This window comes from Orycteropus afer, unplaced genomic scaffold, assembly GCF_000298275.1.
Source record: "Orycteropus afer afer isolate SDZICR_OR568_19922 unplaced genomic scaffold, OryAfe1.0 scaffold00053, whole genome shotgun sequence".
NCBI lineage: Eukaryota > Metazoa > Chordata > Mammalia > Tubulidentata > Orycteropodidae > Orycteropus > Orycteropus afer.
Window position 1 is genome coordinate 8,530,482 of NW_006921640.1, and position 66,066 is coordinate 8,596,547.

The window sequence follows — 66,066 nt, forward strand, 5'->3', positions numbered from 1 at the left end:
TACCCTTTATGTTACTGACTGGCAGGTCTTTTTAAAGAGCAATATTGTCTATCACTTATTCTTTCTCCATGGTTTGAGCTTTAAAATTCATTTGTCAGGCATCCCCCAAGTCCCTATTACTTCTTCATATATCTGATCACAGCTTCCTATCTTATTCTCTCACCAGACATTCTTCCTCTTTCCTTTCCTTGTAGTCATCCCTAACTCCAGAGTATCATCCACCAGCTCACACACATTTTCTTGAGAAAGAAAAAAAGAGGGAGGGGTAGTCTCTGTGGAAGCTGATGGTGAATTCCTAGTGATTGTGGTCTTTGAGATGGACCATTACCGTCTCACCACAGAAAGGGAGAAGAAAAGGCTTCTGAGGCCAGGTCTCTGAGGCACCAGGAACCCTGAAGTCCTTATACTTTTGGGAAGGGTGGTATGGTTTGGAAGCCTAAACAGCGCAGAACCTGAGAAAATCCTCTTGTACCTTATCATCTCTCTAATGATCCTGCTCCAGCAACTTATAACGAAACCAAATTTTGCATCATGTTACTTCATCTCCAAGTTTTCCAACCATCTCCAGGAAACTGGGAAGTCACAGGTTCATCCATTGTAAAGGAAGATAAAGATTTTTCAGATAATAGAACATGAAATGTCTATTTTATATATGAGTTTCCAACTTATAGCTACTTTTAAAATAAATTTATGTATGGGTCTGTAATATAAACCTACTTTTAAAATAATTTTATATGTGGTTCTATTTAATGTAAATTAAAGACCAGTTCTAGTTTTCTGGGTGATAATCAGAAAATGTTGAATAAAGAACAGCAGATTGGTATGGTCGCTTGGTTGACTAGCTCACCAGATTGCATTCCTTCTTTTGTTCATTTATTTGTTCCTACAGTTATTAGTCCATATGTCCATCCATCCAGCCCTCTGTTTTTCCATTAACTAATGAATAGATAAGCAAAATGTTGTATATCTATATAATATTCAGTAATAAAAATAATTAAGTGCTAATATATGCTATGACACAGATGATTTTTGAAAATATGTGGAGTGAAAGAAGCCAGACACAAAAGGCTACAAATTATATGATTACATTTATATCAAAGACCCAAAATTGGCAAATCCAAAGAAGCAGAAAGTAGATCAATGGTTGCTTAGGGCTGGGGTGGTGATGGAGAGCTGAGAGGGTGATAGCTAAAGCATACAGGGTTTCTTTTGGAGATGATGAAAATGTTATGCAATTAGGCAGTGGTGATGATTGCATGCTTCTTTGAATATACTAAACATTTCCCAACTGTACATTTCAAAAGAGTGAGTTTATGGTATATGAAATATATGTCAATAAAGCTGTTACTTTAAAAATGCCTTCTGGACAAATAAAAGTATCTAATTGTTCTTAAACTGTAAGGGATAATAACACATGCCAGAAAACTATCAGCTATCACTTATTCTAGTGATGACAAGGACATTGATGGAAAAGATGTAAATAAAGTGAGTATTTCATAAAGAGGGAGAGTTGGGGAAAAGCAATAATCTTTAGTTAAAGCACTATTTTATATAGTATGTGATTTGAAATGTGTGTCACTAAAATAATATACTAAATATTACCCTAAAAGTTTACATATTCAAATTAACATTTTTAAAAAAAACAGTCCTCCTTATTAGGAGAAATGGGGTGTAGCTTATATCCAGGCACACAATGTATCTGTTGAATGCTGACTGTGTTAGAAATCAGGTAATATTTTGGGGACATGACACTGACTCTTGGTATAGATACGGTTCTGCCCTTAACAGGATTTGCAGTCTAGTTAGTATGATTAAAGAGGAGCTAAAGTCTGAGGTTGTTTAGGTGGAACATTTGTATAACTGATTATAAAATCGTATAAGAATTGTTCTTGGTATTTTAGAGTCATAGGTTCCTTGGAGAGTCTGATGAAGCCTATAGACTTTGTTCCTATAAACATGTGCATTTTCTCAGAGTTGAAAATTATGCATCCTCTTTCAGGGAGTTAATACATACAACTCCCCATACCACCATCACCAACACATAAATGTCTCATACACCCCAGGTTAGACTCTCTGCTTGGAGTTATTTCTTTACCAAATTCATTTAAACCCATTCTCCAATCCCCATCACACACAAACAATGAACACTTTAAGAACTGGAGACTTGAAAACAATTCAAGATGATCTGAGCTCCAGGTGGTCCATGGAGAGCCAAGGGCCACTGTGGAAGGGAGTGCAGGGCCCATCAGGCAGCTGCTCTTTTCATCTTAACCTTGGTAGTAGTTCTACCTTTCCCTGCTTTACATATTGGGCTTTGGCCTAAGATCCATTTTGAAGAAAAGTTTCCAATTGCTAAAAAAAAAAAAAAAAATTCTGAAAACTCCCTTATTGTATAAATGAATAAGCTTACCCAGGTGTTTCAACCAAGATGGCATGGTGGAAAAGTGACAGAGTAGGGACCAGAACCCAGGGCTCCCCATTCCTAGGGCAGGGCTCTTCCCCTCCTTCACTTCTCTCCCATGGAGAGAACAGAGGTTGGAGGCTAAGCCTTTAGCAAATGGTTACAGGAAAAGTTGTTTTTTTTTTTTTTTTTTACATAGAGTGTCAGGTAAAGAAAGAAAGGTCTCAGAAGGTACACTGGAGACAACTGAGGCCCACCTTCTGGAGGTAAAGGGTCTAACGTGGATCACATGTTTTCAAATCTTGAGACATTCAAGAGCCAGGAAGCTCAGAGCCCAGGTACCATGGCAAGTGCTTTGGTGTGCACATTGTTAGGTCAAAGCTTTGGTAACTAAAACTCTCAATCTCTGCCTTATACATCTCTCGCCCATATCTCCAAAGGGATTTTACCTTCTACCAAGCCTCCCTAGATCATTGCTGACACAGGCTGTTTTTCTCCTGTCCTTCAGCCTGGCCTTCATGGGCTCAATAGCAAGAGGATGAAGTAAAAGGGAAAGGAAAGACTCAGATGGATATTGAGCTTCTCCTTTAAATTACTGACTCCTCTCTATGCTATATAAAATCTTGGCATTCTGAACTCTGGAATGAGAATTCAAGAAGCTCAGGATATTTTCCCTGCTCTGTTGCAACTGACTGTAGTGATACAAGGTGCATGGAATGAGGAAGACGGGTCTAGCTCTGGTGAGCCAAGCATGAGTGTGTAGAGAAGGAAGGACTCTTACTTCCGCTGCCCAGGGAAATGGAATCTCTTCTTGGAACCAGAGGAAGGGCTTTAGAAAGAACAAAATGAACAGCACCTCCTTGCCCTAGAGGAATTTAGCATCAGGTAGAGCTGATAAATTCTCAGAGAGATCAGAAGAAGCAAGAAGCTCAGTGGCTGGAATGGGAAGAAAAGGTGTCAGAATGGGTGGGATAAGAACTGAGTTCTGGGGGAGGTAGAAGGAGCAAGGTCTCCAGGGAAGACATGGGACCTCAGTGAAGGTCTGACGAGGACCAGTGAGCAGACCAGGCTAGCTAGGGTGAAAAGTTTGGTTTGGAGGGTATGGAGAAATTAGATTAGAAGGATAGATAAATGTCAGTTTATAAAGGGCACCGAACAGGAAACTAAGAGATTAGGATTTGCCCAAGGCACTCAATGGAGCCCTGGTGGTGCAGTGGTTAAGGGCTCAGCTGCTAACAGAAAGGTCAGCAGTTCAAAACCACCAATTGCTCCAAGGAAGAAAGAAGAAAATCTGTTTCCGTAAAGATTATAACCTTGGAAACCCTATGAGGCAGTTTTACTCTGTCCTATAGTGTCACTATGAGTTGGAATCGCCTTGATGGCAACAGGTTTAGAGGCACTGAAGGAGCTATGGTGGCACAATTGTTAAGTGCTCGACTGTTAACAGAAAGGTTGGCTGTTTGAACCCACACAGCAAGTCCATGGAAGAAAAAACCCGGCAATCTGCTCTTGTAAAGATTACAGCCTAAAAACTCTATGGGGCAGTTCTACTCTGTCACATGGGCTTGCCCTGCTATGAGCTGAAATCTATTTGACTTGATGGCACCAAGGAACAATGACAGAAGTGCTGAAGTTTCTGAGGGAACTAGAGATAGGAAGAGGAGAGGCTCTCCTGACAGACTGTATATTAGGTAATAAGGTTTGGATTAGAGTAGGGGCGCTGGACAAGGAAAGGAAGGAATGAGAGGCCTGGAGAAAGAATCTGTACAATTAATGATGGGCAAGATAAGAAAGGAGAAAAGCAGAGGAGAGTAGAAAGGTGTTGAAGATAACACTAAGATGTTTGACATGAGTATCTAGAAGGATGACAACTGCAAGAAGGAAATGTAAAAATACGACGAGTTCAGTTTCAGTTTTGTAGTATTTAACTTGATAAGCAATTCAAGTGGAGCTGTCCGACCGAATTTTCGCAGTGAAGGGCTGAAGCAAGGGAAGGAGGTCAGTCTATGGGGCGGAGCACCATCTTCATGAGGGAGATCTTGAATTGCTGGGGGTGGATAAGAACTGAGTGTAGGGGCACGCAGAGGTCTAAGTGCATATCCTGGTGTCACTCTGTTGTTGCTATTAGCTGCCATCAGGTCACCTCAACTCATGGCGACCCCCATATACAATGGACTGTTGTGATCCACGGCTGATTTTCAGAAGTAGATAGCCAGGTCTTTCTTCCTAGATCATCTTAGTCTGAAGCTTCACTGAAACCTCTTTAGCATCATAGCAACATGCAAGCCTCCACTGACAGACATGACAGTTGTCTCTATAGAAGGCGATTCTACCACTGAGCCACCACTGCTTGGGCTTGACTCCAGGAGATTGCCTTAGACAGGCCTAGATAGGTTGACATTTAGTACATATCTAGAAAGGAGAGGCCCATTACAAAGAGTTTATCCATGAATCAAGGACACGGAAAAAGGAGAGGCTTAAGGGTAACAGCAAATTACTTATATAACCTAAACAATTAGATGCTTCCATAATTCTTGTATCTTTTACATCCATCTAAGGACCAAGATAAGGAGCTCTGGTAGCATATACCTAAGGCACTTGACTGCTAACCAGAAGGCTGGTGGTTCAAACCCACCAGCCACTCCTCGGAAGGAAGGTTGGGCATTCCTACTTCCGTAGTGATAGTGCCTTGGAAACCCAAGGAGGGGTCGTTATGAGTCGGGGCCGACTCGATGGCAAAATAACAACAAAATAACAAAAGGACCAATTTCAATTCAGAGAAAGTAAAAGCCTTCAATGACCTGCAGACACTACCCAAGACCCCAAACCATCCTGAATTGTACAAATCATTCCAAGACTCTTAAGGGCTGAATTATTATAATTGCCCCTTACTTGTCTTCCCAATTTCAAGCTTTCTCCTCTCTGATCCACTTTACACACTGCTGTGTGAATCTGTTTATACCATCTTCACTCAAGTCAACATCTCAGATAGCTCCCTACCATTTTCAGAATAAAGTCCAACAGCTCCCTGAAGCCTCCATGTTCAAATCTTATCTTTCATTCCTTATCTTCCATTATCCTTCACCATCCTTTGCTCCACCTAAATTGAGTCATTCAAACAGTGCTATGTGTTTTTATTTACACTCTTCTCACCATTCTTGACTCATGGTCACCCATGTGTGTCAAAGTAGAACTGTGCTCTTTAAGGTTTTCAATGGTTTTTCTAATTTTTCAGTAGTAGATCAAGCTTATGGGTAGACTTGAAGCTCCAACCTTCCAGTTAGCTGTCCGGTGCATTAACTTTTTGCAACACCCAGAGACTCCCCTCACCACAACCACTGCCATATGCTACTCATCCTTTCAGAACTTGAAATGTCAACTCCTTCAGGAAGCTTTCCTACATTCCCCAGCCACAAGTTAGCACTTTATCTGTGCTTCCCTTATGACACTGATAAGTCTTCATCTTGTCTTACAGTTATTTATCTGCATGTGTTACCTCCCCAACCAGAGTGTCTACTTGTAGGCAAACAGACTATATCTTAGAATTAAAGAGGGTGAACAATGGTAGGCACATTAAACAAATGTCCAGAATGCATTCCAAATGGGAGATCTGAGGCTCAGAGGGGTTAAATAACCTAGCATTGCAATATCTCATACCTATATCTTTCTGACCCCAAATTCTTCATCTTTACTAGGTCAATGCCCAGTGGTGGTTTAAATAGCTTAGAAACACTTTCAGATAAGTCAATTCTTTCTCTCAACAACTCTATCAGAGAGGCAGTATTAGTCCCTCATTTTCAAATGAGAAAAGAGTGGCTTAGAAGAGTTGAGAGACCTACCCAAAGTCATACAGCTATTAGTGGAAGAGTATAAACCAGACTCAGGGCTCCAGACTATGGAAACAATTACCCAGGCTGAAAACTGCCTTGAGCTAGAGGCAGCTGCTTGCATTGAGCTGGAGTCTTTGGAGTTTAAACTTGTGGTGAGCCACTTACAACTGCCTAAATTGACACTACTGTATTTCAGTGCCCAAGGTCTATGTAAATAACTGAGGAAATGTAACCGGATGCTGGTAAGAGCATCTGTGAAGGTGCCTATAGCATCAGACCTCTTGAAGCACACCTTGAGAAGGCTCTGGGTGTGGGAAAATTGCTAAACCTGAGCTGAAGTGTGAGGAGTTGGGCTCTCTCTGGGCCTGGAGGAAAAGCAGAGACTTCCATAAAACACAAAGAAGTGCTTGAGGTTAGGGAGAATAGTTCAGTTTGGAAACCAGAGAAAGATCTAATGGTCCAAGTGGCCAGAACCAGAGCAGAGCTATCCCCTCACAGACAGAAAGAATCCCCAGGAAGAGCAAAGCCCAAACCCAGAACAGAAGTCTGGGCCCCAGTGACAGTCCCTGAGCCCCCGGGGGGCATTAACAGGACTGCAACAGCTGCAGGAATCTTACAAAATCAGGAAGACCTTCAGAAAAAGAAAGAGAACAAAACTGGGGACTGCTGTTCTTGCGACCTCAAAATGGTTAGGCAAATTGGTCCAATTTAAAGGAAGATTAGTGTTGGAGACAAGAATTAAACCCAGTAAAAAGTTCTAAACACTGAGGAAGGTCTCAATTCCTTTGAGCATCCCTCGCTTTAGTGAGTGATGCTGCCAGATTCTGTGTGGGTGGATTTCAGAACATAAAAAAACAAGAAAGGGAACTGGAGAGGAGGCAAATGTTAGTAAAGTGCAGCCAAGATATGAAAGGGGAAGGTTCACCCTTTCGTGGTCTTGGCAGTTGTTGATGCTAATACTGATCACACTGACTGGCTGTCTTCTAAAGCCAGCAATCACCTTAGTGTTGGGAAAGGCAAGAGCTAGGGGCGGCCCAGAAAACCAGAACAATGTTCAACTCTGCAGCCTACCCAAAGCCTACCTGGAGGGTCTCTGGAAAACAGAAATCTACACTCCTATCAATCTGCCCAAAGTGCACCCAGAATACGCAGTCTTTAGTTGGCTCTCTTAATCAAACTGTCATTATAAGTAATAATTATACCTTGGGAAAAAGCAGAGTGACTCAAAATGCTGCCCCCTCCCTCACCCCACCTCCTCACAAGGCTCAGAGCTTTGCATATAGTATAAAGAGCCCCAGGAAGGTGAAGCCACCATTTCCTCCTACCTTCAAGCTCTCTAGGAGCTCTGGTGGTGCAGTGGTTAAAGCATGCAGCTGCTAACCAAAAGGTCAGTGATTCAAAACCACCAGATGCTCCAGGAGAGAGAGATGAGGTAGGCTGTAAAACTCATACAGTTTTACAGCCTTGGAAACCTACGGGGCAATTCTACTCTGTTCAACAGGGTCGCTATGAGTCAGAATCCACTTGATGGCAGTGTTTTGTGTTTTTGGTTTTTTTTTGGGGGGGGGGCAGGGGTTAGCTCTCTGAACACTTTAAATGACCATTGCTATTCCAGTGTCTCATGCATCTTGGTAGAAAGTCTCCTTGCTGGCTAAAGACCTCATTAGGGTGGGCTGTTCATAAAATTCAAGTGGATTTGAGGTGTAGGTACCCTCGTAATACAAGTAGATGAGAGAAAGCACACAGGTGAGGCCATTTCTGCCCCTCAGAAGATGACTTTTTGCTTCAAGAAAAATAAAATGGTTCTTCCCCATTAGCTCAGATTAGCCATCAGTGTAAAAATATAAAATGAGAGCTAACTACTCTGTGCCTGTATAAGGAGCTCTGGTGGCACAGTGCCTAAGGCATTTGACTGCTAACCAGAAGGTTGGCTGTTCAAACCCACCAGCTGCTCCGTGGAAATAAGACGGGGCAATCTACTTGCATAAAGAATTACTGCCTTGGAAACCCAATGGTGGTTACTATGAGTTGGAATCAAATGGATGGCAGTCAGTTTGGTTTTTGGTTTGGTGTGCCAGTATCAGATTGAATGTTTTATGTACAGTTGAGGCTAATATTAAGTTAATGCATGAGGCCATCTGGGATGTAAAAACTGTGACATAATCTATACCAGTTGGTAAATGTTCATTACCCAGCCCCCTGAGGGCTGATCTTTTCCACACCCTCAGATCCCCATGATCTGAAAATGAAGGTGACCCCTGGCATAGCAAGGGGCCTTGCCAGTCCTACTCAGGGCAATGGCTGGACTTGTGCCTCCCTCCTGTGGATATTGGCAGCTGAGTGCCTTAACCATTTGCACCACCCAGGGACTGCAAACCCAGTGATACACACATCTTTACTGCAGTACATACTATAACTTTGACTATGCAAATACACATTACAAATTTCCAAGTGTGGGCTCATTTAAAAGTTTTGTCAGTGGAACACCTATTAGTATCTCACAGCATAGAGTTCCTCTGAAGGCAATTTGGGAAATGCTGCTGTAAAGGGCTGGGGACAAAATGCTTACCAGTGGGCAAAGAGTTGGAGAAATTTAGCTACTGGAAAGAGGGGCCATTTTAAAACCCAGCAGTTCTCGCAGCAAGAGAAACACACTTTCTATTTCCTCTTTTAATAAACTCTTAACCTCCTCCAGGTTCCCTTTTATAAGGGTCTTACAAATATTCCCATTAAAGTAAAAATATGGTCCACAAGACATTCTTATTTCATATACCTCTATTTTTCTAGTAATTACAAAACTAGAAACAATGGAACCCAAATTTTATGATGCATTTATATGTCAGGAACTGTGCTAGGAGTTCTATTAATTCATTCATATTTACCTTCAGTTAATTCTACTTTAAAGGAGCCCTGATGATGCAGAGGTCAAGTGCTCAGCTGCTAACTAAAAGGTTCCAGTTCTAGCTCACCAGCTACTCCACAGGAGAAAGGTGAGGCAGTCTGCTTCTGTAAAGATTTACAGCCTAGGAAACCCTGTGGGGCAGTTCTACTCTGTCTTATAGGGTCAGTATGAGTCAGGGAGCTCTGGTAGCATAGTGGCTAAGGCACTTGACTGCTCACCAGAAGGCTGGCGGTTCAAACCCACCAGCCATTCCTCGGAAGGAAGATGGGGCAATCTACTTCTATGACTACTTCTATGACTATGAGTCAGGTCTGACTTGATGGCACATAACAACAACAACAACATGAGTCGGACTCAAAGGTAACAAGGCAAAGGGTTTTAATCAGGGCTTCAAACCTTGTTCATTCTGGTTTGACCTCCCACTAAGAATTTCTATTTCTGTGGTAGAAACCCTAGTTTTCATTTTCTTTTGAGCTACTCCCTCCCCACCATCCTCCAAGAAGGGATTGAAATATTTCCTCAAGTTGACCCAGGTCATATGGGAAGGGAATGGCAAAGCTAAAAAAAAAATAATTCAGCCTTTCCTTTCCCAGTCAGAGTCTAACCCACTTTTTTACTAGCACCAGGAACCCTGCTACATATTCCCTCCAGGACCTCCTCAAAAACCAAACCAAACTCACTGCCTTCCAGTCGATTCCACCTCATAGTGACCCCTACTGGGTTTCCAAGGAGATAAATCTTTACAGAAGTAGATTGCTCCATCTTCCTTCCATGGAGCAGCTGATGGGTGTGAACTGCCAGGCTTCTGGTTAGCAGTCAAATGCCTTAGGCACTATACCACCAGAGCTCCTTCCTTGGACCTCCTAGTGCTCAATAAATATAACGTGACTGCTAACCAGAAGCCTGGTGGTTTAAACCCAACAGTCACTCCTTAGAAGGAAGGCTGGGTAATCTACTTCCGTAGTGATACTGCCTCAGAAACCCAAGGACGGGTCACTATGAGTCAGATCCGACTCGATGGCGTTGAGTTTGGTTTGGTTTTTGGTATATCTATAGGTATAGATATACAGATATATAAAAACTGAAATAAATGAGCACTTTATAGATGCTGTTTTGGTCACTGCCTGTGAAAGTGTTATGAAAATTAGTATCTATCACTTTTTTTTTAAGCACTTACTAGGTAATTTACATGTATTACTACTAATCCTCCCAACAACTTGGGAAAAGTTATTCATGTCCACATATCAAAATGAGGCTCAGAGAAGCTAAGTGATTTCTATGATACCTCACAATTTGCAAGCAGCCAAGCTGGGGTTTCAATTTAGGTCTATTGGGATCCAAAGTTCAATTTTCTGCTATGCCAATTTTTTTGTTTTTCATCTATGTAGATGAATAAACTGGCCAAGGAATTGAGTTTTCTTTTTTCAAATAACATGGGTAATCAGTGAATCAGTGACAGTTGCCTCCAAATGAACTCCAACAACTCGTGGCAACCCCATGTGTATCAGAGTAGAACTGTGCTCCAATTTCAATGGCTGGTTTTTTGGAAGCAGATTGCCAGGCCTTTCTTCCAAGGCACCCTTGGGTGAGTTCAAGCTGCCAACTTTTTGGTGAGCAGCCCAGCACATTAACCACTTGCATTACCCAGGGATTCTCATAAATCAGTGAAGGAATCACAAAATGGAATCCAGGAGAATTGGTTACAAGGTAAATATGTTCTACAATTGTCCTCCTGGCACCCAGGCACTTCGCACTTCCCATCATTCACTTTCCAGCCAACAGCACCCTCTGCTTTTTCCTAGTGTAGGAGCTCTGGTAGCATAGTGCCTAAGGCACTTGACTGCTAACCAGAAGGCTGGCGGTTCAAACCCACCAGCCACTCCTCGGAAGGAAGGTTGGGCATTCCTACTTCTGTAGTGATACTGCCTCAGAAACCCAAGGAGGGGTCGCTATGAGTCGGGGCTGACTTGATGGCAAATAACAACAACAACAACAACAGGGTTGCCAGATAAAGTATACCTAGTTAAATTTGAATTTCAGATAAATAACTAATAATTTCTTAGTATAAGTATGTCCCAAATATTGCACAGAACATAACTATACTAAAAAAAAATTATTCATTGCTTATCTGAAATTCAGATTTAACTTAGTGTCCTGTATTTTCATTTGGAAAATCTGGCAACCTTCTCCTCAAGTTGGAGGCATGCTGGGAAATCTCATGCCTGGCTCTAGGTCCCAAGTGTTGCTCCAATAGGAGTTGCCATGGCAGCCTGAGCAGCCCTTCCAAGGCCTTTCTGGAGCTGTCTCAACTTACCTCCCCAGCTTCACCTCGCTTCTTCACTCCCTGTGCTCTGAACGTGCTGAGCTACTTTCAGTTTCCTGAATGCATCCTGCTGCTTCCAGCCTCTGATCTTCGCACTTGCTGTTCTCCATGTGCAGGACACCCCTCTTCCTCCTCCTCCCCTTGCCTGGTTCATTTCTATTGATCTTGGGGTCTCAACTAAGAATCAGTTCTACCAGGAAGCTTTCTGGGACACCTCTGACTGTCTCCTCCCACAGACCCCTAGGGTTACTCAGCACTCTGCACATTCCCATTGCTGCACATGGCACACACTGCACTGTAATTATCCCCATGGCCATGAGCTCTGTACAGAGCTAAGGCTCTGTCACACTCCCTGTTGTATCCCACACCTAGTTCCAGTGCCTGGCCCCTGGCAGGAGTTGAGTATATGCTTAGCCTTCCTCCTTTCTAAACAAATATCTTTAGTCACCTTTTCATCTCTGCCTTCCTCTCTCCCACTCTCCCAAGAGGAGAAGTAAAAGGTAGGGGGAGGGTCAGCAACAGCATTTCTTGGCCTAGACTCTCAGGTGAGGAGAGAAGAGCTGAAGTGTGGAGGGACCTCCTCATTCCCCTTACACTGATGGTGCCACAGTTGGCTCAAGTTTAGCTGCAGGTTAGCTTAAAACTCACACTTCTCTAGCTTCTGAATGCTCCTGGCTAATGCCAACCCTGTGGCCCACCTTCTGCTCTTTTCCTCCCACTATCCACTTAAATGAGCCTGGCTGGATTTAGCTCCAAGTTTGGGGGGTGGGAAGATGCCAGTGTCATATGGCTGAGGGTTAGGGCAGGTGGTAGGGCTTGGTGGGCTCAGAACATCACCCATATGTCCCATGTTCACCCACCCAAGGCTTTGCCCACGAACAGCCTGACAGCAGAGGAGGCAGCACAGAATTTAACCCTTTAGCAGTATTGAGGAAGTAGTTTAAAAAAGAACCAGGGTGGCAAGTGTTAACTTTAGTCTTCACAACACACACACACACACACACACACACACACACACACACACACCCTGTTCCGTTCCCATCTTCCTTGCAGAGCTGGATTCAGAAGGTACCTTCGGAGTCAAGAAACAGATGCTTGAGTGTGTGGGGGAGGGATGTTAATAGGACTAGGACCCATACGGGGTGCTGAAGGGCATGGAGAGAAGGAAGAAGAGCAGGCAGGACACAGGGAGAGGTTCTAAGGCAGGAGCTGAAGTTAGTTTCTGAAAATCCGTTTTGTTGCTCTCATACCTGACCTTTAGAAGCAGGCAGGCTTTCTATGCCTTCACACCGTCGCCGCTCCTCCTCCCTCCCCAACCCACCCCGCCCCGGTCTGAATGTGTTAAGAGGAAAAAGAGGGGAAAACACCCTTTAGTTTAGTCTCCAAAAATAGCACCCCTCTGTCTCTGCCGAAAGCTAGCAAGCTCCAGGCGCGCACAGCACCTGCGACTCACACTTTCTGGATCTATAGCTCCTTTCCCAGAAACTCCCAGACCTGTCCAAGTAGTCAGAATCCCGGAACCACCACCACCCAACCTTTCCACCTAGTAAAGCCTCCAACTTCTCTGCGGGGCGCTGAGCCTCGGATCGTAGGAGGGGACTCACTCGGAGGGAAGCGCAGACTCGCTCGGCTACCGCTTCTCGAGCTCCTCAGGGCGGGCGCAGGTGAGTCCGAGCCGAGGCAGGTGCCGGGGCGCCAGGTTCCGGGGCTGCCGAAGGGCCGGCAGCGTAGGGCTGCCCTGTAGCCGCTGAGTAAGAGAGCTGACAGGTTTGTGTTTTTTCCCTTCCCTCCTTCTAGTTGTTAACCACACCCCTACTGCTCTTCTACCCACTTCCTTAAAGGGTGGAGTGTGTTGTCTGTGTTGGTGCTTGTGTGCCGGCTCCAGCCTCTTACCATAAACTCTGAAGTAGACGCTGCCGCCAATTCCTTGAGCTGCAGACGCTGCCCTGAGGTGGAATCTCCGCCATCCCCGCGACCCCTAATAGGGTTCTCTGATGTAATGAGCCCACTGTGAGCAGACACCCCCAAATCCTCCACTCCACTTGTAGACTGGGAGGCCATGCTTGTCTTTGGTTTTTCCTCTCAAACCGCAGAAATGCTTTAGAGTGAGAGCGAGTTACTTGCCACACATACTTTCAGCACACATGTTCTAGGCTCTCCACTTCCTAGAGTGATTCTGGTTCCTTTGTGGGGGCATGGAAGATCAGGTGAATATCATCAGGGACTTTGGCAGAACTGGCCTGAGACCCTGAACATCAAGGACCAGGAGCCTAAGCCTCAATAGGGCAAGACCCTGGGGGCAGCAGAAGTAGAGTCAGAAAAAACTGGACAACCACTTCCTCTCTCCACATCAGTCCACTTTGTTCCCCAAATAAAGAGGCTGGTCCACCTCTTTATTCAGGCCAGAAAGGCAGTGATATTTGAAGCTGGAACTCAAAGATACTTAGTAACCCTTGTTGTCTTTCACTAGAGAGATTCAGGAGTCTGGGAATGGTAAAACAGGTAAACGCTCAGCTACTAACTAAAAGGTTGGGGGTTCAAGCCCACTCAGAGACACCGCAAAAGAAAGGGCTGGCAATCTGCTTCTGAAATGTCACAGCCTTGAAGTCTTATACTCTTTCTTGAGTAGGTGGAGGTGGACTTGACATAAGGTCAAAAAGCTTGAATGTACTGTATCCCTCACCACCCTCAAAGTTCTTCTTTAGAGCCCCTGCCCCAAACTTCTTTATTCTTCATTTAGTGAAGAATTGGGATCTAACCCTCAAGCTGTGCCCTTGCCCAGTTCTGGAGAATGTTATTCACAGTGTAGTTCCAGAGAACAGCACCCCCTGGAATTGTGCAGTACGCATACTGTTCAGCCATATGTGATGGCCCTGAATATAGGACAGCTCTGCTGACACTCCCTCACCCCAACCCCTGACTCAGGGAATCAACTAGCCATGAAGAACAGTAGGAAATCCAGCATTTAAGAAGCGCTGGTAGCATAGTGGCTACGGCACTTGACTGCTAACCAGAAGGCTGGCGGTTCAAATCCACCAGCCACTCCTCGGAAGGAAGATGGGACAATCTACTTCCATAGTGATACTGCTTCGGAAACCCAAGGAGGGGTCACTATGAGCTGGGTCCGACTCAACGGCAAAACAACAACAAGTGCCCACAACTGTGCTAAGGAAGCACTTAACTTACCATATTTCATTTAATTATCCCAAGTTTCTGAAAATTGAAGACAGAGTGAAATTAATTAACACATCTAAGCCACAAAACAAAAGTCAGTGTTTCTGAAAGTGTTGTCTTGCAGCTCTTAATGTGCATACACTACTCCAGGTCTACTGAAAGTCAGAATCTCTGAGCCTGGGGCCCACCCTCAAACGTGACAACTCACAGCCCCTCTGGTGGGTGTTCATAGCCATTAACTTCGAGAGCTTGTGTTCATCCTATTCACTGCTTCATTATGTTTCCAGCCTTTATGTGGGGACTTGCAGATAGTGCCAGTGGCTGCACAGCAGTCAGAAGGTGGCTGGGTGGGCCAGGAAAAGCTGCACAGAGCAGGCTGTGTTTGAGTGAGACCTCCTAGGGCATGCGGAGACAAGGCAAGTTAGGCAAGGGTAAACTGGAATTAGGAAAGATGATGTGGGGGAATATGAGGTTGATATGGAATCCCTAAGGAGCCTTGGTAGCATAGTGGTTAAGCAGTTGGCTGCTAAGCAGAAGGTCAGAGGTTCAAACCTACCAGCTGCTCTGCAAGAGAAAGATGTGGTAGTCTGCTTCCGTAAAGATTTACAGCCTTGAAAACCCCTATGGGTCACTATGAACCAGAATCGACTCAACAGCAACAGGTTTTGGTTGTATGGAGTCCCTGGGTGATGCAAATAGTTAAGCACTGCACTATTAGCTAAAAGGTTGGCCTCTGGACGCCCCCCCCCCCAGGTACCTTGAAGATGGGGTCTCCGTGAGTCAGAATTCACTTGATGGCAACTAACAACAATCTGATCATATAGGAAGGAAAGTGTCAGAAAGACTCAGGCAATTGTTGTTAGGTGTCAGTCAGTCAACTCTGACTTAAAACATAACAAAACATTGCCAGGTGCTGCACTATCTACATGATCATTGGTACGTTTGACTCCATTGCTGTGGCTATTTTGTCAATCCATCTTATTAATGGTTCCCTTCATTTTTTGCTGACCGTACCTTACCAAATATGATTTTACCAAACAGTGATCATCCCTGATGACGTGTCCAAATAAGCAAGACAAAGTCTTGCCATCCTCGTTTCTAAGGAGCATTCAGATTGTATTTCTCCAACTCATCTGTTTGTTCTTCTGGTAGTCCATGGTATAGTCTTCGCCAACATCCAGTTTGAATGCATCAATTCTTCCTCTGCTTCCTTTTTGTTATCATGTAGCTTTCACATGCATTGAGCCAATTGAAAAGACCATGGCTTGGGTCCGGTATAACTCAGTCCTCAAAGTAACATCTTTGATTTTTTTAAGAAAATTTTAAAGAGATCTGTTGCCGCAGATTTGCCCAATGTTATCTGTTGTTTTATTTCTTGACTGCTGCTTCCATGGATGTTGATTGTTGATCTGAGTAGAGTAACATCACCGACAACTTCACTTTTTTCTCCAGGCAGTAAGCAACCACTATGTATTCTTGCTCATGGGAATGAAGTCGGAAGGTCGAAAGATGTGAAAGTTAAGCCTTTACCAGGATGGTGACAAAACAGAGTCAAACATACTGCCATCTCCAAGCCACAGACGTAGATTGTCCAACTTTCCTTCCAAGGAGTGGCTGGTGGGTTTGAACCGCCAGCCTTCCAGTTAGCAGTGAAGCACCTTAGGCACTATGCTACCAGAGCTCCCAGGATGGTGGTAGTAGCAACTAAAATGGTAAAGCTAATTCAGAAACTGATTTAAGAAAAGGGGAGTGTGTGTATGCTGCCTCTGTGTGGCCAAATATGTGAACTACAATACTACACTCTCCAAACCAAACCAAACTCAACTGCCATCCAGTGGTTTCTGACTCACAGAGCCCCCTTTGGGTTTCTGAGGCAGTAAGTCTTTATTTATTTATTTTTTATTTTAAGAGCTTGTTTTACATTCAACATAATATGTACAGTTAGTTTCATTTCCCATTCACCATGTCCAACCCTAACCCAGTCTCCTCCCCTCCCTACCCTATAACCCTCCCCCTGTACTGCTCATATTTATGCACTCCTGTTTGTCCTGCATTTCTTCAATTTGAATGTTGGTCCTCTAGTGTCCCATGGTCTATTGCTCTAAGGGATGTATTACCATAGTGTATGTGGGTGCATTATCCTGGGTTGAGTGGTCTGCGTATACATCTTGGTAACTATTGGGCTGACAGCCCACCCCTGGGGGTACATTTTATTCCAGGCACAGAATGTATTCCAGGGCCATACTATTGGGAGTCTCGCCAGATTTCATATGACCAGTAATTCTGGTCATTATTGAATTTTTGGATTTTGATCCATGTTTTCCCTCCCACTCTATCCAGCATCTCCAGATTTGATCCTTTTCTGAGTGGTTGGCATTGGTAGCCGGGCACCATCTAGTTCTTCTGGTCTTGAGGGCCATTGTATCCTAGGGCTGATTGCTTCTAAATGCCTTTTTTTTTTTTTTTTTTTTTTGCGTTCTTCTTCACTTCCGACACTAGGAGACCATTAGCTGCATCTTGCATTTTAGATGTCTGGTGGCCCTCAGTACTATGGTCCTGAGATGGTAGATCTATTGGATCTCTCTCCCATAGTATCTGGTGGTCTGTGAGGGATTACTCTGTGTCTGTCTTCTATCGTTTCTATAAGGACTGCAGGTATTTTGTATCACTGGTGTCTGTGCAAGATTAGTCTCAGCTGAATCTATCCTTGGTCTAGAGTATACTTCTGTTCACTGACCGGGTCTGATCATCTCAGGTGTTTATGTGTTTATCCACATAGCCTAGTGTTTGGTGTTAATGGCAATGTGGTATTGTGGACACATTGGTTGGTATTAGCATCTGTCATCTCTCTCTTATGTGCACAATTTGGTGTCCTCCCATTTCTTAATGTTATCATGGTGGTCATATATCCTTCCCGTATATCCCTCCCCCTACCCATGTCAGCATGTAGGCCCCAACTAGCCCAAAATTAATCTCTCCCCTTCCCTCCCCATCCCAGTAACCTACTAGATGAGTTCCCTTTCCCAAGCAAACTCTTCTCTGTCCTTTTACAGTACTTGTCTTTCTGCAATTGATTTATTTCACTCAGCATAATGTCCTCCAGGTTCATCCACGTTGTGAGATGATTCGTGTATCCTTCATTGTTCTTTAATGTAGCATAGTATTTCATTGTGTGCATATACCATAATTTGGTTATCCACTCATCCGTTGATGGGCATTTAGGTTGTTTCCATCTCTTTGCTATGGTGAATTGTGCTGCGATGAACATAAGTGTACATATGTCTGTTCGTGAGCTATCTCTCATGAGAGAGTAAATTTTTACAGAAGTAGATTGCCCAGTCTTCCTTCCATGGAGCAGTTGGTGGATTTGAACTGCCAACCTTCTGGTTAGCAGTCAAATGCCTTAGGCACTACACCACCAGAGCTCCTTATTACAATCTCACCAGGCCCTAATTCAGGGATAGATGAGATTTTAGATACAGGCAGTGCCTCAAGTTACAAATGTCCACCTTATGTATAATCCATAGTAATTAAACCCTCCCCCACAAAGTGTTCAATAACAATTCCTGGATCATTAAATGAACTAGTACCAGAGTTTTATTAAGAACAAGGTAGATATCTAAATCTGTCGGTTTCTACCTCCAAGTTCTAATTCACACCTTTAAGCTGCAATTGATGCATTTGAATTATGGTATTGTCAAAATATACCATGGACTGCCAGAAGAACGAACAAATCTGTCTGGAAGATCCAGAATGCTCTCTAGAAGTGAAGATGGCAAGACTTGGTCTCACATACTTTGGACATATTATCAGGAGGGACCAGTTCCTGAAGAAGGACATCATGCTTGGTACAATATCAATGTAAAAGAAGAAGACCCTCAATAAGATGGATTGACCCAGTGGTTGCAAAAGTGGGCTCAAGCATAGCAATGATTGTGAGGATGGCACAGAACCTGGCAGTGTTTCATTCTGTTGTATATAGGGAAGCTATGAATCTCAACCAGGTTGATGGCACCTAACAGCAACAACATGCTGCAATCCCTTGTGAAACTGATAACGGAAGAGAAAGGAAAGAAGGAAAATTACATTTCCTGAGTACAAGGCCTTCCAGACACAGCACAAAGAAAGATAAGAACTCAGGGGAGGCAGCTAGTCAGTCAGAGGCAGAAGGGAATTTGAACCCAGCCCCAGTTCTCTGCCCACTGCTGGCTAGTCACATCTTGCTCCTCAAGGTCTGAAGTTCAGGTCATCCCCTTCACCTAGAGAAGGTCTGCATGTGGAGGCACTTGGGTAGCACAGCCATGCAGCGCAGGCTGGTCTCATGGCACACCACCTGGAAGTCACCACAGCACCACAGCTGGTCCACCAGCCCCAGGCCATGCTGCTCCGCCAGCACCAGCATCTCATCGTAGATCTTATCCAGCTCGATGTGACAGCAGCCAACCACAGCCACCCAAATCCTACTGGACAGAGGTATATATAATCTGGAAGTGTTTCTATAATGCTTTTTATGTATGGAAAGGTAGGCTATATACTATATACTAAGACAAACATTTGACTAACTGACGTTAGATATGAGCCATACTTAAGTCTGACTTAAAGTCTGTCTTTGACTTAAAGATAGACTTAGGAATGGAACTCATTGTGATCTGGGAACTGCCTGTATTTAAAAATTTCCAAGGTTGTTGAATTCTTCAATATTTTAAGGCTCCAAAACCTAACACTTAGAATCATAGGTTTACTTGTGGAAGAGACTCACAGAATCATAGGTTTAATTTCTAAAAGAGACCTTGAGAAATTACCTGGTGTGGCTGACTCTGCCTTCACATCTCCCCATATTCTGTCCAGGGTAGCCTGTGAGGGGCTTAGGTGACAGGAACACATATTTCTATCTGCTACCTGCCTTTTAAAAAATCTGTCACAAATGCCTTCAAGAGCCTTGTCATTCTATACAAATTCTCTGGATCACTGTGGGTTGTGATAGTTACCTACCAGAGAAGCAAAATATTTCCCTTCTATGTAATCCTGTGTGTCCAAAGCTGACAGAGTGGAACTGTGGAAGGCCCAGGTTGGGGCAGGGTGGGGGAGAAATGGGTAGCTGCTGGGTCAACTGAAGGAGAAACCTCTAAGAAAGATTTTGTGCAAATGTCTTTTTCCACTGTTTGACTTTTCCATCTAGATGTTCCACTCTCCCCCCCAGATTCATATCTACAACCATGTATCATATTGCTCCCAAAACAGGCCCTCTTCTAGTCTTCTCCATGAGTGTCAACAACATTCTCCCAGTGCCCAAGTGCTCAAAGTACTGCTGACTCTCCCTTCCCCCTCATTCAATCTCTAACTCCTGGGAATCCTTCCAGGAACATTTCCTATTCATACTTTTTTGTCTAGTCCATTGCACTCCTATTTTCCCCTCCACACACCTGTTCATGTTCTCTCTGTCTAAAGTGTAAACTTTTGCCATGTCACCTAACAGCCCTTGGGCACGGTGGCAGTTCTGTGGTAGAATTCTTGTCTTCCATGTGGGAGTTGTTGTCGTTGTTATGTGCCGTGGAGTCGGACCCGACTCATAGCGACCCCTCCTTGGGTTTCCGAGGCAGTATCACTACAGAAGTAGATTGCCCCATCTTCCTTCCCAGGAGTGGCTGGTGGGTTTGAACCGCCAGCCTTCTGGTTAGCAGTCAAGTGCCTTAGGCACTATGCTACCAGAACTCCCAGGCTTAATTCCAGGCCAATGCCTCTCACATTCAGCCACAACCTGTCTGTCTTGGAGAGCTTTTGTGTTGCTATGATATTGAACAGGTGTCAGTAGTTTTCAGACTAAGACACAATAGGAAGATTTGGTGATTTACTTCTGAAAGCCAGCCAAGGAAAACCCTATAGGTCACAGAAGTTATGCATGCAACTTTAGGATCATGCTCATAACAGGAACAGACATGCCCTCCATTAGTTCCTTTGCCACTTCCACTTGATGCTGGAAACTGGAGCAGCCATCTTGGTCTATGATGTAGAAAACACACGTTGAGAAGAGCAGAGCAACCTAAGAGATAAAGCCTGGGTCTCTAATGACATCAAGCTACGATGCTAGCCCTGGACGTAGTCTGGACCCAACTGATAGAAAGAAACAGGCACTTGACTGTTAACCAGAAGGCTGGCGGTTCAAACCCACCAGCCACTCCTCGGAAGGAAGATGGGGCAATCTACTTCCGTAGTGATACTGCCTTGGAAACCTAAGGAGGGGTTGCTATGAGTTGGGTCTGACTCGACGGCACATAACAACAACAACAACAATAGATGACTGTTACTGCAGCCTCACCTGCACTCTAACTAATGCCTCATCACTTAGCCTATTTTCTCTTAGACATAAATTAAGGCAGAACCTCAATTTCCTCATCTATAAATGGCAATAATTTACCATAAATAATTTACTGTAAAAGGCTGTTGGAGAGATGAGAAATAACACATATAAATTTCCTTGCATAATGCTATGGCCCAAACCAAAACCTGTTGCCATCGAGTTGGTTTCAACTCATAGCAACACATTAGGACAGAACAGAATTGCCCCATAAGATTTCCAAGGCTGTAAATCTTTATGGAGGCAGATAGCCATATCTTCTTTGCATGGAGTGGCTGGTGGGTTTGAACCACTGACTTTGTGGTTAGCAGCTGAGCTCTTTAACCACTATGCCACCAGGACTCCTCTGAAGCAGACAATAAATGAGATGGATTATGTCCAGTTTTAACTATTGAATATGAGATCCCGATCATAATCCAAAGTGAATCCATTAAGAATGAGACATTGATTTGAGTACCCAAGAGGGCAGGTGGGATGAAGAGTGTTTCTGACGGTTGTTTCTTTTTTTTCTGTTAAAGAACCACAGGCAGATTCCCAGGCCACAGAGACAATGTGACTTCCACAGCCTTGAGTATTCCAGTAGCTGTGCAAGGGGGCTGCAGAACTGTAGGGGGGCAGGCTGCTCCTGTAGAGAGTGAGTGGAGCCTGTCCTGAACTGCCCCTCAGCTCCATAACTTCTAGGACTTTGGCCTTTGTAGCTCCCTCACCAGTGAGTAAGTTCATCTGTTCCATCATACCCTGTAGGTAGGCTTGGAAGCAATGGAATGACTGCATGAATCTAGTTTTGCCATTGTAAAACCAAATCCATTGCCATTGAGTCAATTCCATCTCATAGTAACCTGTAGGACAGAGCAGAACTGTCCACAGGGTTCTCAAGGCTGTAAAACTTTACTCCTGTGGAGCGGCTATTAGTTTTGAATGGCCAACCTTTTAGTTAGCAGGTGAATGCTTTAACCACTATGCCACCAGAGCTCCTCTTGCCCCTGTAGACATACAAAATTCGAACAAACTTGGAGATCTGGTCCCAGTCCACAGTAGGCTGGAAACATCAACTAGGAAGTGAAAGCAGGTTGCTAACAGGCAGATTCCTTATTAGTAACAAGTACATGCTCTAGAAAGGAAACAAAAAATGCAAACACAAAAATCAAATCTGTTGCTGTTGAATCAATTCAGACTTCTGGTGACCCCACATCACCAAATGGAACTGCCACCTAGCGTTTTCTTGACTGTAATATTTACCAAAGTTGTAATCTTCCGTGGTCCTGCTGTGTGGATTCAAACTGCCAACTTTTAGAAACAAACCATTTTTGCCACCCAACAAACCCTCAAAACACAGGCTCTGTGGCCATTTACTGAAGGAACAGAAACCAACAGCCCTATACTTACTTCATTAACTCCTGAGGGCATCACTTTTTTACTTAGCACAGCACAGTCATTATTGACTATTTTGATAAATCATGAAGGAAAGTTTAAATTATGTTTTATATCCTTTATTTTAGAGAAAAAAAGCACATATATTTCAGGATTTCTTTTCAAAATGTTTGAAATAAAATTACTGGATGCTTAAAGATAAATTGCAGTAACACGGAAAATTAGCTTAGTTGAGGGTCTGACCAAGATACTTTCACTACCCAGACAGAGGTTTTCAGTGTCAGCCTTTAATGTAATACCAAAAAAAAAAAAAAAAAAAAACCCAAACTCACTGCCTTCGAGTCGGATCCAACTCATAGTGACCCCTTCTTGGGTTTCTGAGGCAGTAGCACTACGGAAGTAGATTGCCCAATCTTCCTTCCGAGGAGTAGCTGGTGGGTTTGAACCACCAGCCTTCTGGTTAGCACCAGGAAAAAAAGTCTACTTACTTGTTTATTTCAAATACAAAATGAAAAATGAAAAAAAATGCAATAAAAAATATACTTGGTAACTGCTATTATTGAATTGTGTCCCCCAAATATGTGTTGTAAATCTGTATCTGGGGTTATAACCCCATTTGGGAATGGGCTTTCTTTGTTATATTAATGAGGCCATCTAGGGTGTATCTTAAAGCAACTGTCTTTAAAAATATAAAAGCATATTAAGCAAGCAGCAAAAAAGCAATGATGGGGAAGGATAGATGCCAAGACACACGGAGATCACCTGGGAATAGAAAGAAATTCAAAAAACAAGGAACTTCCCCAAGAGCCCACAGAGAGAAAGCCTTCCCCTAGGGCCAGCACCCTCAATTCAGACTTCTAGCTTCCAAATTGGGAGAAAACATATTTCGGTTTTTTAAAGCCACTCACTTATAATTTTATTATAGCAGCACTAGATAACTAAGTTAGTAATTAAGTAAGAATTAAACATTGCCCACAGACTACATCAAATATAAAAATCATATTTTCTTTAGTGATCACATTATTATTATTATTATTATTATTACAACTATTATGGAATGAAAATAATCATTGTCAGTCCCTGATTATAACTGGTATATACAAAAGGAGAAAGAGTATTATTGCTAAAAACATAATAATCAGAACAATAAAATACAAAAATGTTCCTCCATTCCTTGGAGAAAGATGTCATGCTTGGTAAGGTGGAAGGTCGATGAAAGAGGGGAAGGCCCTCAACGAGATGGACTGACACGGTGGCTGCAATGATGGGCTTAAGTATATCAAGGATCGTGGAGCTGACCCGGACAAGGTGGTGTTTCATTCTGCTGTGCACAGGGTTGCTATGAGTCAGACATGACTCAACAGCACCTAACAACAACACAACAACGTTTTCAAGCTCTGTCCATACCGTAGCATGTATCATGACTTTGTTTCTCCTACTGTATGTATGTACCACATTTTGTTTGTCCATTAATCTTATTTAGGTTGTTTCCACTATTACACTATTGTGAATAGTGCTGCAGTAAACATTGGTGTATATATCTCTTTTTGAGTGTCTGCTTTCAAGTCTTTTCAGTATATACCTAGGAGTGAAATTGCTGGGTCAAAGGTAACTCTATTTTTGTTTTTTTGAGGAACCGCCACACTGTTTTCCACAATAGCTGTACCATTTTGCACTCCCAGCAGCAATGGATAAGGGTTAGTCAAATTAATTTTTGGCACAATCAAATTTGATGGCCCATGTCTTCAGCTGGGTTCTCTAGAGAAGCAAAACCAGTAAAGCTTATATATACATATAGAGAAAGAGGAATTTATCTTAGGAAAATGGCTCACACACTTATAGAAGTGGGCAAGTCCCAAGTTCTTGGATCAAACGTCAAGCTGGAGGCTTTTCCCAACTCACGCAGCTGTAGGGGCTGAGGAGCTCAAGGTTGGCAGGCAGTACACCGGCTGTTGACTCCAGCGTATGACGAATCCAAATCTCCAGGCCAAATGGTGGATTGTTCACTTATGGACAGTTCTAGGCAGCACAACAGGATCCTGATCCACAGAAGAGTGTCTCTTTTCCCAAGATGTCCATAAACATTTTGGAAGCAGACCATACACCTAGGCAAACTCCCTTTCAATGGATTGGCTGCTCAAAACGTATACATCCGATCCCATCATGGGAATAACCCACATCACAACTGCTTAAACCACACAGAATTGTGGTCCAGCCAAGCTGACACACAGCCCCACAGCTATATATATATAGAGAGAGAGAGAGAGAAAGAGCGAGAGAGAGAGATTTATCTCAAGAAAATGGCTCACACAGTTATAGAGGCTGGCAAGTTCCAAGTCCATGGGTCAGATGTCAAGGTAGATGCTTCTCTTGACTCACCTAGCTGTAGGCGCAGACAAACCCCAGATCAGTAGGCAATAAAGCAGTTTGCTGGCTTTGGAGGCTTAGGAATCCAAGATTGGCAAGCTATACACAAGGATCAAAGACTACAGTCTTCAGTAGGGATTACACTTTAACATAAAGAAAACAAAAGTCCTTACAACTGGACCAATAAGCAACATCATGATAAATGAAGAAATGTTTTAAGTTGTCAGAGATTTCATTTTACTTTGGATCCACAATTGACAATCATGGAAGGAACAATCAAGAAATCAGACATCGTTTTGCACCAGTCACATTTGCTGCAAAAGACTTCTTTAAAGTGTTAAGGAGCAAAGATGTCCCTTTGAAAACTAAGGTGTGCCATGGTATTAATCCAAGCCATGGTATTTTCAATTGCCTCATATGCATGTGAAAGCTGGACAATAAATAAGGAAGACCAAAGAAAAGTTGATGCATTTGAATTGTGGGGTTGGTGAAGAATACTCAAAATACCATGGACTGCCAGAAGAACAGACAAATCTGTCCTGGAGTAAGGGCAGTGGGAACACTCCTTGAAAGCGAGAATGGCCAGACTTCATCTCAACTACTTTGGTCATGTTGTCCAAAGGGGCCACTCCCTAGAGAAGGATATTATGTTTGGGAAAGTAGAGGGTCAGCGAAAAAGGGAAAGACTCTCAACAAGATGAATTGACAGAGTCAATCGTAGAAAAGATTGTGAGGATGGTGCATAGGGTCGCTATGAGTCAGAGCTGATTCAATTGCACCTAACAACAACAAATGGCTGATTGCAAGCAATTCTTCATGGTTTTTTTTTTTGGGGGGGGGGTGCCTGAATATTTTGGTGAAGTGTCCATTCATGTTCTCTGCCCATTTTCAAATTAAATTGTCTTTTTGATGTTAAGGTGTTGAAGTTTTCTGTAAATTTTAGAGATAAGTCCTTTGTTGGATATACCATTGCCAAATATTTTTTTCCCAATCTGTAGGTTCTCTTTTCACTCTTTTGGTTAAGTCTTTTGATGCACATAAGAATTTAATTTTTAGAAGGTACCAGTCATCTAGTTTATCTTCCACTGCTTATGCATTTTGGGTTATGCTTGATAGTCTATTTTTGCCATAACTTGTTGTCGTTATGTGCCATCGAGTAAGACCCGACTCATAGCGATCCCTCCTTGGGTTTCTGAGGCGCTATCACTACAGAAGTAGATTGCCCAACTTTCCTTCCGAGGAATGGATGGTGGGTTTGAACTGCTAGCCTTCTGGTTAGCAGTCAAATACCTTAGGCACTACACCACCAGAGCTCCTCACCCACTATAGGCACCACACTCAACTACAGGGAGCAGCTGCTAATGAACCTAAGTTCTTTGCCATGTAGGAGAGTAGGTTTTTTGTTGCCAGATAATTCATTTTTTAAAAGTAAACACAGAAGTCTGAATATTTATATGAAATCTCTGAATATGTAAATATTGGCAACTGTATTGGACCTATAGTTGGCTACCCAATGGCAATTTCTTCCTGTACCATAATAAATAGCAAAGTCTGAAATTTATCACAGTGACCATCCCTCCACCATTGGACTCAGGTAAATACTAATAGGTGCAAGTCAATCATGGTAGTCTCATTCCCCTTGGCAGCCATCAATTTAGATGTGAGCAGGTGACCTAGTTCTGGCCAATAAGGTGTGAAGGGAAGTCTACTAGAGGGTTTTAGGAAGTTTCTTAACTCTGAAAATAAGTCATACAAGGGAAAAATGGCCCTAGTCTATTTCTGGATATTGGTTCCCATCAGGATATGATGCTTGGAGCTTCTGTAGTCATTTCTAACCAAAAGGAAGCTATAAGCAGAGCAGAAAGATGGAGATAAAGTGAGATCTTGATATTGTTGAGCCATGGACATAACCAATCCTGGAGCCACCTTGTTTCCAGATCTCCTGTTATGTCGGGTAATTCACCCACTTATTTAAGTAATTTTGAATTACATTTTCTGTATTTTCAGTTTAAAAGATCATAAATGATACAGGGGGTTGAAGAGTGGATTAAATAAAAGATTGTTGTTGTTGTTGTTGTTGTTAGGTGCCGTCAAGTCATATCTGACTCATAGTGACCTTATGTACAGCAGAATGAAACACTGCCCAGTCCTGTGCCCATTCCACAATCCCGGCTATACCTGAGCCCATAGTTGTAGCCACCGTGTCAATCCATCTTGTTGAGGGCCTTGTCTTCTTTCGTTGACCTTCCACTTGACCAAGCATGATATCTTTTTCCAGGGAATGGTTTCTTCTTACAACATGACCAAAATAGGTGAGATGAAGTCTGGCCATTCTCGCTTCCGAGAAGCATGCTGGCTGTGCTTCTTCCAGGACAGATTTGTTCGTTCTTTTAGCAGTCCATGGTACTTTCAGCATTCTTCGCTTCCATTTTTGCAGAACATCAATTTTTTCATTAATGACCTGGTCTTTGGAACATAAACATATCAGTAAGTGAGGACTAGGTATATATTTTTTAATGAATGTTTCTCCTGCATTTTTCAAGCTAGCTAAGAGCTCCTACCTGCCTTCTTGTTTGCATGGGTTAGGCTTCAGATAAGATGCAAGCCACTACTGTGTCCTACACCAAGCATCAAACTACAGTGATCTTCTCAAAGACTTCTTGGTAATGGTAATAAATGAGCTCAATCATGTCTGCAGCTCTGGTAACTTATTTCTGAAGATGCTTCTTACTACTACCAGTTCTGTAACTGTAGTATTCAGCAACCATTTTCTTTACTCCTGATATTCTTTGATCAGAAATCTGCTTTGTTTGGTATGAATATAGCCAAACCAGCTTTCTTTTGATTAGTGTTAGCATGGTGTATATTTTCCCATCTATTAACTTTTAAGTTATTTGTGTCTTTATATTTGAAAAATCAAACACCCAAACTAGTTTGAGTCAGTTCCTACTCATGGTGACCCCCTGTGTCAGAGTAGAACTATTTCTACAGGATTTTCAGTGGCTGACTTTTCAGAAGTAGATCACCAGGCCTTTCTTCTTAGGTGTCTCCTATAGACTTGAACCACTAACTTTTTGGTTAGCAGTTGAGCACATTAACTGTTTGCACCACCCAGGGACTTCTTATACTCAAAGTGGGTTACTTTTAGGCAGCATATAGTTGCTTTTTTTTCTTTTCTTCTGTTTTTTTACTCTTTAAAATTTGTCTAATGTCTCTCCCTTTTATTTGCAGCAGGCTCTTTCTAATTCACTGCTTTTAAAAAGAAAAGAAAGAAAGAAAGGCCATTTCCTCCTTTTCTCTCTGCACCTAGGAATCATTATTCCTAACACGTTTGAAAAGTTATTGTACCTTACATAAATTTACATGGTGATGGCAGGTGGTTTAGAAATCTAGCAGTAGCTGATAGGAATGTGTGAGGGAAGTTAGAGGCAGCAAGAACCATTAGTGGGCTTTTTCAGTAGTTTAACTAGTATACAGAGGCTCTGATCTTGTCAGAGTCCTCTGGAGAAAATCATTCTCACTGAAGGAAGAAACAGAAGTTGGTAACAGGTTGTTTATAGTCGCCAAATCTCTCTCTCTCTGGGTCTCTGGCTAAGTCTTAGTCTCCCTCTTTACTGAAATAATGCAAAACAATTTCAGAGTGTCTGAACTGGAAAGGACTTTGAGCAATTAGTTCCATCTCTCTTTTATAGTGGAGGAAATGAAGTCAGCAAAGTGAAATAATATGCCTCAGGTCAGGCCCTGGGTTAGTGGTGGAGCTTGGAATACAGTGAAGCCCTTTTCTGATTTTCAGAAAGACCCAAGAACCTTACTGATTTAATGTTAACTTTTGTGTTCTACTCAAAACAAAACAAACAAACAAGTTAATTTCTACTCTTCACCCTTGTTTTGGTTTCTGGTCCTACTTAGAAAGAGTCTAACAGAAGTAACAAATAAGGAAAGACAACAATTAAATGAAACACAAAGACTGCTAACACAGATCGATTCAGAGAACAACTGGGACACACAGATAAGTGAACCCAGTGAAAGAAAATGAGACTAGAAGAGTCTAGAAGACTAGAAGACAGGGAGAAACCTGTCATGTAAGATTATTAGCCTCATGTCGTACGGGTAAGGCATTTGGTTACTAACCACAAGGTTGGCGGTTCAGACTCACCAGCTGCTCCATGGGAGGAAGATGAGGCAATCTACTTCTGTGAAGATTTACTGCCTTGGAAGCCCAATGGGGGTTGCTGTAAGTCAGAATCAACTAGATGGAAGTGGGTTAGGTTGTTTTTTGGTTTTTTTTTTTTGTTTGTGGACTTTTCTGGATAATGCTTCTAGAGTCGATTTTTGAACTAAATAATAGTCATAACTGGAGACCTGGATTAGATTTGGAATAAAGGTACTCAAACATTAATGTGCCTGAGAATCACCTGGAGAGTGAGTACAAATGCAGATTCCTGGGCTTCTCCCATCATGTTGTTGTTGTTATGTGCCGTCGAGTCGACCCCGACTCATAGCGACCCCTCATTGGGTTTCCGAGGCAGTATCACTACGGAAGTAGGATTGCTCTCCCATCATAGATGTGAGTTAATCTGAAATGAGCTCAGGAATGTAAACATTTAGCAAACTTCCCAGGAGGGACATTGGCCACATATAAGAAACACTGCAGAAGGCAGTAAGATTTGGGGATAGTCATCTCCTTGACACTGTAGGGAAAGGACTATTTTGAGGAAAAGTTTGGAAGGAAATTCTTAAGAACTCTAAAGTTCTTTACTTGCAAGCTAACAAGTTAGCCTGCCACATTTTCATGGATGCTGGTACAAGACATGACACTTCCAGGTCATTGACAAAAGTCTGTTTATTATTCACAGCAGTAGTAGTTGTCAAAGTATTATCATCCAGGTCAGTTTCTAGAGCCCCAATTTCTAAGCTAATGAGATTAGAGCCAGGTGAATGTAACACATTCTGGGAGGAACCCTGAGATTAAAGAACCAGAAACCTTTATAATGGAGGGTAAACCTGCCTGAAACCAGAAAACCAAACCCTTTGCCATGGAGTAGATTACAATTTATAGTGACCCTTTAGGACATAGTAGAATTGCCCTTTGCCTGAAGGGAGACACCACTCCTGCCTTCTAAGGTTGTTCACCTTGGAAAAGACAATCAGTTCTTCTCACAACACATAGGAGAGATCTGTCTCCTGTGGAGAACACTCTCCTGTGGAGAACAGACAGCAGGAATGGAAGTGTGTTAGGTAAAAAGGAGTCCTCCACCTAGAGGCTGTAAAGTGAAAAAACTGAGGTAGGAATTCAGCCCCACAATGTTGTTGTTGTTATGTGCCGTCGAGTCAAACCCGACTCACTGCGACCCCTCCTTGGGTTTCCGAGGCAGTATCACTACGGAAGTAGGATTGCCCAACCTTCCTTCCCCACAATATCAGGCAAAAATTCAGTCGAGATTCTGGTTCCCACAGCTATCTTTGTATAAGTAAGTCCTTATTTCTTTGTTTTAATGGGAGCCTTGCCTGAAGTTATGAAGACTTTCTAAATTCACTTCACTTTAATCCTCGTATTTCTTGTAGTTATTAGGGTCATTTTACCAATGAGAAACATATTTTGAAAGGTTATGGCGTGTACACTTATCAACCATAGACAAGAGTCCGAGGTCTTCTGAGTACCTCCTTCTTCATTTGTCTTCTCTTTGCCTCAGTGCGCCAGGATAAGACTGGCCAATACTAATAAACAATGGAAGCGCTCTAAGACCACGCCTCTATTTCTGAAACAGGAAGTTGGACATTCTGGCTTCGGTCATCAAGCCGGCCAGAAATTTCTGAGGTTCAGTTACGCAAAGGATTCTTGGACTCATTCCCATGTCAAATCGGAAATAGGTGTCCCAAAACACGGAAGTACCTACCAGCACAGTACTGGCCTGGCCTGCCCCGCCCGCCAAGATTGGCGGGAATCAGATAGAGCAAGGACTACCCGGCACAAAGGTCCCGCCCCGCTCTTCCGGGATTTCCTGGGCCGACCGGAACTGGGGCGGAGCAGTCCGGCTGCGCCTGCGCGGTGTCCGACTGCGCCTGCGCGGTTGGCCAGCGCCGTTACCATTCACTTTTCAAGTGACTCCGTACCGCCCATTTTAGGGCTAGCTAGTTGGTGGGAGTGGCGGGAGCGGAAGTTGTGGGAACTTCAGTCCGAGCTTCAGCGATGCAACCAAGCCCCGTCGCGTCCCCCGGGCCTTCCCGCTCTTTCAAGGAGGAGCTGCTCTGCGCAGTTTGTTACGACCCCTTCCGCGACGCCGTCACTCTGCGTTGCGGCCACAACTTCTGCCGCGTGTGCGTGACCCGCAGCTGGGAGGTGCAGGTGGCGGCCACCTGCCCGGTATGCAAGGATCGCGCCTCCCTAGCTGACCTCCGCACCAACCACACCCTCAACAATCTGGTGGAGAAGCTACTGCGCGAGGAGGCAGAGGGTGCACGCTGGACTGGGCACCGATCCCCGCGACTCTGTCGCCGGCACCGCGCCCATTTCAACCTCTTCTGCGTCGAGGACAAGGAACTGCTGTGCTGCTCTTGTCAGGCTGACCCCCGGCATCAGGGACACCGCGTGCAGCCAGTGAAGGGCACTGCCCACGACTTTCGGGTACGAACGGCAGTAGGCGGGAGGTAGGCAGGACGGTAGATCATGGATCGGTGCTTAGCCGAGGTCTGGCCGCCCGGGCAGTGAGAGCATGTGAATGCCCAGAGTCTGGCCAGACTGATGGTCTCTCGCCCGAGCGCACACGTGGTGAGTAATCCGCGACTGGAATTCAACATCCTGATTCCACACCCGCCACTCCAACCTACCAGAACTGAGTAAACGTAGTCCCATTCTTTCTTCCGCTTCCAGCTTATTGGTTCCTCCTCTAAATATCCCCTTCCTGACTCCGGTTACCTGCAGAGGCCTCTGTCTTGTCAGGGCTGGTCCAAGGGGCCAAGATGAGAGAAAAACAATGTAAACAGGAAGTGAGAGCTGGGCTTATGTGTTATTTCAGTACAGCTCAACTTCTGAAAAGCTTAGGCCTCACACCTCTGTGCCGGTGGGGAGTGACCCTTACCTACCTGTGTGAGAAGCACAGTCCTATGAGTAAAGCCCCGGAAGCCTTGAGCTTGGCATACTCAGTTTAGATGTGGAGGAGGAGCCCAGGACCTGGCCAGGGATATTGAGCTCTAAGATCTCCTGAAATTGATCACCTCTTTCCTATAGGAGGCTTCTGGCTCCAGCCAGCTCATTTATTCCATCACTCAGCATCCCAATGCCTAGAGTTCCAGTGGCTATAAATAAACCAAGGGACAATTTACAATCAAAACTAACCTGGAGAATTTTTTGGTAGAGGATAGAAGAATGGTCAAAAAATAAGATTTTGCCTAGCTGAGGATTTTTCAAAACTTCTGACCTTAGCCCATAGGAAAAAATATATTTTACATTGTGACCCAAAACACCCATAAATATATAATGTTCAAAACAAAAGTTTTGTGACAATGTCCATTGTACTCTGACTTTTTCTATTCTTATTGTAGTATTTTTTTTAAATCTGCAGGTTGTGAAGCATTACATTTATTTAATCACTTGCTAATAATTGGGTCATACCCACAGCTTGGAAAACACTGGTTACTAAACAGGAGGTATTTCAAGAACCCCAGTGCCTGGTCTCCAGACACTGAAGGCTTGGGATGAGGCAGAGTACCAGGTCCTGATCTGAGAGAGCTGAAGTAAACGTATGAAGGGGACCATGGGTCAAGCCATGACTAATCACAGTAGGGCTGGGGAGGTGCAGATCAGGACATGGGCAGGAGTCAAAGGCTAAAAGCACTAGGCAAAGGCGCCAGGTTGAGGTCAAGTCAGGATGCAAGAGCAGTGAAACCAGACACTGGAATGGTGCATTATGATCTAAAGACAGCTTTCTATTTATTCAACAGGTGCCTTGTACTGCTAGGTCTCAGAGATAAGATAGAGAATAATTCCTACCTTCAAGGAGCTTTAAAGCAGAGACCTGAGGGATGAGGAGGTGTCAGCTAGGTGAAGAAGTTGAAGGAGGGTATTTGAGGTGGAGGCAGGGAAGCCTGAGTTTCTAAGCACCAAGAGAATTTCAGAATACAGTACTTAGAATGGGGAGATTAGAGGTTTGAGTCTGCTCAGAAGTACCTCTGAAAAAAGATGTGGAGATCTGAAAAATCAGCCATTGAAAACCCTATGGAGCACAATTTTGTTTTAACACATGTGAGGTCACCATGTATTTGAATCAACTGGATGGCAACTGGTTTGTTAGTGTAGGGATGGTGAGGGAGGAGAGACAGGCTGCCTAGAGGCTCAGCCTTTACCATTCATAAAAACTGTAGGGAGCAGTTGAAGGTTGCTATCTGAGGGGGTAGGGAGTAGTGTAGGCCCAAAAGATCCAAGGAGAATACAAGCTGAGTGGGGTCAGGTTGATGCAGGGTGGAATTCATTCATTTATTAAGACACATATGTACTGGGTGCCCATCATGTCCTGCGACCTCTTCTGGATGCTGAGCCTACAGAGGTCAACTGATAGGCCCCTAGCTTCACTGAGCTCATATATATGCTTTTTTTTTTTTTTTTTTTTTGAGAAGTCAGACAGTAAATAGACAAGATAAAGTCAGGTAGTAAAACTTGCCATGAAGGAAATACAGAAGGGTGATGAGTGAGGAATGGAAGGCAAGTGCATTCTTTACAACCCACTGCTGTTGAGTCAGATCTGACTCACAGCGACCCCTCCTTGGGTTTCTGAGGTGGTAGATTGCCCAACCTTCCTTCCGAGGAGTAGCTGGTGGGTTTGAACCGCCAGCCTCTGGTTAGCAGTCACATGCCTTAGGCACTATGCTGCCAGAGCTCTCGCATTCTTTACAAAGCCCCAGAAATAAGAATGTGTGGCAGAGTCTGTGACTTCCAGGTTGTAGTCTGTATGAGTGGACAGTAGGTGGTGGAGGGGGAGAGCGAGTGTTATGGGAAGAGTCAAGAAGTGAAAAGGGTAAGCTCAGAAAGCTGTATGCCATATGGAGGAGATTTTAAGTAGGTGATTTGGTGATGAGATGTGTGCTTTAGGAAGATCATTTGGGCAGTCATATGAGGAACTCAAGAAAAATAATCATACCAGCTAAGGCTTTTTGAACACTTAATAAGTGCTAGGCACTTGTAAGTGTTTGCATGTGTCAACAAATTTAAATCCTCATAAAATCATTTCTTATTGCTGCTGTAACAAATTACCATAAATGCCACTCCTCGGAAGCAACATTGGGCAATCTACTTTCGTAGAGATACTGCCTTGGAAACCCAACAAGGGGTCGCTATGAGTCGAATAGACTGAAGGGCAGTGAGTGGTTTCAAAAAACACAAATTTAGTATCTTAGTTTTGGAGGTCAGACATTCTAATGTCAAGGTGTTGGAGGTTCCAGAGGAGAATCTATTTTCTTGTTCTAGCTTTTAGAGGCTGCGGTGTAGTAAATTACTTAGTGTGGCTTTTCTACCCATAAGTCTTTGTAAACTCCAAGGTGGGAATTGCTATTAGCAACTGAGGAGATCCTGATTTTAAAGTCGCCCACCTGGAGTATTTCTGTTGGGCGTGGCACAATACAATGTTCTGGGAGGTTCCCACTCTCTCTCACGTGCTTAGAGTTCTGATGCTGTGATTGGCTAGTTTGACCACCCTTCCGGGAGCAAAAGGAAGCCTCCTGGAGGCAGAACTCTCTCTGACTGCTGGTGGAGGAAGACATGCTGCTGAAAGAGACACGCACCCCTGAAAGAGACATGTGCTGCTGGGAAAGAGACGTGAGAGACACGCATTGCTGAGTGAGACACCGAGGGACCAGCACTGCTGGGAAAGAGACTGTGAGAGACTCTTGGCTGAGGGACGGTGGGCTGGGAGAGAGACTGAGCGTTCTTCCTGAACTTGAGTTGTAGCCTGGTGCTTCCCTAATAAACCCTGTAATCTGTGAGTTCTGTGTGGCCACTGCAGTGAATTATCGAACCCAGGAGAGAGGTGGTGGGTGCCTTGGGAGGAACGGTTGGTGAAAGGGCTGGAGGGAGGCAGCATGTCTGGCCTGGCAGTAATAGGCCTTGGGTTACTGCTGGTAATCCTGCCTTTCCCTTGTAGGGTTAGAGGAGGTCAGAACATGTGGCCTCCTTGCCGTTTTTGTAGAGGCCCTAAGGAACCCTGGGGGTGCAGTGGTTAAAGTGCTCAGCTGTGGACCAGATAGTTGGTGGTTTAAAGCCACCAGCCATACCTCAGGAGAAAGAGGAGAGAGTCTGCTTCTGTTAAGATTTACAGCCTTGGAAACCCTCTGGAGCAGCTCTACTCTGTCCTTTAGGGTCACTGTGAGTTTGGTTTCATTTTAAAAGCCCCTTCCTTTATCTTCAAAGTCCATCATTTTATTTCACCTTGCCTTTAATGACTCTAACTCTACTCCCTCCCTCTTATAAGGTCCCTTGCTTGTGTTTCCCTTGGGTCTGATAGGATAATCTCCCATCTCAAGATCCTTACTTTAATCACATCTGCAAAATCCCTTTTGTCATTGAAGGTAATATATTCACAGGTTCCAAAGATTAGGATGTAGATCTCTTTGACAGCCATTTTTCAGCCTGCTACAGTTAAGTACTGTTTCCTGATTTTACACACAATGAAGTTAAGTCTCAGAGAGGTTAAATTACTCATCTAAACTCACAGGGAAGAAGCTCTAGAGTTCACCTGGGATGTTCAGCTCATGGACTCTAAGAGAACCTTCTCTTATCCCAGGGTAAAACTTTCCTTACTGGTCCTGTGTTCTAGGAGCTGTGTGGACAGCTGTTGGGAGAGGGGGAATAATGGCAACAGGTATTTATTGAGTACCTGCTATGTGCTGGGCCTGGTGTGAGGTGCTGGGGATGCAGTGGAGAACAGAACAGTCCTACATCCTGCCTTCTTGAGAGTCAGGCATGGATGCAATAATCACACTAAAAATTATGTAGTTTCGGACTGTAACACTGTGGAGGACAATATGGGATGTGACAGGTGATTGTAGCAGGGAGGCCTGATTTGATCTAGTGCGGTACAGGAAAGAGTCTCTGAGGAACTGATTTCACAGAGACCTTAGTCTACGGAGAAGTTAGTGAAGGAAAGGAGCAGCTGCCACAGTGATGGTGGTGCAGGTGACACGCAGCATGGGCATGCAGCACCACTGGGGCAGATTATTATAGCCTAGAGAACTGAGGGTCAGTTGAAATAACTGGGAGGAGTTCTGGGTGAGGAATGAAGATGCTGCAGGGCTCTGAAGGGCATGTTCAGGATCTCTAATCTTTTGCTAAGTGCCATGGAGCCCCATGGGAAGGACTGAAGAGATTTCAGAACGTGACTTAAATGTCTAAGTAAGAGCTCCAGAATGAACTTGGAATTTGAAGGGACTTTAGGAAGTCCTCTGCAGTATTTCTCAAACATGAACAATGGACGCACTCTTCTTAAAAAAAAATATTCCAACACGGTAACTTCAGTTGTTACATGATTTATATATGTACAAACACAACACTAGTATAACTTCCTCTTGTGTCAGAGTTAGAGGCTGCTCCATAGCATTTTCAAGGTTGTAACCTTTCAAAAACAGGTCACCAGGCCTGTCTTCTGAGGTACCTCTGGGTGGGTTTGAACTGCCAACCTTTTGGCTAGTAGTTGAGTACTTAACCGTTTGTACCACCATTAATGGTATTAGAATTATTTTTACTATTGCTCTAACAGAAACCTTGAAATATTTTCTTTCTCAGAGAAAGGGATCAAGATGGAGGGAAAATGATAAGTCTTAGATACAAAAAGTAGGAATCCAGCCTAAAGTGTGTAGTGCTTTTTTAAGTAAACCAAGGAGATCAGAATCAATAATTAAAATTAAAAAGGAAACTAACTTTACTAAAAAAATACGTGAATTTGCTTGTTAAGGTTTTGGCATGATTCAAGCAATATTAGAATATTGGAATAAAGGCAGAGGTAAGGGTGGACATGTACTTTAGGTCATGGGAAATAACTGTTGTTAGTTGCCATCATGTTGGCTCTGTATCGTGGCAACCTTGTGTATAACAGAATGAAATGTCCAGTCCTGTGCCATCTTCACAATCGTAGGTTTGTCTGAGTTTGTTGCTATGGCTATTGTGTCAACCCACTTATTAAGGAATTGACTCATTTTTGTTGGCTCTCTTCCAAACGTAATGTCCTTTCCTAGTGATTGGTCTTTCCTGATGATCTGTCTAAAGCAAACTAGTCGAAGTCTTACTGTCCTTGTTTCTAAGGAGCATTCTGGTTGTTTTTTTTTTTTTTTGGTGCTTTTGCATGTATATGAGATGATTGAAAAGACCATGGCTTAGGTCAGACATGCCATGGTTTTTGCTTTTTAATTCTTTAAAGAGGTCTTTTGCAGAAGGTTTGCCCAGTGCAATATGTCATTTGATTTCTTGGCTGCTGCTTTCATGGAAATACTGTACACTATAGGAAGTAAATGAATCACTTTGTAATCAGACTTGGTCGTTAATGACTGCAGACCAGTTTATTTAGAAAGTAAAGCAAGGAGCCTGTGTATGCAAAAAGGGCAAGGAGGCCACATGTTCTGACCTCCTCTAATCCCACAAGAGGAAGACAGGATTACCAGCCTTAACCCAAGGCCTATTACTGCAAGGCCAGACATGCTGCCTCCCTCCAGCCCTTTCTCCAGCCGTTCCTCCCAAAGCACCCACCACCTCTCTCCTGGGTTTGCTAATTCGCTGCAGTGGCCACACAGAGCTCACAGATTATGGGGTTTATTAGGGAAGGACCACAGGCTACAATTCGAGTTCAGGAAAAATGCTCAGCCTCTTTCCCAGCCCACCATCCCTCAGCCAACAGTTTCTCACAGTCTCTTTCCCAGCAGTGCTGGTACCTCGGTGTCTCACTCAGCAACACGTGTCTTTTGCGTCTCTTTCCCAGCAGCATGTGTCTCTTTCGGCAGCCCGTCTTCCTCAACCAGCAGTCAGAGAGATTCTGCCTCTAGGAGGCCTCCTTTGGAGCTTGGCAGAGTGGCCAAACTAGCCAATCATAGCATCAGAACTCTAAGCACCTGAGAGTGAGCCTCCCATAACATTGTGTTGTGCCACACCCAACAGAAATAACCCAGGTGGATAACATTTACAATCAGGAGCTCCTCAGTTGCTCATTCCACCACTGAGTTTACAATGACTTATGGGTAAAAAAGCCATACTAAGTAATTTACTACACTGCACCATACCAACTTTGTAGTCTTGCTCACAGCTTAGGGATTCACAGTCCAGCCCAGACCAGCCTTAGGCCCAAGCGGGATGTTCTTCTGTGCTGTAATGTGACCAACTTGAGAGAGGACAGATCCATTTACCTCAGAGGTACTGTCTCTCCATCAGTACCAGGTATAAAACAAAGGGGCTGAGCTAAAGGATAGGGCCCTTGATGTTGTAAGCTTTGGATCCAAGGTCATAAATTAAACTTATTATTCAGTTGTGCCCTATAGTGCGTGACATGTTCCAGGCTCAGTAAATGTTGTTGAGTTATTTTGATGTTAAGATGGAATTCCAGTGTTATGTGGCTGCCATCCCTGACCCGGTCTCCAGCCCTAATTTGCCTTTTTGTTTCCCTCTGGTTCCTTCCCATTAGGCCAAGTGTAAGAACATGGAGCATGCACTGCGGGAGAAAGCCAAGGCCTTCTGGGCCATGCGGCGCTCATATGAGGCCATTGCCAAGCACAACCAGGTAAGTGAAGGCTCAGGCCAAATGGGGAGGCTTGGGAAGCTGGGGAGAGGGAAGATGTGGCTGAGTCACCCTCCAGTGACCATTGATGCAGAGTCTGCCCTCCTCGGCACTGAGGGCCTTGTACAGCTGGGCCCTCTGCAGTCTGTGTCTCCTCTGCCTTGGCCCCTTTAAAGACCTGGGCATACCCATGGGAGCAGCTTAAAAAGCCACCAAGGTTTTCTGTACTGTGGCTGAAGAATAACTTTCAGCACCTGCTATATTTCACCATCTACCCATTTGTTCAAGCAAATGATGACCTGGGAGTCATTAGTGAGTCCTCTTTCCCCTCCTTCTCCACTGCTCACGCCAGCTGGATTACTGTCTGTCTTAAAATATATATCATGTCTGTCAAGTACTCTCCATCTCCACAGCTACCATCCCTGTCCAGGTCACCATAGTCTCTCACCTGGAGTACTTCAGAGCTTCCTAACTAGACTCCATGTGTCCCTCATGTTCTGCAATCCACTCTCCATGGACTGAGGGGTCTTATAGAAAAATGCATTGATTATGTCACTCCTCTGCTTAAAACTGCCCTGTGACTTCCTGTCACACTCAGAATAATGTCCAGACTCTTTACCGTGGCCTCCAAAGCCATCATCTGACCCCTGCCTGCCTTTTCATCTTTCTCTGCTGGTACCCTACTTCTGCCGCACTGACCATCTTTCTTAAACAAGCTGAGTGCCTTGGAGGCTTCTTCTCAGATCCTACCACACTCAGCATCTCTGTCATTAAAATCTCAGCTCAGATGTACTTTCTGAGAAGCTTTCCTCAATCACCCCAGCCTAAGTAACTTTCCCCTTCACTCTCTATCATATCTCCCTGCTTCATTTTCTTCATAACACTTCATCACTTATCATCTTTTTTATTTTCTATTTATTTTGATATTAGAATATAGTGAAAACAGAGAACACTATTCCCAGTATCTAGAAGAGTTCTTGGCACATAATAGGTGTTCAATAAATGTGTGTTAATTGAATGGATGAATTGGTTCACCCCGTCTCCTGTCAAGTTGTTATACATTGGCACCCTCTCTTCATCTGAATCTTACTTGGATTGGCAACCTGCTTTCTGACTGTCTGAATCTGGCCTGTCACTTCCTGAGACTGTTGCTTCTTGTAATTACTGCTCAGTTAGCCATCACAGCCACAGATGAGACATACCTGGCTCAGGCTACTGGCTTCTGCTTGAAAGGGCCTGCAATGCCCAGCAGTGTTCATGTGTCCACAGAAGAGGATTAGGCTTAAGAAAAGATCCTCATTAACATCTGGCCAAGGAGTTTCCACCAGAGCCTAAGAGCTGGTGGTACAGAGCAACAGAAGAATTGCCAAATGTTAAGAAACTGGACAGAAACTTCAAAGCACACCTATTTTCAAACCCAAGCCTGGTTCTCCAGGCAAACCCTCAACCTCTCCAAATGAATCTCCTCATCTGGAAAATGAGTACAATTCCTTGTTACATGAGGGGTCAATATGAGTCAGAATCAATTCAACAGCACCCAATAACAACAAAAGGAAATGTCTATGAAGTGAGTAGCACAGAGAAGTCATTCCTCTAATGTCAGTCCTTATGTTTCTTATGCTTTACAGATGGCCTTCGTTATCTAGCACTGCTATAACAGAAATACCACAAGCGGGTGGCTTTGACAAACAAATTTATTTTCTCACAATTTTGGAGGCTAGAAGTCTGAATTCAGGGTGCTGGCTCTAGGGGAAGGCTTTCTCTGGCTGCCACCTCTGGAGGAAGGTCTTTGTCTCTTTGAGTTTTTGCTCCTAGATGATCTTTATGTGGATTGGCATTTTTCTTCCCCATCTCTGTCCTGCTAACTTGTTTACTCTCTTATATCTCAAAAGAGATAGACTCAAGATACTCACTACACTAAGCCTGCCTTAACATAACAAAGAAAACCCATTCCCAAATGGGATTATAACCACATGTATCACCCAGAACCCACTGCTGTTGAGTCTATTTCAACTCACAGCAACACTTTTAGACAGAGTAGAACTGCCCAGGAGGGTTTCCAAGGCTTTATGGAAGCTGACTGCCTCATCTTTCTCCCTTGGAATGGCTATAGGATGCGGTGTACTAAATTACATGGTATGGCTTTTCTAGCCATAAGTCTTAGTAAACTCTATGGTGGAATTTGCTATGAGCAACTGAGGAGCTCCTCATTGTTAAAGTTATCCACCTGGGGTATTTCTATTGAGAGTGGCACAAAGCAATGTTTTGGGAAGTTCGCTCTCGCTCTCAGGTGCTTAGAATTCTGTTGTTACGATTGGTTAGTTTGGCTACTCTGCCAGGCTCAAAAGGAGGCCTCCTAGAGGTAGAAGAAGTTTCTCTGACTGCTGGCTGAGACGGACGTGCTGCTGAAAGAGGCACACTCCTGAGAGACGTGGGCTGCTGAGAAAGAGATGTGAGAGACACATCTTGCTGAGAGACATGCACTGCTGGGAGAGACTGTTGGCTGAGAGACGGTGGGCTGAGAGAGACTGAGGGTTGTTCCTGAACTTGAATTGTAGCCTGGTGCTTCCCTAATAAACACGATAATCTGTGAGTTCTGTGTGGCCACTGCAGTGAATTATTGAACCCAGCAGTAGAGAGGCGGTAGGTGCTGCGGGAGGAATGGTTCGTGTCAGGGTTGGTAAAGGGGCTGGAGGGAGGCGGCATGTCTGGCCTCACAGGGATAGGCCTTGGGCTACTGATAGTGATTCTGTCTTCTTATTGTGGGGTTAGAGAAGGTCAGAAGATGCGGCCTACCTGCCCCCTTAGCATGGATTCAAACCACTCACCTTTTGGTTAGCAGCTGAATGCTTTAACCACTGAATCATCAGAGCTCCTAACCCCAGGCATAAGGCTGAGGATTTAAAACACATACTTTTAAAGGACACAAATCAACCCATAATGCAGACCAGAAAGCTGGTTTGAGAGATGATGTGTTTTCAGTGAGTCATTTTGCCATTCTGTTGTCAGAGCCATAAACATATATTGGAGTGTCAGTTGAAAGATGGGATTAATAACCCACCATTGCTAGAACACACATGCTGAGTTGTTTTTCTAATAGTGATCTGGATATTATAGAGCTTCACCTCTGGGCTTTCACTTAATTTCTTTTATGACCAAAGCTATGTGACTGGCTTGCCTTGTCAGGAGTCCATGTTCCATTGACCTGTCTGCCCAGTCTGCAGTCATGGTGGAACTCTAAGTTTTTTGCTGGGTAGCAGTGGTGGTTCAGTGATAGAATTGTTGCCTTCATGTGGGAGACCCAGGCTTGATTCCTGGCCAGAACACTTCATGTGCAACCACCACCCACCTGTCAGTGGAGACTTTTGTATGGTGGTATGAGGCCAAAGAGGTTTCAGTGGAGCTTATAGACTCAGCTGATTAGGAAGAAGGGCCTGGCAATCTACTGTCTAAAATCAGACAGTGAAAACCTTATGGGTCACAATGGTCCAATCCCATTGTACATGGGGTTGCTATGAGTTGGGGGCTGACATGACAGCAGCTAACAACAATAATAAGTAGCTTTTTGCTGAAGCAAAGGGTCACGTGGTTAGGTGTAATGCCTCTAAGGATTCCAATTTGATTAATATTATCCTTTTGATTCAGTTAACTCAGCTTGATGAGTAGAGAGAAGTTTTGATAATTACCGTGAGACTGTCATTTCCAGCAGTGCGATGGCTAGGGTTTACTTTGCCCTTGGTGGCTTTTCTTGCCTTGCTCTGTTCTTTACCTTCCAGTGTGATAAGAGTCTTCCCAGGTACTACTTTCTCCAGCACTATCCATTATCTGTCTTTTACTTAATATTTACCAGCCTGATATTTCAACAGTGCTAACTGTTCTTATTTGAGTTTATTTGATGATTAGCAAATTTTTACATCACTTCACAAATATAATAGCCATTTGCTTTTCTCTGTGATTGGCAATTCACATTCCTTTTTTCTTGAGATATTTGTTTTTTCTTCCAGTGGATTTGTCAGAGTGCTTTGTATATTCAAAATAATAATAATAGTCTGTAATAGGTACTGTAAACATTTTTCCTAGTTTGTCATTACTTTTTCATTGAATCGTTGTTACTTTTTTTTTCTTTCATTTGCACTTTTTCTGGGAATCATTTTGTCATCATATTGTCAGAGCTGTAAACATACATATTGGACTTTCTATCCAAAGATAGGGCTACTAACCTGCCATTGCTATAGCACATATTTTGAATTGTTCTCCCAGTTGTGGTCATGCATTTTATTTCATTTTTTTATTGTGTTTGGGTGAAAGTTTACAGAGCAAACTGGTTTTCCATTCAACAGTCCATACATGTTCTGTTTGTGATGCTTACTGCAATCCCCATACTGTAACAGTATTCTTCCCAATTCCTCTCTGTGCCCACCTGTTCCCTTCTTTCTTCCTTCTCATCTGCTCCCAGCTTCCTAGCTCTATCCTGTGGGCAACTGCTGCCCTCTTGATCATGTATTATTCTAATAAATGCATACTCTCCTGATATGACCGTTCATCTTGTAAGTCTGTCTGTTGTTTGGTTGCCAGTTGAGTTATGGGAGTTAAGTTCAATTCTTAACTTGAAGGGTGTCCAAGGGCTACAATTTCAAGGGTTCCACCAGTCTTCATAACATCAGCAAGCCTTGTCTTTTTTATGATTTTGAGTTTTGTTCCACATTTTCCCCACTCTGTCTGGGACCTCATATTGTGCAGAGTGCCCAGCAGTGGTAGCCAGGCACCATCTAGTTCTGGTCTCAGGTTCAAGGAGGCTGGAGTTCACTTGCTCCTTAAATCCGTTGGTCTAATTGTTTCCTGTATTTTTTTTTTCTTTTCTTCATTCTTCTTTTCATGCATTTTATTTATGTATTTATTTTGTTAATAGTCTCTTGTCATATAAAACTTATTTTTGTATGTATTTCATCTTGTCTGCGTTCAGTTATCTCATTCTTTCTTTGGGGCTCCTCAGCTTCGTATTATACTTAAGAGAGGGCTTTCCCATTCCAAGATGAGAAGACTGCTTTTTCTTCGAGTTCATTTATAACTTTGTCCCTTCCCACTCTGTTCTACAAAGACTCCCCTGTTACTTTTATTTGCTCTTTGAGTATGCTTATGACTTTGTTAAATTTGATCTAAGCTTTTCTTGTTATGATGAGGAAAATGCATGTGATTCATGATTTATTTTTAAAATAAATACTTACTACTACTGTTGTACCAAGCCTTTAAAGCATACAAGTTTGAAGTACGGGGATCGGAAGACAAATTTTAAAAGCTTTTTTAACAGTTTATTTCTTTCATGCAGTATTTTCCTTGCTTACGATACAGAACATTGTACTTTGAAGGGGTTTTAGGACTATAGTTGTCACCTATAGACAGTGATTTTATTTTATTTTTTAATTTATCAAAACAATCTCATTATGCTGTTTGAATTTTCCATTTTAAATTTGAACTTACAAATTTATGCGAATAAAAAACTACCCTAGATTTTATCTGTTTGGGTGCTATATATGGTTTCTTTTGAAATTAGAGTTCCTGTTCTAAAGATCTGCCTTAGGGGAGCAGTAACATTCCATGTCTGACCTTCTGTGACTTGAGGGCACTTAGCTGCCTCCCACTCTCTGCCATAGATGGAGACTGCCTGGCTGGAAGGTCGAATCCGACAGGAGTTTGATAAGCTTCGAGAGTTCTTGAGGGTGGAGGAGCAAGCCATCCTGGACTCCGTGACTGAGGAGGCCAGGCAGAAGCAAGTTCTGGCGGAGGAGAAGATGAAACAGCTTGCGGAAGAGACGGAGACACTGGCACATGAGATTGAGCGGCTACAGATGGAGATGAAGGAAGATGATATTTCTTTTCTCATGGTAAGGAGTTATCATCCTAGTTCTAGGGACTAGAGGCAGATGTTCAGGAACCAGCGGGAGCTGTAAACCTCCAGCTCAAGCTGATCTGGTCTTCTGGTAGCTTCCTGGACACTGGCCTGAAACAGCTTACAGATGGGGTACTCTACTTGCATAAAAGGGCTAAAAGATTTTCATTAGGTCTCTTCATATCTCTGTCCTTCCCTCTTCTTTTGCTCTGTCTTTTATCACTCTTTCTTAATAAAACTGAAGGAGCTCTAGTGTGGTTCAAGTATTGGGCTGCTAACCAAAAAGTCATTGGTTTGAACCCACCAGCCACTCTGCAGGAGAAAGATGAGGTAGTTTGCTTCCATAAAGATTTACAGCCTCGAAAACTCTCTGGGGCAGTTGTACTCTGCCCTGTAGGCTCTCTGTGAGTCCAAAAGGACCCCATGACAGTGAGATTTCTTGATACAATTTTTTAATTTAAATATAAAGATGATGCCACTCTTTTATTTTTTTTAAATTTTTTAATTTTATTGTGATTTGGGTGAAAGTTTACAGAGAAAATTCATCTTACATACAGCAGTTCACATACACTTTGTCTTATAGCATTGAGTGTAATCTCCCACAGTGCTACAGCTCTTCTCCCACTTCTTCCCCATAGCCACCTCTTCCTTGTGTCCTGCCATCCCCTGCACTCCTACCCCCCAAGCTGTCTCCCTGTACATATACAGCCCTTCTATTCTCCTATGATTGATTTCTCCAAGGAGTGTATCTGCCTAATGTAAATGTCTAGCTCACATGCCTGTCTTTTGTTTGACTGGAAGTCACAGGAGTGGGTTCAATTTCAGACCTGAATGGCAGCTAGGGGCCATAGTCCTAGGAGTTTCACCAGGCTCTATCAGACCAGCAAATCTGGTCCCTTTTTTTTTTTTTTTAAATGATTTTGACTTTTGTTCCATATTGTTCTCCCACTCTGTCCAGGCTCTCCTACATAGATTCCCCCTGCCTCTGACTGGTTGACAGTAGTAGCCAGGCACCATCTAGTTCTTCTGGTTTCATGGTCATGTAGGCTGAGGATCGCATGCATGGTGTAATAGTTGCTTGGACTAATTGTTTCCATGCATCTTTGGTTTTTTTCATTCTTCTTTGCTCTGGATGAGGAAAGGCCCATTGTTGTATCTAGATGGCTGCTTGTAAGCTTTTAAGATCCCAGTCGCTACTTGGCAAAGTAGGATGTGGAACAATATTCTTGTATAGTATATTATGCCAAATGAGCTGGATGTCCCCTGTGACCCTGGTTCCAAGCCTACAGGTCCAACTACTCGCTCCCTCTGGGTAGCTGGCTATGACCAAGAAGGTACTACAACATTGTCCCTTGTCAGCTCTACTATATACCTGGGAATTCTTACAGAATATGTAAATACACTTGTAGAAACATTGTCTGCCAACACTATACATGGTCATGGGCACACTACCCTCTGCATAGACATACCTAATTGTTCAGCCTGTGTACCCATCTATCTACCTGTAGATCAATGTTTGCCATCACTGACAGTGCAGTACTGCATGTGCAGAAGGGTTCATCTTTATTGTCTGTACCTCCCATGCACCTCTCTGTCTTCTTCTTCCTTAATGCCACCATGTTGATTGCTCACATTTGGTACATTGCCCTTCTCTTCACCCAAATCAATACTTGTCTCTACCTATCTAGCAGTGTTCCCTCCCCTCGCCCCCGGTAATCAACAAAGAAAATTTCCTTCCACATAAAAACCTTTCCTTGACTTTTTACAATAACAGACTAATATAATATTTGTCCTTCTGTGATTGACTTATTTCACTCAGCATAATATCTTCCAGGTTCATCCATGTTAGGTGGTGTTTTGCAGATTCTACGTTATTCTTTAGGGTTGCATAGTATTCCGTTGTGTGTATGTACCATAGTTTGGTTATTCATTCTCCTGTTGATAGACACCTACGTTGTTTCCATCTTTTGGGCTATTGTAAATAGTGCTTTGATGAACATGGGTGTGCATGTGTCTGTTCTTGGCCTGGCTCTCACTTCTTTAGGATGTATACCTAGTAATGGAATGGCTGGGTCAAATGATATTTCTAATTGCAACTTTTTAAGGAATTGCCATACTATTTTCCACAGTGGTTGTATCATTTTACAAAGGATGATTCTACTCTTTAAAAAAAAAAAAAATGGGTTTATTTTTCTCCCTTTCATTGAATTCATTTTACCCCTGTCAGTCATTGGATCTTTACGGAGAAGTTTGCCTAATTTGAAAGCTGGTTTAGAAACTTGTGGAGATAGAGAGGTGTATCTCCTCTACTTGGAGAATGGTTGGTTGCTCTGAAAAGGAGAGTCTTTATAGAACACAGTGGGAAGGGACAGGGACATCTCTGCACTCAGGCAGGATGTCACTTCCTGGGTGGGGCCTTCACATGTTCTTAGCATCATACAAAGCCTTGAATCGTGATGTCTCCTGTCTCCAAAATGTCCTGATTATAAAATTATTTGCTGGGCTTCTTATTGCTTCTGGTTAGGAAATTGGGAGTGTTATCTTGCTCAATACTGAAATGTGCTTAAAGGGATCATTTTATGATATCTTTTTATTTATTTTTTCAATTGTGATATATTCACATATCATACAATTCATCCATTTAAAGTGTGTAATTCAGTGGCTTTAGTATATTCATAGAGTTGTATAGCCATCACCACAATCAAGTTTAGGACATTTTCATCACCTGAAAGAGAAGCTGGCATCCTTTGGAAGTGCTCCCGTTTCCTCCTTCCCCTGGTGACCACTGATCTACTTTCTATCTCTGTGGGTTTGCCTATTCTAGATATTTCATATAAATGGAAGTGTACAATATATCACCTTTGGGGACTGACTTCTTTATCAAGGTTCATCTAGCTTGTAGTATATATCAGTACTTTGTTCCTTTTCATGCTGAATAATATTCCACTGAATGGGTATAAACCGGAAAAAAAACAAACTCACTGCCGTCAAGTCATATCCAACTCATAGTGACCCTTCCTTGGGTTTCTGAAGCAGTATCACTACTGAAGTAGATTGCCCAACTTTCCTTCCAAGTAGTGGCTGGTGGGTTTGAACCACCAGCCTTCTGGTTAGCAGTCATATGCCTTAGGCACTATATCATCAGAGCTCCCATTGAATGGGTATACTACATTTTATTTATCCATTTATTAGTTGATGGATGTTTGGGTTATTTCTACTTCTTGGCTACTAGGACTAATGCTGTGAAGATTTATGTACAAGATTGTATGAGCATATGTTTTAATTTCTCTTGGGTGTATACTTACAGCAACTCTTATGTTTAACCTTTTGAAGAACAACCAGACCTTTCCAAAGTGGCTGAACTAGTTTACATTCTCACCAACAATGTATGAGGGTTCTGATTTCTCTACATTCTTATCAATACTTGTTATTATCTGTCTTTTAAAATTTAACCATCCTAAGAGCTCTGGTAGTATAGTGCCTAAGGCACTTGACTGCTAACCAGAGGGCTGGTGGTTCAAACCCACCAGCCATTCCTCCGAAGGAAGGTTGGGCAATCTACATCCGTAGTCATGTGTCATAATCAACTCAATGGCATTGAGTTTGGTTTTTTGGAGTAGATATGAAGGAGTATTTCACTGTGGTTTTGATTTGTATTTTCTTGATGGCTAATGATGTTGATCATCTTTCATATACCTTTAGGCCATTTGTTCTTTTTTGAAAAATCATCTACTCAGATCCTACGCTTGCTTTATTTGTCTTTTGGTTATTGAACCACAAGAGTTTTTTCAGTAGATTTTACATGCAAATCATTAACTCCGTTGTAAGTTGGTTCTTATGTAAGTTGAATACCTTTTTTTTTCTAGTTTTCTATATTTGTTTTTTATTATCAGTGTCTTTATGAATCCAGTCTTTGAACACCTGCAAGTGAACATCTGAGAAAGATAACATCAGCAAATTACATGTTGCAATATTGTGTATAGTACATACCACTAATGATAAAATGTATCCTCCCCCCCCAAAAAAAAAAACAGCAGATGGTTGTAAGTGCAGTTTGTCATCACTAATACATCATAAGTCCCATTCTGTGAGTTATTTTTTTCACTTTCCTACGAGCAAGTGTCTTTTGAAGCAGAAAAACTTTTAATAAAGTACAATTTATTTTTTCTTTTTTTGCTTGTGCTTTTGGTGTCATATCTAAGAAACTATTTCCTAGTCCAAGGTCATAAAACATTTATGTTTGTGTGTTCTTCTAAGAGTTTTGTAATTTAAACTCTTAAATTTAGTTTTTGCTCAATTTTGAGTGAATTTTTATATGTACTGTGAGGTAAGGCCCAACTTTGTTCTTTTGTATGTGGATATCCAGTTGTCCCAGTATCATTTGTTGACAAGACTATTCTTTCCTTATTGATTTGTCTTAGCACCCTTGTCAAAAATCAATTGACAGTAAATTTCAGAGTTTATTTCTGGACTTTGAATTCTGTGGCATTAAACTATGTATCTGTCCTTATGTTAGTACCACACTCTCTTGATTACTGTTGCTTTGCATTAAGTTTTGAAAATGGGAAGTGTGAGTCCTCTAACTTTGTTCTTTGTTTCTAAGATTGTTTTGGCTTTTTTGGATTCCTTGGATATCCATGTAAATTTTAGAACCAGTTTGCTAGTTTCTATAGAGAAGCTAGCTGGAATTTTGGTAGGAATTGTATGGAATCTATAGATTAATTTGGGGAGTATTGCCATTTTAACACTATTAAATCGCCTAATCCATGAACTAAGACTCCTTTTCAGTTCAGAAACTTAAATTTTTTTTTTTTTAAATGTCTGTATTTTTCTCTCTTTCAGAAGCATAAGAGTCGAAAACGACGGTAAGTTGCCAAGGCCGATGAAGGGGTCAGGGGAAGAGCAGGCAGAAATACCAGGGTACAGTCTCTGGTGGCTCCAGGGCCAACAGGTAATGAAGCGAGATGGGTATAACACAAGAAGAGTGGTGGGGACTTCGGTAAGATGGCAGAATAGGCAGACAAGCTACACAAATCCTCTTCAACAAAGAAAAGAGAAACCAATTGACAGAGATACAGAAGATAATCCTGGAGCCCTGAGCTTTGAAAAGAAGTATACAGAAGTGGATTAGGCACTAATTAGTGGGAAAATCTGAATGAAAACAGTGAGTACAGAGATGGTTGGAGCAATGGACTGTCAGCTACTCTGACAGGGTTAACAGTCTGAATATTTCCAAGTGGTGTTAGGACCTGAGAATTGACCTGAAGATCAGTCCTAGTTCCCAAGGGCTGCAGGGACAACTGCACTGGTAGCCTATGACTAGGAAGGGAAACAGCAAGGAGGGAGACTTTTTCCTATCTGGATGATGCAGCCATTTTGATTGTTTACAAGCGGTGGCCATTTTGGATATAAATTGACTGAGATCGCAGTCATTTTGAATGTTTACAAGCAGTGGCCATTTTGAATTTTAAAGTGACAGCATTCTCATTCCAGAGACCTAAGAATAGGCTGTGTTTGCCAAGGTCAGCAGGGATATAGGGAGGCTGACAATGGGAAAGGAGACGGGTGGTGAGTGTATAAGTTCTGCCAACTCACAAATAGAGGAGCACAGCACAGTACCCTGCTTACGTAGATAACATCCAAACAAAGAAAATTAAAATCGTGGGCAAGTTACTCCAACATACCAATTAAATATAAACACAAAAATGCCACAATGCCTAGGAGACAACAGAGCATCACAATCCACACAAAGAAGGAAGGTAAAGCAGGAGAAACAAGGGACCAGGCTACAGATCCAAACACATCCCTGAGGAAGGTGCTGCATTGGAACTCCCTGATAAGGAATTCAAAAGAATTATATTTAGGTACCTTCAACAGATTGAGAGATAGATCAAGGAAAACACTGACAAAATTGAGGAATACACACAGAAAAGCCTAGAACAATTTCGAAAGATGATAAAAGAACAAAATGATAATATAAATGAAAAATTAGAAATGATGTAAAGTCTACACACAGTAATCCAGAAGATTAATATTAAATTTCCAGAAATAGATAACTCATTGAACAGGCAAAGGAGTAGAATTGAATCAATGGAAGACAGAATTAGTGAAATTGAAGGTAAATACCTAAATACTTCTTTGGAAAGGGATCAATCAGAAAAAAGATGAAAACAAAGTAAAGAAAGCCTAAGGTTTATGTGGGATACCATCTAAAGGAATCACCTGTGTGTAATCAGAATTCTAGAACAGGAAGAGAAAAATAAAACCCCAGAGAAATTGTCGAAGATTTATTGGAAGAGAATTTTCCTGGTATGATAAAAGATGAGAATATATCCATTCAAGAAGTCCAACAAACCCCAAACACGATAGACCCCAAAAGAAAATCACCAAGACATATCGTCATACTTACCAAAACCAAAGACAAAGAAAGAATCCTGAAAGCAGCACAGGAAAAACAAAAAGTTACCTACAAGGGGCAACCAATAAAACTAAGCTCAGATTTCTCGGCAGAAACCACGCAGGTGAGAAGACAATGGGATGGTATGTATAAAATCCTGAAAGAGAACAATTTCCAACCAAGAATTATACCCAGCAAAACTGTCCCTCAAATATAATGGTAAAATTAGGAGATTTCCAGGTAAGCAGAAATTAAGGGAATTGGTTAAAACCAGACCAACCTTATAAGAGATGCTAAAGGGAGTCCTTTGGACAGAGAACCAACAACCGCCAACAACAGCTGACCATTAACACACATGATGACATAACCCAGAAACCAGCCCACTTATAAAAGTATCCAAAGTAAATAAACCTACAAGATTGTGAACAGGGAACCAGAGATATCAGTTGACAAATGAAGACAACTGAAAACCAAACAGGGAAAAAATTGTGTAGTTACAGAACTTCTAAATGGTAGGGAAGTCAAGATGAGTGCAAGATAGAATGGACTAAACTTGGGAAGAAAATTATAAATCACAGGGTAACCTCAAAGAAAAATGATCAACCTTCACATCAAAATAATAAAGAGGACCAGCAGAAATATTTAGCAAATACTAAAACAATAGCAATGAAGGAAGTGATAACATGATTCGTAAACAAAATGAGCTCAGCACAGAAAATTATTTGGAATAAAGAAATCAACACCATGAAAAGCACATAACAAAATGACAGCAACAAATTCATACTTGTCGAAAATTACATATCTGACAAGGGTCTTATCTCTAAAATTTATAGAAAACTCCAACACCTCATTTAAAAATGGGCAGAAGACATGAATGGACACTTCACCAAAGGGGATATTCATGCAACCAGCAAATGCATGAAGAAATGCTCATGATCATTAGCCATCAGAGAGATGCAAATCAAAACAATGAGATACCATCTTACTCTGGCACGAATGGCAAAGTTCAATGAGACAGAAAATAAATGCGGGAGGATGTGGAGAGATTGGGACTCTCATACACTGCTGGTGGGACTGTCAAATGATACAAATACTGTGGAAAAAAGTATGACAATCCTTTAAAAAGCTGGAATTAGAAATACAATATAACCCAGCAATCCCATTACTAGGTATATATCCTAAAGAAGTGAGAGCCAGGATAAGAATAGATATATGTACACCCATGTTCCTTGCAGCACTATTTACAATAGCCAAAAAATGGAAACAACCTAGGTGCCCATCAACAAAAGAATGGATAACCAAACTATGGTACATACACACAATGGAATACTTTGCAACACTAAAGAATAACGTACAATCAGCAAAACACTGCATAACATGGATGAACTTGGAAGACATTGTGCTGAGTGAAATAAGTCAATCACAGAAGGACAAACATAGTATTAATTCTTTATTGTAAAAAGTCAAGGAAAGGTTTATGTATGGAAGGAAACTCTTCTTTGTTGGTTACCAAGGGTGGGAAGGTAGAGGAGGGAACACTGCAAAAAAAAAAAATAATAATAATAATGCATTGACCCATGTCACTTTAGTTTTGTGTATTTCACTGTACATATATTTCAATAAATTGCATTTAAAAAAAAAAGAGTAGTGGGGACTGGTTACTCTAGAGAGAACCCTTCTTTCAAGGTGTTCCCATACTGATTATATGCTGGATCACAGGAGAACTTAGTCATTCTCCTGAGTGTGGAGAGTCACCATCTACCATAAAAGAAGGAAGAGTGCTCTCCTCCACTTAACTCACTATTCTCATTGAGACTCATTATTTGTCAGCCTCTACTCTGAGAGCCTTAGTGCACACTAGTGTGTGTTGACTGTTGTTAGGGTCACAGATGAACAAGGGAAGACTTAATTTTAGTCAGAACTGCCCAAAAATAGAAGAGTCCTTTGGGCAGTAGTGAGTGCTTGGAGGTGTTCAAGCAACAACTGGGACTACTGGACTAGATGACCCTTAAAATCTTGTCCAACTCAGACATCCTATGAGTGGATGTGTAAATATAGTTTCTAACCTCATACTTATATTTACCCCACGTGCAGCAGGGCACTTCCTCAAACTGAATCCCTGGTGAGTGGGGCAGCCCAGTTTGCTCCTGGTTCATCTCCCAGCAGCCAGTCTAGGTTTGTCTCGGGGAAGGTGGTCGGGAAATTTAGACCTAAGGAAGTAATGAGTCCTATTCCCTGTTTCCAGTTGACCCCAGTTAAGCCCACGATCCAGGTGACCCCTGCCCGCCATGCCCATTTCTCCTTTCCCAGACTCTTCTGCACCATGGAGCCAGAACCCGTCCAGCCTGGCATGCTTATTGATGTCTGCAAGTACCTGGATTCTCTGCAGTACCGTGTCTGGAAGAAGATGGTCACGTCTGTTGAATCTGGTGAGTAGGGGCAGGGGGAAGGTTAGGTGCTACAGGTCAGGAGGGAAGCACTTCCTGCTGAGCAAAGAGCCAGCTGAACTTCTTCAGGTTCCCACCTTATCACACCTCTCTTCATCTCCGCTCATCTTTTCTGAGCAGGCCCCAGTGTCCTGTGCTTTAGTCCTTGCCCTCACTGCTCACATCCTCCTGGCAGAACTTGTTCCTCTTTGGGTTCTGACTGTTTCACCTCTTCAGGAAGAGAAACTGACTACCTCTCTGTTGAGATTCCTGTTGTATGTGTGATGAAAGACCTTCTCACTCCTCAGAAGCCCCTTTATTTCCAAGATCACCTACCTCTCCCAAGGTGAACCCAGCCACATGTCTATGTCATGGCGTTACAGGGAGAAATGTTAGCAATCCAGGGGAGTATCATGTACTTTTCTAAGACATCATAGGGCTGCTCCCTCTGTGGACTGGGGCTAGGGAGGTCATAGTTGGTCAGTTTGGGGAGAGTGGAGACATCACTTGGAAGAAGGAAGGGATATGAGATTTGCTGATCCTCACCCTCTTACTTTTTTCTCCTCTGTTCTCAGTGCCCTTCAGCTTTGATCCAAACACGGCAGCTGGCTGGCTGTCAGTCTCAGACGATCTCACCAGTGTCACCAACCATGGCTACCGGGTCCAGGTGGAGAATCCAGAGCGCTTCACCTCGGCGCCCTGTCTCCTGGGCTCCTGTGTCTTTTCCAAGGGTTCTCATGCCTGGGAGGTCGACCTGGGAGGGCTGCAGAGCTGGCGGGTGGGTGTGATGCGGTTGCCCCAGGACACTGGCACAGAAGGACACTCACATAGCTGTTACCATGACATACGCTCAGGCTTCTGGTACATGTGCCGAATGCAGGGGGTGGAGGGTGACCACTGCATGACCTCAGACCCAACCACACCTCCCCTGGTCCTGGGCATCCCACGCCGCCTGCGAGTAGAACTGGAGTGTGAGGAGGGCGAACTGTCCTTCTATGATGCCGAGCGCCACTGCCACCTCTACACCTTCCATGCCCGCTTTGGGGTGGTGAGGCCATACTTCTACCTGGGGGGCATGCAGGTGGATGGGCCCCCGGAGCCTCTGCGTGTCTGCCCCTTGCGCATCAGCATCAGGGAAGAGCTGGACGGCTGAGCTTGGGCCGGGTACCACCCAAGTGTCCTTTCATTGTTTGTCCTAGTGCCTGTATTAGCCTCTACCTCTCTACCACCTGCTTTCTAGCCAGGTATCTTCCTACTGTTTTTATCCTGCCCTTTTTCTTACCTCTAGACCCTAAGCTTCTGTCTTCATGTTTGGTTCTCTACCCATAAGTCCCTGGGTGGCACGATCAGATTGGGCATGACTGCTAACCTAAAGGTTGATGGATCAAACTCTCCCAGCATTGCCACATAAGAAGGGCTTGGCAAAGTGCCATCATAAAGGTTACAGCCAAGAAAACCCTATGAAACAGTTCTGCTCTAACAAATGAAGTGGCTAGGAGTTGGATTTGACTTGACAGCAGTAGGTTTGGTAGTCATCAGGAGGGGTCTTACAGAATCCATGATCTAGAGTCACTGGCACTTTCAAGGATGTGAGCTAATTCCAGCATTTCTAGGGATAATGTTTGCTTCTAGAATGGACCCCTGCCATATCTTTGGGTAGGACCCAGAGCTCAGCTTTCCTATTGCTTTTTATTAGTGTTTAAAAATGTTCCACAGAACCTCAAGCGGTCTCTTCTGGGGAGAAGAGACTAACCTTCAGATCAGTTCTGAATTCTCTAGTTAAACACTTCTTGGGTGACTTCCAAGGCATTTAAAACAAAATGTTAAAAAAAACATGACAGACCTGTTCCCTCTGTGGGCCTCTGTTTTTTTCATCTGTAAATAAGATAGTTGATCTGGCAGATAATGTTTGTCTAGCATATGATGTCAGTCTGTCATTGCTACGGAGGAGATTCCTCTGATTAGTTTTTACAAAGGTATGAGAAAAGAAGAGAAGGAAGGCCTATTCAGTTAGGCAGAAAGGAAGGGGAAGGTCTGGTCTGAGGTGGTGCTGTGGAGTGAGGACAGAGATGCCGTGTGCTCGGCTTCCCGTTGCCTTCCTCAGCTGCCTCAGCCTCTTGCTCTGCCACTTCTGGTGTCTCCATCTTGGTTTCTTCTCCTTCTGTGGTACCTACAGACTTGTACTTCAGCCTTTATTCTACACATGCCTATAGATAGTTTTACTGTTAACTTGCTGTGTCCCTGGAAGCAGCACTGTGAAGAAAATGCTTTTCTGTAGGCAGGCTGTTAGAACTGGGGACATATTCCTGACCATGGATTCAGCATCCTCCCTCCTGCCTGTCCTCTGTAGTTCACAAAAACTGATATTTCAGATTGAAGAGTATGATTCAGGTCTTGTGTATTGGCTACCAGTGTGCTGGATATATTAGTTATACTAAAAAGTAGGAGTCAAGGAGCGACCAGGTAGGAAAGTTCACTGTGGGTAGGGACCAGGTGTAAACAGGTGGGAGTGTTGGGATGAACTGGCATGCCTCATCTGAAGGCCCCTGAACTCAAAAAAGTTTACACATCTGAAGCTAATGTGAGGCCTCTACTATAAAGTATTTGTTTAGCCCATGAAATATTTCTGTGTAATAAACTTGACCTGAAATTATTTTGTTAGCTATAATCAACTTTTAAAAATGTGTTTTTATTTGTTAGATGTTGGAAAAGTGTATTTTTTAAGGATAATTTGGATAGCCTGGAGCTCTTTTTAAAAAAAAAATAAAAATGAAATTTGAGCTAAACCCCATTATTTCTTTGGACATTATCCTTTCAGTGTTCTGGTAAGCAACAGTATTAAAGATCATCTCAAAGCCTTCTGAATTGCACTTTAAGATGGATTTTTAATTTTTTTTTTTTTTTTTTAATGACAAACACAAAATGTGAAGCCTTACCAGGAACTTTATTTGTGAAATTTAGGAAAAGAATTTTTTTTTTTTTTTTAAACTTCTTCTTATTCATCTTTCCCTCCTACTAAATAACTAAGGGGAAAAATGTTTTAACATAGGTCACAGAGACTGAGTGGAAGGATAACGGTCAGCTCCAATCCTGTTTCTTTTTTGTTGTTGATAATATACATAGCAGAACCAAGTCAACAATTTCTATGTGTTTAATTCTGTAACATTGATTACATTCTTCAAGTTATGCAGCCGTTTTCACCCTTATTTTCCAAATTGTTCTTCCCCCACTGATACAAAGTCACTGCCCCCTAAACTTATCTAACCTTTCAAGTTGCTATTGTCAGTTTGAACCCATATAGATAGTTCTTTACAAGAGCACAATACTCAAAGCAAATACTCTTTAGTAATTAAACTGTTACTTGCTTTACAGAGCCCTGGTGGCACAGTGGTTCAGTGCTTGGCTGCTAAACAAAAGGTCAGTGGTCCCACCAGCTCCTCTGCAGGACAAAAATGTGGCAGTCTGCTTCTGTAAAGATTACAGCCTTGGAAGCCCTATGGGGCAGTCCTGCTCTGTCCTGTAGGCTTGCCATGAGTCATAGTTGACTCAATAGCAGTGGGTTTACTTTTTTATTTTTGGTATTTAGTTTAAAAAAGGGGATATTTTTGGTTTAGGGTTGAAAGGTTATCTCAGGGTTGTAATTTTGGTTCAGCCTTGTTTCTTAGTGATGGGGCTGCTGTGTGCGTGCATTTCACATACCCAGGATACCACACCTTCACCTTCCATGAACACTGCTCAGCATGGGCCCTTCATTCTGTCTCAGTGACTAGAGGTGACACAGAGCAAGGACTGCTGGGCTTCTTGTAGTGCATATCTACCTCTGGGCCTACCCACCTCTCTGAGGGTGGATCTAGCAGGATCTCCACATACTTAGTAGGCATTGCACTCTGGTGGCCCCGCCATCTCTTATACATGTCTGAAACTAAACTATCCTCTCATATCCCACATTCCACTTTCCCTGAGAGTTAACCTAGAAAAATCGTTTTTAGTTTTATTTTTTAAGGAGCTCTGGTTGCATAGTGCCTAAGGCATTTGACTGCTAAGCAGAAGGCTGGCAGTTCAAACCCACCAGCCACTCCTCAAAAGGAAGACTGGGCAATCTACTTCTGTAGAGATACCACCTTAGAAACCCAAGGAGGGATTGCTATGAGTCAGAATCAACTCAATGGCAGTGAGTTTGTTTTTTGGTTATTGAGATATAATTCACATAGTAGTCAGCTCATCTACTTAAAGTATACAATTCAGTGGTTTTTAGTGTAGTCACATAGTTGTGCAACCATCACTGCAATCAATTTTAGGAACATCTCATTACACCAGACAGGAAACCCGGCAGCCTTCAACAGCCACTCCCAGTTTCCCTCCAACTCTGAACTTTCAGCCCCAAAAACCAAAACTAAACCCACTGCCAAGTCAATTCCAACTTAAAGTTACCTCCATTGGGTTTGTAAATCTTTTCAGAAGTACGTTGCCTCATCTTCCTGTGGAGCGGCTGGTGGTTTGAACTAACGACGTGGTTGGCAGCCAAATGCCTTACCCACTATATGCCACCCTAGGCAACCACTAATCTCCATTCTGTCTCATAGATAAATGAAATCATACAGTATGTAGTCTTTTGTGACTGGTTTCTTTCACCTAGTGGAATGTTTTCAAGATAAATCCATGTTGTAGCATGTATAGGTACTTCATTTCCCTTCATTAACAAATAATATTCTCTTGTATGGACATACCATATTTTAATTTCCATTCCTCAGTTGATGTACATTTACATAGTTTCCACTTTTTGGCTACTGGGAACATTCATGTACAAGTTTTTGACTGGGTATATGTTTTCATTTCTTTAGTATATACTTATGAGTGGAATTGCTGGATCTTATGATAACTCCTTGAAGTCCCTGGATGGCACATACAGTTAAGTGCTAGGCTACCAACCAGAAGGTTGGCAGTTTGAATCCATGTAGAATCACCCCAGATGAAAGGTCTGGTGATACATTTCTGAAAGATCACACTCACTGAAAACCCTGTGGAGCACAGTTCTGCTCTGATACACATCGATTGCCATGAGTCAGAATCCACTGGATGGAGACTTTTTTTTTTTAAATAACTGTATGTTCAACCATTTGAGGCATTGGCAGGCTGTTTTCCAAAGTGGCTGCACCATTTTACATTCCCACAAGCAGTGTGTGAAGGTTTCAATTTCTTTACAAACTCGCCAACACTTGTTATTATCTATTATTTTTTATTACTCTCACCATCCTAGTGGGTGTGAAATGGTATCTCATAGTTTTGATACCCTTGCTTGCCTGTTGTATTTCCATGATGGCTAATGATGTTGAACAACTTTTCATGTACTTTTTGGCCATTTGTATATCTTGGGAGAAATGTCTGTTCAGATCTTTTGCTCATTTTAAAATAGGGTTATTTATCTTTTTATTACTGAATTGTAAGAGTTTTTATATATTTTAGTTACAAGTCTGTCATCAGCTATGTGGTTGGCAAAAAGTTTCTCCCATTCTGTGGATTCTTTTCATTTCTTGATGGTGTCCTTTGAAGAGCAAAAGTTTTTAATTTTGATGAAGTCCAGTTAACTTTTGTTTCTTCAGTGCCCTAGAAATCTTGAGCTTACTTTTGACACCCCTTAAGCCCATATGATCTGAGTTCTGGGTTTTGGTTAAAGGATGAGGCAGTTCTGTCAACAGGAAGCCCTAGTCCAATATTCCATCAATTCTTTCATGAAACCCTCTCCTATACTTACCTTCCACTCTTCCGTTTCACTCTCATACTGCCTGCAGGCTTGAGGCAGCAGCCCACTGGCCAGCTTCCCTTACACCAATTTCTCGCACCTTTCAATCCATGTATTGTGCTGGTGCTAGACACTCCATCCTTAAATCTCCCTTCTGTCACCCAAAGTGACCTACCTCCCTGCCTATCTGTCCAAGTTAATCTCCCTAGTGCTGGTGTCAAACCTCATTGTTAAACCGCCTCTGCCCTTGTAACCAGAAATTTCTTCTTTCTCTCACACATGGCTCTCACCACACCAGACTTCCCATTACTCTTCAGACATTTCTATCTGGCTTCATATAGGCTACTACCTTTAGCTGGAATGTCCTGACACATCTGTCCTCTTGTCTGCTTATATTGGCTCTGCCACTTACATCTGTGTCTTCTTGGTTACATTCATAACCATACTGAGCTAATTCCCTCATCTATAAAAACAGACCATCCCTACTACATACTGTGTATTGTGTAATGCTGTTAATAGCACAGTGGCTGTCACATGGTAAGCACTTTGGAAACATAGCCAGAGACAGTGTGTTTGTGAGCATCAAATGAGAGTATGTAAGACTCCTTCATTGGTCTCCCTGACTCCCTGTCACTTCCACATTGGTCAGAATCAAGTCCAGAATGGCCACTTCCTTGTTTTCTTTTTCAGTGGAGTATAAAATTTGTTTCAACAGAGTTTGATCTTGTGTTAAATAACAGAATACTGGAAGTCATTCAGGAGCACTCTGATTTGTAATGTGGAAATGACAGACAGGGACCTTGGAACAGAGGGGCTGTGCCATCCTGGAATTTACCCAGCTTCTACAGTGACATTCAAGAGCCTGCACAGCTGGCTCCTAATCACCTTTGCCACCATTCTGAACCACAGTTTCTGCTCAGCCTTCCCCAATTCCTCAGGCACAGGGAATCTAGGAGTTGGCTCCTGTTGGTTCTCCTGCCTGGTGTGCTTGGTGCCCTCCCTTACTTGCCTTCCGTTGTCCTCCTCAGCTTGGTAGTGCCTTGTGAGTTCCTCTGCCTGCCACTGCACTTTGTCCTGCAGGAAGAGCCCTTATAAGGTAGAGCTTCCTTTGCACAGACATGTTAAGAGTATAGGAACCACATCCTCTTCACCTTCATATTCCTGGATACGGGTGTGTTGCTATTTAATAATTATTGAATGGACACACTATTGGATGTGTGCCCTGGAGTTCAAGAAAGCTGTTTCTGAAAGCTATGCAAAACTGTTGGCAGCACCTTGGGTAAGGAGAGAAGAGGCTTGAAACCTGAAATCAGGCCTGGATCCAGACACTAGCTCCATGATGTATGAGCTACATCTGACCTTCTTGAACTTTTTTGAACCCCTGTTCCCTTGTATAAATGAGGCTTGCAATATCTACCTCAAGCTGTTGTGGAATTAAGTAATCTTTTGTAGATACCCTGAACATAGCATAGGCTTAGTACATGTTTGCTAATTTCTTCAGAAAGCAGGAGCTTCTGCATGTTGAAATAATGATTCATAATAATGAAGAATCCCAAAGAAAAGTGAGAAACCTAAGTTACCTATATTGAAAGTGCTCAAATTTCCTCACATTTTTAACCAGGATGTATCCATAAAGTTACATTTATGAAGAATTTCAGTAACTTGGGGGAATGGTTGTGTTGCAATAACTGTGATAAAGAGGACTCAGCTTTATATGTACAGACATGCAGTACACACAAAGGAATGCAGGATCTCATTCTGATTTTTTATTTGTTGTATAATTGTTATTATTTGATTAGGTATCCCATTTAACATGGCTGATTCCCAAGATGTAAAATGTATTAGAACAGTCTCCTGCTTCAAGTCACCTCCCTACACTGTTGTTGTTGTTTGCCATCGAGTCGGCCCCGATTCATAGCGAGCCCTCCTTGGGTTTCCGAAGCACTATCACTACGGAAGTAGGATTGCCCAACCTTCCTTCCGAGGAGTGGCTGGTGAGTTTGAACCGCCAGCCTTCTGGTGAGCAGTCAAGTGCTTTAGGCACTATGCTACCAGAGTCCTTATTACTAGCTTTGGGAATTCTTCCAGAGGTACTTTATGCATAGCACATACTCTGTTTATGAGTATATTCCAGTTCCAAAAATACACTATAAGAGCAGATACTCTAACTCTCTATCCCTAAGCAACCCAGCCAAGAGGAGAAAATGATAACAACAAAAAAATGTTATTAAAATAATTGTTTCTCCTCAAGGCAGAAGGTTTGTCCTGGATATTTTCATGCAGTCTGTTCAACTGGTGGATGTCACTTGTTCTCTAACTGTTTCACCCTAGAGTTTTAAAATTAAGGATAAAAACTAAGTGAAGTTTAGTTATTAATAACATTGGGAGAGATTGTAAACCTGAGGCCTCAACATATTTAAAATATCAGTCCCCAAAAAGATAATCTAGTGACCAACAGCTTAGTGGTTAACAGATTAAGACAAGGGATCAAATAACCTGGGTTCAAACTCTGACTCAACTACCATGTGGCCTTAGGGGAGAGAACTAACCTGTCTGTGCCCTAATTTAATCATGTGAAAAATTTGCAATAATAGCTCCTACCTTGTAGGGTGGTTGTGAGGTTAAATGAGCAAATGTGTAGAACACTTAGAATAGGGACTGTTAAATACTTAGCAGCTGAGAGGGTACTATTATTTAACCTGACTCTGCTGCTAAATAATGGAAGACTTTAAATAAAGCCATTCATCTTCTCTTCCATAAACAGGGAGACCTGGACACTTCCATAATTCTTTCAAGGTCATTTCCTCATGTTTTGAGTCTGGAGAAAAAAGAAAATTAAAGAGTCATTTGTTTTAAGCATTGACAAGGTTATTCTAGAGATGAGTAGGTCTTCAAAAATTGTTCATAAAATTAGTAATCAATCATGGATGATAAAATTGTGTTTTCACGTTCCAGAGATGGGTCATGTACTTGTATGTGTGTGATTGAAGACGATGTCATATTGACTCATGTCCACATGAATATGATTTTAACAGCAGTGGAGCTATTTGGATTAGACAAAATAAAACTGTTAGTAGTGGAAGATGCTGCAGTGCATTATGTGGAGATTGTAGCATCTCCTTTAAAGAAATTCTGAAAGAAAATGCCCCCTCATCTCTGGCCTGTGTCACCCAGTTTTTCCTCTGTGATCAGAAGACTGACAAGGTGAGTTCAATAACCATTAAAGTCTGATGCCCCAGGGCAGGGGAAGCTTTCTTGCTGTGCAAGCTATTTGTCCCTGTCGGTGGGTGTCACTTGGGTGGGTTTCTTCTGCTGGGGAACAGGCTGAGGAAGATGAGAGGTTTTGGTTTCTATGGATACTGGACTAGCTTGGATTTGCATAATGTATTTCAGAGAACAGACAATCTGGGAACAATGGATGAGGAGGAACATAGAAGCATATAAAATGAGCTGGAGGGTTGGGGTAGCCAGGCCCTGTTTCAGCCTTTTTTCTAGGGATAGAGTCTAGGATCTTCACTGTCTGGATAGGCAGCAACATGGAATCCTGAGGACTGAGGGAGGTGGTGCATTAAGAGCACTTCCGTCAGGGGAAAACACACTTGGTGCTCAATAAATATCCTCTTTACCGCTTCGGAAACCCAAGGAGGGGTTGCTATGAGTCGAATTGACTCGATGGCAGTGATTTTGGTTTTGGTTTTGGTTTGGTTTAATTCAGCTATTGATTAAAGTGGTCCTTCATTAACAATACCTAGCATGTGAAACCTCCCTTGTTTACTTGCAAAATATCTTCACATATGCCCACTCATTTTGATCCGACTACGAGTTGGGGGCGACTCGACGGCACATAACAACAACAACAACAACCACCTGACCTGACTGTAACAACCTGCTACATGCAGGTAACATAACCTTGCTTGCTGAGGTTGAAGAGGATTGGTAGTACTTACTGATAAAGATCAAAGACGGATTACATTTCAACATACAGAAAACAAAAATCCTCACATCTGGACCAATAGACAACATCATGATAAATGGAGAAATACATAAGTTGTTAAGGATTTCATTTTATTTGGATCCACAATCAACACCCATGAAACAGCAGTAGAAAAATCAAATGGTGTATTGTGTTAATGCAAATCTGCTGTGAACGATCTCTTTAAAGTGTAAAAAAAAAAAAAATCAAAGATGTCATTTTTTTAATGCATTTTATTGAAATATAATTTATGGACAGTGAAATACACAAAACTAAAGTGACATGAGTCAATGCTTTTTTTTTTCAGTGTTCCCTGCCCTCCCCTCCCACTCCTGGCAACCAACAAAAAGTTCCCTCCATATAAAAACCTTCCCTTGACTTTTTACAGTAATGAGCTAATACTATATTTGTTCTTCTGTGATTGACTTATTTCACTCACCATAATGTCCTCCAAGTTCATCCACGTTATGTGGTGTTTTGCAGACTCTACATTATTCTTTAGTGCTGCATACCATTCCATTGTGTGTATGTGCCATAGTTTGGTCATCCACTCTTCCGCTGATGGACGTGTAGGTTGTTTCCATCTTTTTGCTACTGTAAATAGTGCTGAGATGAACATGGGTGTGCATATATCTGTTCCTGTCCTGGCTCTCACCTCTCTGGGGTATATACGTAGTAATGGGATTGCTGGGACAAATGATATCTCCAATTCTAGCTTTCTAAGGAATTGCCATACTGCTTTTCACAGTGGTTTTATCACTTCACAGCCCCACCAGCAGTGTATGGGAGTCCCAATCTCTTCACATCCCCGCCAGCATTTGTTATTTTCTGTCTCATTGAACCTTGCCATCAATGCTGGGGTGAGATGGTATCTCACTGTTGTTTTGACTTGCATCTCTCTGATGGCCAATGATTGTGAGCATCTCTTCATGTATTTGCTCGCCACCTGGTGGCATGTCTATTAGTCTGTAAGTGTATATGTCTATAAGGTCTATTGGTGAAGTGTCTATTCATGTCTTCTGCCCATTTTTCAATTGGGTTGTTAATTCCTTTGCGTTGAGGCGTTGGAGTTTTCTATAAATCTTAGAGATAAGTCCCTTGCCAGATATGTAATTATCAGCAAATATGAATTTGTTGCTGTCATTTTTGTTATGTGGTTTTTTATAGTGTCGACTTCTCTGTTCCATAAAATTTTCTGTGCTAATTTTATTTTGTTTATGAATTGTGTTATCACTTCCTTCGTTGCTGTTGTTTTAGTATTTGCTAAATATTTGTGCTGGTCCTTTTTTTTTGTTGTTGTGAAGTGTATCATTTTTCTTTGACGTTACTCTGTGATTTATAGTTTTCTTCCCAAGTTTAGAACAGTTTGTTCTATCTTGTAGTTGTCTTGACTTCCCTTTAGAACCATTTAGAAGTTCTGTAACTACACAATTTTTTTCCCTCTTTTTGGTTTGTAGTTGTCCTCATTTGTCAATTGATGTCTCTAGTTTGCTGTTTACAATCTTGTAGTCTTATTTACTTTGGATACTTCTATAGCTGGGTTGGTTTCTGGGTTATGTCACCATGTGTGTTAATGGTCAGTTGTTGTTTGCTGTTGTTGGTTCTCTGTCCAAAGGACTCCCTGTAGCATCTCTTGTAAGGTTGGTCTGGTTTTAATAAATTCCCTTAATTTCTGCTTATTTGGAAATGTCCTAATTTCACCATTATATTTGAGGGACAATTTTGCTGGGTACATAATTCTTGGTTGGAAATTTTTCTCTTTAAGGGTTTTGTATATACCACAAAGATGTCACTTTGAGGCTGACCCATGGCTTAGGCCATGGTGCTTTCAGTTGCCTCCATATGCATGTGAAAGCTGGGTGATGAACAAGGAAGACTGAAGAAGAATTGATGCCTTTGAATTATGGTGTGGTGAAGAATATTGAATATACCACGGACTGCCAGAAGAATGAACTAATCTGTCTTGGAAGAAGTACAGCCAGAATAGAATGCTCCTTAGAAGCAAAATTGCGAGACTTTGTCTCATGTACTTTGGATATGTTATCAGGAGGGAACAGTCCCTAGAGACATCATGCTTGGTAAAGTAGAAGGTCAGCAAAAAAGAGGAAGACCCTCAGTGAGTGGACTGACACAGTGGCCGCAGCAGTGGGCTCAAACAGCAATGATTGTAAGGATGGCACAGGACTGTAGGACTGAGCACCGCTTTGTTCTGTTGTACATAGAGTCACTACGAGTTAGAATCCACTGTTCAACACTTTAACAACAGCAACAACAACCTCACCATTGTTTGAGATAGGCTCGAGAGGTTAGAGGCTAGTCTAAGGTCACTAATGACTAATCAGTAGCAGAAGTAGACCTCGACCTCAGGTCTCCAGGAATGACCACTCCCAAATCCCAAAACATTTTCAGTAGTAAACGTGGCAAGAATTGAGGCGGGGACACAGACCAGTTCAGTTGATGAGGGCCTAAACTAAGATAGGTGAAGTGAGGATAAAGGGAAGAAATAGTGCTTTGAAAGACAGGCGGAGGGACAATTGCCAGGCAGTGTATGGACAGCATGTACCAGGGGAGCAAAGTCAAGTCTGATGGCGCCCAGTTTTCCAGCTTTAGTGACAGGTAGGTGCTGGCACTAGTCACTGAGACACGAACAGAACAGCAGATCAATTCAGTGTTGTGTTTGTGTGATATCAGGGAGAAGTATAGAGAAGGCCTTTAGATTCAGAAATCTGTAGCTCAGGCCAGGATCTGGAGGGGAGATAAGGATTCAGGAGTCATCAGGTGGTTTGGTGAGGCCACTGCCTTCATCAGTGGAGAAGAGTGTTTAAGATAGAGAGAGAAGGCAGGGACAAGATCCAGAGAAGTGACACACTTTAGATGTCAGGCAAGGATTCAGGGTAAGAGGAGTGAGGAGCGAGTAGAGAGCCAGGAGAATCAGGAAGGTGGGATGAGAGAGACGAAGAGATATGTCAAGTATGGAGCCCTCACATTATAAGGTTACCCAGTTGCTTTCAAGATTTTTATTATAATGCTTGTTGTTGTGTTATATGCCGTCAAGTCGGACTCGACTCATAGCGATGCCTCCTTGGGTTTCTGAGGCAGTATCACTACGGAAGTAGATTGCCCCATCTTCCTTCAGAGGAGTGGCTGGTGGGTTTGAACCACCAGCCTTCTGGTT

At 42.7% G+C, this 66,066-nt stretch overlaps 1 protein-coding gene across 1 annotated transcript; it reads left to right on the forward strand.

The window, feature by feature from the left end:
* Positions 1 to 30,913: 30,913 nt before the first annotated feature.
* TRIM35 (tripartite motif containing 35) lies at positions 30,914 to 54,331 on the forward strand. Its single transcript, XM_007938736.1, has 6 exons — positions 30,914 to 31,348; positions 38,376 to 38,471; positions 44,120 to 44,350; positions 49,198 to 49,220; positions 53,063 to 53,181; positions 53,754 to 54,331. Exons 1-6 carry the CDS (start codon positions 30,914 to 30,916, stop codon positions 54,329 to 54,331), a joined length of 1,482 nt encoding a protein of 493 aa, XP_007936927.1.
* The last annotated feature ends 11,735 nt before the right edge of the window (positions 54,332 to 66,066 follow it).

Coding starts and splice junctions, on each gene's coding strand:
- TRIM35 (XM_007938736.1), top strand. CDS start 30,914: ATGCAACCAAGCCCCGTCGCGTCCCCCGGGCCTTCCCGCTCTTTCAAG. Junction 31,349..38,375: donor GCACTGCCCACGACTTTCGG/GTACGAACGGCA, acceptor CCTTCCCATTAG/GCCAAGTGTAAGAACATGGA. Junction 44,351..49,197: donor ATGATATTTCTTTTCTCATG/GTAAGGAGTTAT, acceptor TCTCTCTTTCAG/AAGCATAAGAGTCGAAAACG.